This window comes from Hyperolius riggenbachi, chromosome 5 (genome assembly GCF_040937935.1).
Source record: "Hyperolius riggenbachi isolate aHypRig1 chromosome 5, aHypRig1.pri, whole genome shotgun sequence".
NCBI classification, from domain to species: domain Eukaryota; kingdom Metazoa; phylum Chordata; class Amphibia; order Anura; family Hyperoliidae; genus Hyperolius; species Hyperolius riggenbachi.
The window spans coordinates 126818517-126890605 of record NC_090650.1 but is presented as its reverse complement, the minus strand read 5'-3'; positions in this window follow the sequence as shown (position 1 = coordinate 126890605).

The window sequence follows — 72089 nt, the reverse complement described above, 5'->3', positions numbered from 1 at the left end:
GGCAGCTGGGAACACAAAAAATAGATACTTACTTAGGAAGAGAGAAGCCTCTGGATCCTCTAGACTCTAGAGGATCCAGAGGCTTCTCTCTGCCTAGAGTCTAGAGCCTTACCACTCCTGCCTGGGACCCTCCTAATGATCGCTACCTTGCTCCTCTACATGTATGGGCGTGGCCGTGTTGCACCTGTGTGAGTATGGCTGTGCCTGCTCAGTAGCAAGGAGCTGCTCATGTACGAGCCTCTCTGGCTTACTGCACAGGCACAGTCATGCTCTCTCAGGCGCAGTACAGTCACACTCAGGCATGAAGGGGAGGGCGGACGTGATAAAATAATCCAACAAGCTCTTGTTGGATTTCTTTTGTTGGATGAAAATCGATCGATCTACAGAGTTTCACTGTTCAATGCAGTTCAACACTATGGTCCATCAATTGACTACCACTTCTGCAATGCTTCCGATCAACCTAGAGTTTCCATCCTGCCCTGAAATTCGATTGATCGGACATTTTGGGGGACGTGATAGACCAGCAGCTTTGAACCCCAAAATCAATGCGTGCATAGGCACCTAAATTATGTATGTATGCGCACCAGATAAGTCCTCTGTTATCATTTCATTCTTTGCAGAGAGGAGATAAGAATTCTGTCCATAAAGAAAAGGAGAAGGAAGAAAGGGATCTTTTTTTTTTAAAAGAAAGAAAGTGTCTGTATTGAGTCTACAGTTTTAATTGATGAGCCTTAGTGAAAGGTATGTAAAGGAAGTTATATATGATTTTGCTTACGGTTCACTCATCCTAGAAGCGGTGAAAAGAGTGCAGACTGACACATTTACAAGCGTTACTTGGGGTTGACTGGTGCCTTTAGCAGGTGCTGCCTGGGGCTAACTGGTGCTTTTAGCACATTCTAACTAGTGATAGCTGCTGTTTTGGCAGGTGTTAACTAGTACTGACAGTGGTTAGCTGGTGCTGACAGGCGCTTGCTGGTGATTTCATTGGACCTGACAGATATTTTACATTGACTACTATGGAGGACAAATGACTTGTAAGCACCATAAAAAGGAATCTCATTTGTCGTTAAGAACAGTGGAGTTTAGTGTTTAGTGTTTGCTCATAACAGGAATCACTTGCATTGTAAACTAACTCCTAAATAACATTATATTTGGCTGCTAAGCTGATTTGTTTTCTTTTAACGCTTTTTAAATCATTGATCAGAATAGGAGAATACAGACTGGATGTTCTCACACCACCGACTGACTCAGGCACTCCTGGAATCCAGACATCAGCCCAGACTAGTTTTCTCGGTGTTCTCCAAGGTGCTGATCCCCATTCTTTAGAGATGACTCATCTGTAATAGTGTACGCTTAGAAGATCAGGAAGTGGAAGTTAAATATAGCTGGCTTTATATAATTGTATATTAACATGATTATAAGTTACGGTACTTAAAGAGACACTGAAGTGAAAAAAAAAATTATGATATTATGATTTATATGTGTAGTACAGCTAAGAAATAAAACATTAAGATCAGATACATCAGTCTAATTGTTTCCAGTACAGGAAGAGTTAAAAAACTCCAGTTATTATCGCTATGCAAACAAGCCATTAAGCTCTACGACTTTCAAAGTCCTGGAGAGGGCTGTTATCTGACTTCTATTATCTCAACTGTTTACTTTTTCTCTGCCAGAGGAGAGGTCATTAGTTCACAGACTGCTCTGAAAGAATCATTTTGAATGCTGAATGTTGTGTAATCTGCACATATTATAGAATGATGCAATGTTAGAAAAAACACTATATACCTGAAAATAAAAATATGAGAATATTTTCTTTGCTGCTAATCTTCTAGTAATTATTCATAGTACACAACCAATTCACTATATCATATGTTTTTTTCGCTTCAGTGTCTCTTTAAATACTGCTGCAAGGCGTAATGCACCCTGCAGAAGCATGCATTACTATTTTGAATATTAGGTTCTTTTGAGGTGATTAGATGGGTTCGATAGATAATTTCCGACATGTCCGATCACCGTTTAATCGTTTTGCTGCTCGATTTGTCATTGAAGTGAACGGAAAAAGATAAGAAAAACAAGTGGAAGATAAGAGAATCGAGTGGAGAATCAAGCGGCAAAATCTCCCTAAAATAGAAATTATTTGCAATTATTTAGTTCGATATGAGCTCTAAGGAACTCCCATAATGATTCACTTGTGAATATGCAAATCATTCTTTTATGTCCCTAAGCCGTACACACATCTAGATCCATTGGTGTACAGCATGCTTTCTCAACCAAAGTTGTTTGAGAACAATGCAGGGGTTCCCTGGCTTTTTTCTCTTGCAAGATAGGACACAGAAGAAGTGTTGGCTAAGTTGGCAGAATGAGAATGTTTCAAATTTACCACCTGGCTTTGTGTCCTTTTCACCCATTTCCTGTCCATCCTGAGTTCCAACCTCACTACTTGCTCTCCATAAACAGAGTGGACATGTGTCTGCTTGTCACATGACTATTGTTCTGTGGTGATGATTGTATACGCAAGAGGCCAGAACTGAAGTCTGGTCTGGAGGGGATGAAGAAGAAGTAGATAATTGAAATAACAAATTATAACCAATGTGTTCGGGGACAAATTTCTGCAAGGGGATGTGGCAACACATTAATGATGTGCACTAAAATAATTATTAGGGGACACCATAGCAGAGAGCACTAAAATGTGAGGTGGGAAAGCACAATTTATTATTTTATTTGTTGTATTTATAAAGCGCCAACATATTACGCAGCGCTATATACAATAAGGAATACTAGTAGTGGCACTCTAATAGGTAGCACCAAAATAGGAGGCAGTACAATAAAGAGAACATTAATAAGAAGCATTAAGCATTATGATATGGAGGCAATTGTTTAACCACTTCCCTATCTGTAGTCTCTGACCTGTTAAAGGGGAACTTCAGCCTAAACAAACATACTGTCATTAAGTTACATTAGTTATGGTAATTAAAATAGATAGGTAATATAATCTCTTACCCATCCTGTTTTAAAAGTACAGGCACATGTTTGTGATTTGATTTCATGGGGGCAGCCATCTTTTTAGTTGAAAGGAGGTGACAGGGATTATGAGACACAGTTCCAACTGTCCTGTGTCCTGATCACCCCTCCCAGCTGCATACGCTAGGCTTCAAATCTCGAATTCAAAATTTTTACAAAATGTGCCAAAATAGCAGAACGAGAACAACAACATCATAAATCGCATTATGCTTTGCACAGCATCAGGGGAAAAATGCCTGGGCAGTTTTCTTCTGTGCAACTAAAGATGAGGCTTGGGTAAGAAAAAACAATGTTCTGATGCTGTGAAACTGTTAATGGAACACCAAGCCTTTTCAGTGCTGCTAAAAAGGCACTGAAAAGGCTTAGTCTGGAGGTTCACTTTAAGGACCAGAGTCTGCTGGTACTGTAAAATGCCGCCTCCTGAAGAATCCCCGCACATACCCGCCGCTCTGGCCAGTCACAACGCTGTCTCATTACCGCAGGCTCCTCTTTCTGCCATCTCTATGACGGCAGAGTGCTGTCAGCCAGTCAGGAGCTGCTTTCATTGGCTCCTTATGCTGTCTATCAATGGGAGCCAATGTGATTGTCTCTCCGCGATCACGCGGTCAGGAGCCAATGAAAGAGGCTCCTGACCTGAATACAGAGCTCTACCGTCTTATAGACGGCAGAGCAAGCAAATGTGGGCGGGTGCAGAGTGGCGAGATCGGTGGTATCGGCAGTAACGGCGGGGATGCTTCATTACGACATTGAATCTACGTCCAGTCAGAGCTGCAGCACCACCTGCTGGACATAGATTCGTATTGCGTCAGTCCAGAACCAGTTAACTAATCCCATGTTTACAAACTGTGCCTCCTGCAAAATAAATCCCCCCGCGCCCATCTCCCTCTAAAAGGGTAAGAAAGGTTGGTGTACAGTGTGCATTTTAGCCTATTAATTTTACAGGGCTATGCTAATCCAGCATGCATATAGCTGTTTCAGGTTCACTGGCCCACATCAGTGAAAGGCATGGAGTAAGGACTTGGGAAGTTGCATATAGCTGTTTCATTTTCATTGGCTGTCAGTGAATAATGGGTGATGGAGAAAAGCAGGTCAGGTAGCAGGTCACTTGTAATGGTCACACACGCCAATTAGAACAGGTTTTGTCTGGGAGTATGCATAGCAGTGCATGCTGCGGAATGTTATTATACCCTGTAGAGCAGGGATGTCAAACCGGTCCTTCGAGGGCCGTGGTCCTCACACATTTTTGACACAGCTCAAATTAATTGATGGGACTGAATCAGGAAAGGTGTGGTCCATCAGGTAGAACACATTCCTCTCTTTCTCAGTCCATCCTAAACACTGGCATGGATCTGGCCCTCCAGGCCTGGAGTTCGACACCTGTGCTGTAGAGGCACATAATAAAGCAATTAGAATCTGGCATAACCTACAATTTAAACCCATTGTTATACTTATCATAGCCCATATAGTCATTATGTCTGCTTTTACATCAAAGTCTGTCTGTTTTGCACTAAAGTAGTGTCATTTGTGTTAAAATCACAAGTCCTATCCTAGATTACAGTGCATCAGCAGTCAGTAGCTAAAAACTGTCATTACATGGGTATGTTATATCCAGTTTATTAAAATAAAAACTCTTCAGTGAGGAAAATTAGCTTTTATCTCACTAACAATAAAGATTCTAGAACTGAAAACATGTTGTATGCATAAGTGTTACAATAGCCCCCATAACTGTGATGGGACCCGGGGCTAAGGGGGGTCCATCAGTCTCTCACCCCCTTTATGCAAAGGAGCGCAGTGGGCACATACTTATGTCACCATTGCTCTGCTCACCTCCTGTTCACCCTTCAGCAGTGTTCCTTCATAAGTCACGTGACATTGGGGCAATACTGAGGAAAGCTGGTGCATGCTGCAGAGTGAAGAAGAGGGAGCTGCAGCAATGTAAGTATGCGCATGCTGCACTGCTCTCATTAAGGGGACCTGTGGGTGACAGAAGCAGGCCACACTTATGAGGGGGAAGGTTTTTTTAGAGATGAACTTTAGCAAAAAAAGGATTCTTTTTTAATACATTGCTAAGTGAGAAGTTAACAACTTCAGGATCACAGTTTTTTTCCCTTAAAAACCAAAACAGCTTTCACATTTCAGTGCTCCTCCCTTTCATTCAGAGATAACTTTATTGTTACTTATCACACTGAAATGATCTATATATTGTTTTTTTCGCCACAAATTTAGGCTTTCTTTGGGTGGTAGTTTTTGCTATGAATTATTTTATTTTATATGCATTGTAAAGGGAATAATAAGGATAAAAAGAGAACAATTATTATTTCTCCGTTTTCAGCCATTATAGTTTTTAAATAAAATGTGCTTCGATACATAAAACCCACACATTTTATTTGCCCATTTGTCCCGGTTATTACAATGTTTAAATTGTGTCCCTAGTACAATGTATGGTGATAATATTTTATCTGGAAATAAAGGAGCATTTTTCCATTGAGGGATTTTTAATACTATTTCACTTATTACAAGACTTTTTTTTTTCTGCAAAATTAACAGTAGTATGCTCTCATGACATCCATATTATAAAAGTCCCTAAGGTAACTATTTATGTAAAAAAACTAAAAAAAAAATGTAACAAGTATTTTATTTTAGTAACTGTGGGGCAGGGTTGGAAGGGGTTAAATATAATAAAAAAATAATAATAAACTTTCTATGTAAAACAGTATACTGGCATAATTAGGTGTATTTTTACTTTTTGGCCACAAGATGGTGCTACTGAGACCGTGTTTCTATTAATAGAACACGGAAGAACTCGGAAGTGTCGGGTCTGAGAGCTTGTGTGACGTAATCAAGCTCTCGGAGGACACGGGAACGGTGATCAGGATTGAGAATAAAAAGATTCTCACATCCTGTTTTCGGTCGATCCACCATCACAGCCCCCTCTATCTGTGATCAGGAAGATCACAGATGGAGGGGGCTGTGATGGTGGATCGACCGAAAACAGCGCAGGGGTCGTGAACGCAATGGTAAGGCAGCAGTACGCATAGCTAGCCCCTGATCCGCACATGAAGTTTAAAGGGGCGTAGATATGCGTACCAAGGATCCTAAAGTGGTTAAAAAATAAAAGCGAGCTCAAGAAATTATTGATTTTGTTCATATTGTTTGATCCACAATCAGCCTGCACATAATTATTTTTACTACTGGCAGACATGAAAAAAAAAAACAACAGACAGCATCATCTGCTGTTAGCTGTAACCACAACCCCATAATGCGATAGGCTAAAAGGTTTTGTTTTTTTTAACAGCTGTTATTTCCCACAATGCAATGAGGTTAACAGACAGGAAACTGTCAGGACCATGGTCCTGACATCACACTGTGGGAGGTGTTTGATTACAATATCAGCCATACAGAGCCCCCTGATGATCTATTTGAGAAACCTCTCGGTTTACAAGCCCTACTCCATAGAGCCTAATTAATCCATGCCATGCACTGATGAGGATCAAACAATCCGAAACAGTCTGTATGCATGTTGGATTATTATGGCTCTGTACAATTTAACAAGCTGACACATCATTGCATTCCAGCGGTTCTGGAGGTGTGTTTAGCTTCTAAGGGTACGATGGTTAATTTGCATATATTCAGCAGTGGTGCTCTGGGAGACATCTCAAGCTCGCTCCAACCTGAATTATCGCAAATTCTTTCTGTTTTAGGAAAGCAATTTTTTGTTTTTCTTAACATCTTAGTAAGGGGGCTTTTAGGACCATTGTAGTCCCTTACACACTCCAATGAGTTCTGGGTCACCATGAGCTTGCTGGTTAGTCTGTACCTCTCGGTTTACAAGCCCTACTCCATAGAGCCAAATTAATCCATGCCATGCACTGATGAGGATCAAACAATCCGAAACAGTCTGTATGCATGTTGGATTATTATGGCTCTGTACAATTTAACAAGCTGACACATCATTGCATTCCAGCGGTTCTGGAGGTGTGTTTAGCTTCTAAGGGTACAATGGTTAATTTGCATATATTCAGCAGTGGTGCTCTGGGAGACATCTCGAGCTCGCTCCAACCTGAATTATCGCAAATTCTTTCTGTTTTAGGAAAGCAATTTTTTGTTTTTTGTTTTTGTTTTTCTATTTGAGAAAAGGTAAAGATTTCTCATGGGAAAGGGGGTATCAGCTACTGATTAGGTTGAAGTTCAATCCTTGGTTACAGATCCTCTTTTTGCTGGGGGGAGAGGTGGGCATGGACCCTAGTTACACCCTTGGGTGTCAGTATATTTTAACAGAGAAGGCTTGCTCTGGTGATAGCTGGAGTTTAAAATACTCATTTTTAACATTGTAGTCAACACAAAAATAGGTTTGAAGCTCTGACAGGATTTTAATTCTGTTTATCTTCCTGTTGGGAAGGTTTTTACTTCTCTCTCTCTCGCACTGTCTTAGGCCCGGTTCACACTTGCGGTTTTGCAAAAACCGCACCGGATGTCCGGACCGCACCGGAGCCGGATCGGACCTGAACCGTATGGTTCCTGTCCGGATCCGGTCCGGTTGCATACGGTTTCCGTGCGGTATGAACACGGTTGCGGTCCGGATCCGGATTCTAAAAGAGATAACAACCTGTATAAAAACAAAAAAAAATGTTGGGGTCTGGGAGGTCAGCAGAAGGGGGACCTGTGGAATCAGGCCCTCCGCTGTTTAGCACTCACCTCCACCTCCAACATGCTGCCAACATCTCCAGCTCGTGCTGCTCCACTCCAAAATGGTTGCCCATGTGTCCCCGATACAATATCGCCGCAACAATCCTCATAGGAAGTGGGGTAGAACATCCGGATTTTTTGCCAGTGTGTTGTGCGCTCTCCGGTTCTCATTGGTTTCCATTGGCCGGATGGTGCAGTCCGGCTCCGCCCCGGATACGGCTGCCGGAGGAGCCGGACCAAAAAATAGCGCATGTTGGAACGGACACCGGAGTCCGGATCCGGTCCGGCTCCGGTCCGGACGAAACGGACACATGTGAACCCTGGCATAGACTTACATTGCTATGCCGTGCGTCCGTTTCGTCCGGCCAGCATGCGGTGCGGCTCCGGCACGGCTATTCCGGATAGCCACCGCTAATGTGAACCGGGCCTTAGTCACACCATTGATATTATTGGAAGTTGGATTTTCTGTTGCCCTAATCTGAGTGATGTTGCTGCCTATGTGACCAAATACCTGCCAGTCTCTGTCTCTGGCCATCCATCACAAGCTTGGTCAGTGTCTGTCTCATCTGCTGCATTAAAAGCTGAAATCTACCCTGCAATAAAATATTACGGGAATTAGGATCCACAAGACTCTTTGGTGAATCCTATTATCTCTATATTGAACAGCAGGGTGTACATTATCCCATATCCCATATATATATTTTAATAAGCTATTAACAAAAAAAATTAACCTGAAGTGTTTCTCCATCCTTCATCAATTATACAGTATATGGAGATCTGAGTACTGATAGAGGAATGCATGAGAATTAATGGATGTAATGCCAGACTTCAGTCTCCACAGGAAGAACCGGAATGGGATTCTACATCTGTATTGCTAAAGCTACCTAAAAGAATGAAAAGTCACTGCTTATGGCCATATACGTTTTTGTGAGCTGTATGGGTTACACGACTCATGAATGAGTATAGGTGCAACGATGCTCCCTCCCGGGCAATCAGCCAAGCTGGATCTGCTGCATGTTCAACCGAAGTAAGAGAGATGCAGGAAGCCTCCTGCTTTTATAAACCCCCTCCCCTGCAGGGCCGGATTTACCATAAGGCACTGTAGGCACATGCCTACAGGCACCTGATGCTGGAAAAGCGGCTCCCTCCCATCTTCCCTATGCAGAGTCCTGTTGCGAGTGTAAATGAGAGGTCACTTACCCTGCTCTCGGCATTCCACTGATGAGATCTCCCTTCAGTCAGGACCACCTCTAGCTTCTTATTATTAAGTGTACTTCTGGCTACTTAATACTAAAGGTGCCCATACATGGTACAATGTTTTCTTTTTTTTTTCGATTAGATAATTTAGTTCGATTATTCTGTTAGATTGAATAAAAAGATTTTTCCAGCATGTCCAATCAGGGCAAGGGAAATAAGGGAGAACTGACAGCTGGGCCAGCCAGCACACTAACTGTGCAGTTTGGTGGGGTTTGTAGGTTCATGGAGGGTGAAGTTGTCAGGACATCTGTGCCTACAGGCTCCTGTGAGGTAAATCTGGGCCTGCTCCCCTCCCAAACACAACACACTAAATGGGCCATACACTTATCGTTTTTCCCTGTCAATTACCAGCAGATTCGGTTGCTGAGATCTAATCTGCCAGAGATCAATGCCACAACATGCTTGCATGATTGTAATTCCAGATGGAAAATCTAATTAGAAAGGCAGGGTGGAAGCCATGGTAGATCAACAGCCTTGCATTGCACTCCATTATGCAGTTCCTCTTTAAGCAGCACAGCTTAATGAATCAACCCCTATGTCTGAAGTAGCCAGTAAGCAAGCCCTGTGTACGTTTGGGGTTTTATAAATATTTCTTTATTTCGGTGAAGAAAGAGCCAGGTTTCCTTTAAAGAGACTTCCCAAAATGGGCATTGGTTAGAATATAAATTTACACACTTAAAGACAACCCGAGGCGGGGTTTTGACAATGCAATCCACATACAGAGGCTGGGTCTGCCTATACTGCCCAGCCTCTGTTGCTATTTCAATCCCCCCTAAGTTCCCCCTGCGCTCTGCAATCCCCCATAAATCACAGCCGAGCTGTGCAGGCTGTGTTTACATCTGTACTGTCACTCTGCGTGCTCCCCCCGCCTCTTGCATAGCTCCGGTCCCGCCCGTGTCCCTTCCCTCCAATCAGCGGGGAGAGAATGGATGCGGGTGGGGACCGGAGCTATGCAGGAGGTGGGGGGAGTGGCAAACTGACAGTACAGAGATAAACACAGCCTGCTGTGACACGCTGTGTGTCAACAGCGTGGCTGTGATTTATGGGGGATAGCAGAGTGCAGGGGGGGCTTAGGGGGGATTGAAATAGCAACAGAGGCTGGGCAGTATAGGCAGACCGAGCCTCTGTATGTGGATTGCATTGTCAGAACCCCACCTCGGGTTCTCTTTAAATTGTTATTAAACTGCAGGTGGAACTAAACATTGTGAATAAAATTGTTCGCCAGGTTTGTGAATTGTTCAAAAGACTAGACTAAAAAGTATTCATAAATATTGCTGCATAAACAGCCTCTTTATAACACTTTATTACATCCTCAGAAGCTGAACATGGAACTTGCATTGAGGCCTGGAAACCACTATAAATCGCTAGCGCTTTTAATTAGCGTTTTGTAAGAGTTTTTGAAGTGAGTGAAGACGGCCTCTATTTTTAACATTTGTATATGTGGCTCCTCTTATGGTCCGGGTTCAAAAACGGAGGCACGGATACGTTTTTAAAACAAATGTGAACCGAGCCTTATTAATTAAGGGATGGATAAAACTGCCACATATGAAAGGTGTTTGCCAGGTGTAATGATCTGCTCTGCTGTCTGCACAGGCAGACAGCTTTTTGACCATTTTTTAGGTCTGAGTGCTGCAGGTCTCTGGAAAAGAGACCTGTCTTCAATCTGCGAGTTTCAGAGCTGCTGTTCTGGTGAGGAATTTGCATCCACTTGTCATGCAAATTGCTTAGCTGCTTCCTTTGATGGCTTGCAGTATAAATACCATTTCCTCCCAGAATTCCCTGCTGGTCATGAAGGTTTGTTCCTGCTAAACTTACCTGGAGTCTCAGCCCTCTGCTCATTGTAGGCTATTATTGTTAGCTTAGAGTAGTTATCCTTTGGGAGTGCTCCTTGCATTCCTATTTAGTGCAGTCAGGTTTGTGTTATAATTTGTACTGCCTATTCTGTCTTGTCTTGTCCTTGCGATTGCACTGTCACCAGCGATTGGCGGTAGTGAATCGTTCTTTTTGTTGCGATTGTTCTGTCACCAGCGTCGGCTGACAGAAAATCGCTCTGCCTGTTTGGATCGCACTCGCCCTAGCGTTAGAGGCGGTGGATCTTTCTGTATTCAGTCTTGGAGTTTAACCTCAGCTGCGGTTGCTGCTGGTTACTCCTTCTGTCTGTCGTGTTGTGCGGATCACACTCGCTCTTGCGGAAGAGCAGTGGATCCTATCTGACTTGTTCCTTTTGTCTGTTTGTCCGGAGCAAACGCTTGCTGTTGCCTGAGGTAAGGCAACCGATTAGCAAGCGTTTCTGTTATTTTTTTTGTTTGTGTTTCTGGGTTCATTTGTTAGTCAGGGTTGGCGTGTTTTTGTCTCTGTTGCGCTTCTTGTGCGGAGTCCGTGCCATTAACGTGTTTTGGCGCTGTTGCGCTTCTCGTGCGGCGACCGCGTTTAGATAGTGTGTTTGTTATTTTCCTTGGCGTTCTTATCATTATTGTCTGCTGTGTCTTTCTTACTACGTCTATGCTCTGTCTTTACTCAGTCTTGTGTCGCTGTTAGCAATCGCCATTTCTTGCGATTGCTTTCCCACTTGGTCTTCGCTGTTGTGTGTTCACCGTCACCAGGTGGCGACTAGATTGGTGGACATATATACATTCTGTCTCTGTGCTCACTCTCTTTCACTAGGGGCTATCTTGCCCTGTATTGCTTCCCCTCGTACAATTCCTATCTGGCATCTGTGGCAGTGCAGAGGGTTTATTCCTCTGCACTCCACAGCTCCATCTGCCGGTGGGAATTCCCCTCTACAGGTGCATTGCACCACAGCTGGGTTCTGGTAATTCAGGCGTTTGTGGAGGATTTCCGCAGTGTCAGCGCACATCTTGTGCGCTGACCACGGAGATATTCCGCAATCGTTATAGTATGACCAGCCAAACCGACATTCCCAGCGTAGAGGGAATTTTCGATTTGTACGATTTTGTCAAATATGGTTCTTATACCTTAAAGAGGTTTAAAAAACTAGACTCTGAAACCAAAGAGGACTTCCTGTCTGAATGTGTAAGATTCTTTCTGAATCCTACCTTTCAAATTACTGATCCGTCCACATGGGCTCTCCAATTGGCTTGTGTTCTATTGCAGGGGGATCTGTTTTCGTGGGCTTATGAGGTTTTGAAAAATCATTCCTGGAATGATAATCCTTATCAGTTTCTAACATTGATTTTTTTCCCATTGGTTTAAACTGCCTTGTTTGCCATCTGTTCTTGATGAGTGTGTACCTGCTAATCAGTCAGCTGTCCGATGCCTTCCATGCAAAACCATTCAGTGTGACAATCAGTTTAATGTCCCTGTATCTAAAGCAACTACAAATGAAGAAGTTATTTCTGTAAAGTCTGAAATGTGGAACACACTTGAATCTGATAAATCCAGGGAGACTTCTCAGTCTCAGGGTTTATTACCCCAAGCAAAAGCATATGTGGATCCTACGATAGGCAGAATTATTCACTATATTAAAGGAGTAAGAAAATCTATGCATGTTCCTGATCCCAACCCATATGAGAGTTACCTTGATACAGGGTTGTTTGAGCCTCTATTTGCTCCGTGGGAGATTGGGGCTTTGATTGAGGAGTTCGAGATTGATTGGAAGGCGTTCTGTGATTTTTACATCGCAGAAAGCGAAGAGATTCTTAATGCTTGTGTTAATTATGTGTACACTTTGATTGAATCTGATGAGTGTGACGAATGTTTTGTTGATCCGGTGATTTGCGTGTGGCAGACGATTTGGGATGAATTGCACACACACCAACCAATTGACTCCAATAGAGAGACACCGTTATCGGATGATTGTTCCTGCCTTTCTGGGGTAAAGCAAGTGAGTTTAGACACTGTGCGATCTGAAATGAATGGGTGTACTACAGTTGTTGACACCTGTGTGAATTCTGAAAGATTCTTCCGCGCTTGTGTGGAGTTTGAATCTGTGCGATCTAATGCCTGTTTCCCAGGCATTCCTGTAGATTATGATCAATATGAATGTGTCAGTTTTGTCAAAGATATGTGGGATCCCTTGTCATTTAAAAACAGATCTTTTTCTCCCAGTAATTCTTTAAGATCTTCCATCTATGATCCTGCTATGGGAAAAATTCCTAAACTATGCAGCCTTAAGAGTAATGTTAATATGACTAATAAAGTTTCTCATGTTGCTGTCACAACTTCTTCTGCAAATAAATCTATGTCTCGCTCTGTTCACACCTGTAAAGGCACGGTGCCAGATGACAGTTGTTCCAGTGTCTCTGTCCTGAACACTTTGCAGTCTGGTCCACAGATTGCGGAGGCTTGCGCTTTGGAATCGTCAGTTTCACAACCTAAAGCGATTTTGGATTCGCAAACTTTGCGTTCTGACTCCTCGGATTCGACATTTTTAGCCGAGTCTAAGGGTGAGACAGCGCTTTGGTTTTGCGAATCTGATACTGAGGGATCTTTGCTCTGTCCAGAGAATGTTTCTGTGAGCCTACCCTGTACCATGAATGAAACTATGATGTCCACTCGCACTGACATTTGTAAGTCCCTTTCTTGCTCTGAAGAAAGTACTGACTTTCCACCCTGTACTCTGGATGAGTCAATGTTTCCTTGCATAAAATCTCCTGCAGGGAGCCCAGAGGCTCGTCTAGGTATTACAACTAGTCGCATCTGTTTTTCTGCCATTTCAAAATTGCAGTCTGGTTTGACTGCTATAAAGGATTTTGCCTGCAGTGAAACTAGACTCAGGGAGTCGGTGTTGGTTTCACTAGATATTCCTGTGCTTCCTGTTCTTGAAGATGAAATTCAGTCCCAGCGTATGGTAAAACCATCCCTGAGACATCTGCCCTGTCTGCAGAAGGTATTTGATGTTCGGCCCTGTAACATGGATAGTTCAGAATCCTTGATTGCTTTGTCAGAAAACTTGGGAAATGATGCTCCTGAAGTTTTGTTTGATGTTCTGGAGGTCTCTGAGTTCCTCCCAAAGGGTGCAGAACTTTTAGGAGATGCCTCCTGCCCTGCAGGGCCGTCTGAGGTATTGCCCACTTCAGTAGGCATTGCTGTTATACTGACTACTTTTGCAGCTCTTGTGGAGCTTCAGTCATGCGTAGTCAATGATGAGTTCTGGTTGGATTCAATTACAGTCAGAGACTTCTAAGTCTGAGTCCAAGTCTTCTTTTGAAAGACCAGTACTTGTGATCACTACTCGTGATGATTCTCTGCCCGGTCCTGGTTTTGGTCTTGTCGTGACGGACTCTGAGGTTGGCAGTTCCTCGACATGTCCTGAGGTTTCTCTTGTGCTAGTGTTCCCCGATGCGCTCTGTGAGCCAGAATGCCCAAGTGTGTCTCGGTTACCAGCATGCTCAGATGCTTCCTCGGTGGAGACATGTTCTGATATTGCCTGCCTGCCTGCATGCCCAGAAGTGGTCCCTGAAAGCCCTAATCTTGATGGTTGTCCTGGTAATCCTGAATCCGGAATTGTCATAGGTTCCATAGGGGTTCTTGATAGTTCTCCATGTAAGCCTGGTGAGCGTTCCTGCCTCTTGGGATCTCTGCGGAGCTTCAAAATGTTCTGGCAGAAATGTTTCTTGGTACCCTGGATGGGATCAACAGTGACTTCTCTGTGGAAAGGGATACTTCGAATAGGTATTGTGGCAGGTTTGGTATTTTTGGACGGTCCCTGGAAGGTGGTGGGTATTGCTCGGAGAGTGTCGATGGGTTCTTCTCTGGCATTCACAGTTCTGATAGGTGTTACGCTGAGGCTTGTAGTACTGATGGGCATGTTTTGGTGGCTTCTGCTTCCGATGAGTTCGGTTTCGGGAGGATTGACTCTGGAATTGGGCCTTGTCGGGCTGCCCCGACCTTCATGAGTGTTCAGTCAGACTGTTTTGTTGTAAATATCTAGAAGCCGTCCCTGGAGGGGGGGGGTACTGTAATGATCTGCTCTGCTGTCTGCACAGGCAGACAGCTTTTTGACCATTTTTTAGGCCTGAGTGCTGCAGGACTCTGGAAAAGAGACCTGTCTTCACTCTGCGAGTTTCAGAGCTGCTGTTCTAGTAAGGAATTTGCATCCACTTGTCATGCAAATTGCTTAGCTGCTCCCTTTGATAGCTTGCAGTATAAATACCATTTCCTCCCAGAATTCCCTGCTGGTCATGAAGGTTTGTTGCTGCTAAACTTACCTGGAGTCTCAGCCCTCTGCTCATTGTAGGCTATTATTGTTAGCTTAGAGTAGTTATCCTTTGGGAGTGCTCCTTGCATTCCTATTTAGTGCAATCAGGTTTGTGTTATAGTTTGTACTGCCTATTCTGTCTTGTCTTGTCCTTGCGATTGCACTGTCGCCAGCGGTTGGCGGTAGTGAATTGTTCTGTCTTTTTGTTGCAATTGTTCTGTCGCCAGCGGCGGCTGACAGAAAATCGCTCTGCCTGTTTGGATCGCATTCGCCCTAGCGTTAGAGGCAGTGGATCTCTCTGTATTCAGTCTTGGAGTTTAACCTCGGCTGCGTTTGCTGCTGGTTACTTCTTCTGTCTGTCATGTTGTGCGGATCGCACTCGCTCTTGCAGAAGAGCAGTGGATTCTTTCAGTCCTGTTCCTGTGTATGGATCGCACTCGCTCTCGCGGAAGAGCAGTGGATCCTATCTGACTTGTTTCTGTTGTCTGTTTGTCCGGAGCAAACGCTTGCTGTTGCCTGAGGTAAGGCAACTGATTAGCAAGCGTTTCTGTTATTTTTTTGTTTGTGTTTCTGGGTTCATTTGTTAGTCAGGGTTGGCGTGTTTTTGTCTCTGTTGCGCTTCTCGTGCGGAGACCGCGCCATTAACGTGTTTTGTCGCTGTTGCGCTCCTTGTGCGGCGACCGCGTTTAGATTGGTGGACATACATACATTCTGTCTCTGTGCTCACTCTCTTTCACTAGGGGCTATCTTGCCCTGTATTGCTTCCCCTCGTACAATTCCTATCTGGCATCTGTGGCAGTGCAGAGGGTTTATTCCTCTGCACTCCACAGCTCCATCTGCCGGTGGGAATTCCCCTCTACAGGTGCATTGCACCACAGCTAGGTTCTGTTATTCAGGCGTATGTGGAGGATTTCCGCAGTGTCAGCGCACAGCTTGTGCGCTGACCACAGAGATATTCCGCAATCGTTACACCAGGACATATCTTTAAGGGCTCGTTTCCACTACCGCACCACATCGCAACACAACTAAACTGCAACCAATTCACATCAATGGAGTAGTTTCCATTGATGCGAATTGACCTACCCGATCTGGCATGATGCGACGCAGGGAATTTATGGATAGCATGCTGCAGTTTTCTGCAGCACGCATCCAATTCCCCATAGCCGCCGACGGGAAACCGCATGACGCCGCACGAAGGAAGCACCTGTGGGGGGATGTGAGGCGATGAAGATTTTAATTTTAGGAACCTGAAATTCATACATTTGTCCCTGCACATAAAACCAAGTAAAAGAGAATGAAATAATAGTCACTAAAATCTATCTATGTAATATATAAATATGTACTTTAAGGACTGTTTTGTTCCTCAACAAATCCCATTTTTCATTTACCTATTTATTTTGCTCTCATGACTATGATAAATGTTTACTAGTAATATTAGTGATATATTTGTTTTACACCACTGTGTCTGAATGCCTGCCAGAAAAGTGGAGTTTTATTAGAAATTACCAGTAATTGCATATCCATCAGCCAAATCAATGAGACACAACAAAACATAATTATCCTTGTGATTATAAAGGTTAAATGTGTGTTGAACATATTGTAAATGTTGCTCAGCACTCAAAAATCAAACACAGTAATTCGCGACTTTCGCAAATCAAACGAAACAATTTTACAAAACAATAAATGTAACTTTTTAAAGAGAACTTTCACTCGTAACATGTAATAATGGCGCCTATTTAACCACTTGAGGACCTAGGGCTTTCTACCCCTTAAAGAGGAGCTGTTAGGTATAAGGTCTCAGAGAAAATAAATACATATATCAGTAGCTAAATATTGGCTGTACTTACATTACATATGCATTTCACTGTCCACGTTTGGATTTCACAGAATTTGTATATAGTATGTGCAGAGATAGATGCTCCTGACAGCTCATGGCAGGCTCCATGTTTTTCTGTCAAATGTGTCGTCATGTCCTGCCTGCTTCCTGATCACAGAAAAGCTGGTACTGAATAACACAGTGTGCAGTGAATATTAATGAGCCATGTGGCTAGGAACAATAGCTGACTCCTGCAGTGTACTCTGCCCGGAGATTTATCAGTGCTACGCGCTGGACTGATTACAAGCTGCTGTAACGTCTCATTAGCAGCCGAGGGGAGGGCCCCAGAATGCTTTGCAGTATAGTATGCGGCTTGCATCCTCTTGGGTCTAATTAGCTTTTCTGATAAGCACACATCAAAGGTAAGAGAGATTTTTATCTTCACTAATGGCTTTCTGGCTTCCTTCTAAACTGTTTAACACAGGAGAATAGAGGTTTAAATTAGCTTCTGCAGCCTGACAGTTACTCTTTAAGGACCGGCCACTTTTTTTCCATTCAGACCACTGCAGCTTTCACGGTTTATTGCTCGCTCATACAACCTACCACCTAAATGAATTTTGGCTCCTTTTCTTGTCACTAATAAAGCTTTCTTTTGGTGCTATTTGATTGCTCCTGCGATTTTTACTTTTTATTATATTCATCAAAAAAGACATGAATTTTGGCAAAAAAATGATTTTTTTAACTTTCTGTGCTGACATTTTTCAAATAAAGTAAAATTTCTGTATACATGCAGCGCGAAAAATGTGGACAAACATGTTTTTGATTAAAAAAAAACCCATTCAGTGTATATTTATTGGTTTGGGTAAAAGTTATAGCGTTTACAAACTATGGTGCAAAAAGTGAATTTTCCCATTTTCAAGCATCTATGACTTTTCTGACCCCTGTCATGTTTCATGAGGGGCTAGAATTCCAGGATAGTATAAATACCCCCCAAATGACCCCATTTTGGAAAGAAGACATCCCAAAGTATTCACTGAGAGGCATAGTGAGTTCATAGAAGATATTATTTTTTGTCACAAGTAAGCGGAAAATGACACTTTGTGAGAAAAAAAAAAAAAAAAGTTTCCATTTCTTCTAACTTGCGACAAAAAAAATGAAATCTGCCACGGACTCACCATGCCCCTCTCTGAATACCTTGAAGGGTCTACTTTCCAAAATGGGGTCATTTGTGGGGTGTGTTTACTGTCCTGACATTTTGGGGGGTGCTAAATTGTAAGCACCCCTGTAAAGCCTAAAGGTGCTCATTGGACTTTGGACCCCTTAGCGCAGTTAGGCTGCAAAAAAGTGCCACACATGTGGTATTGCCGTACTCAGGAGAAGTAGTATAATGTGTTTTAGGGTGTATTTTTACACATACCCATGCTGGGTGGGAGAAATATCTCTGTAAATGACAATTTGTTCGTTTGTTTTACACACAATTGTCCATTTACAGAGATCTTTCTCCCACTCAGCATGGGTATGTGTAAAAATACACCACAAAACACATTATACTACTTCTCCTGAGTACGGCGATACCACATGTGTGGCACTTTTTTGCACCCTAACTGCGCTAAAGGGCCCAAAGTCCAATGAGTACCTTTAGGATTTCACAGGTCATTTTGAGAAATTTTGTTTCAAGACTACTCCTCACGGTTTAGGGCCCCTAAAATGCCAGGGCAGTATAGGAACCCCACAAATGACCCCATTTTAGAAAGAAGACACCCCAAGGTATTCCGTTAGGAGTATGGTGAGTTCATAGAAGATTTTATTTTTTGTCAAAAGTTAGCGGAAAATGACACTTTGTGAAAAAACACAATTAAAATCAATTTCCGCTAACTTGTGACAAAATATAAAATCTTCTATGAACTCGCCATACTACTAACGGAATACCTTGGGGTGTCTTCTTTCTAAAATGGGGTCATTTGTGGGGTTCCTATACTGCCCTGGCATTTTAGGGGCCCTAAACCGTGAGGAGTAGTCTTGAAATGAAACTTCTCAAAATGACCTGTGAAATCCTAAAGGTACTCATTGGACTTTGGGCCCTTTAGCGCAGTTAGGGTGCAAAAAAGTGCCACACATGTGGTATCGCCATACTCGGGAGAAGTAGTACAATGTGTTTTGGGGTGTATTTTTACACATACCCATGCTGGGTGGGATAAATACCTCTGTAAATGGACAATTGTGTGTAAAAAAATCAAAAGATTGTCATTTACAGAGGTATTTCTCCCACCCAGCATGGGTATGTGTAAAAATACACCAAAAAACACATTATACTACTTCTCCCGAGTACGGCGATACCACATGTGTGGCACTTTTTTGCACCCTAACTGCACTAAGGGGCCCAAAGTCCAATGAGTACCTTTAGGATTTCACAGGTCATTTTTGTTTCAAGACTACTCCTCGCGGTTTAGGGCCCCTAAAATGCCAGGGCAGTATAGGAACCCCACTAATGACCCCATTTTAGAAAGAAGACACCCCAAGGTATTCCGTTAGGAGTATGGTGAGTTCATAGAAGTTTTTATTTTTTTGTCACAAGTTAGCGGAAATTGATTTTAATAGTTTTTTTCACAAAGTGTCATTTTCCGCTAACTTGTGACAAAAAATAAAATCTTCTATGAACTCACCATACTCCGTACGGAATACCTTTGGGTGTCTTCTTTCTAGAATGGGGTCATTTGTGGGGTTCCTATACTGCCCTGGCATTTTAGTGGCCCTAAACCGTGAGGAGTAGTCTTGAAACCAAATGTCGCAAAATGACCTGTGAAATCCTAAAGGTACTCATTGGACTTTGGGCCCCTTAGCGTACTTAGGGTGTAAAAAAGTGCCACACATGTGGTACCGCCGTACTCAGGAGAAGTAGTATAATGCGTTTTGGGGTGTATTTTTACACATACCCATGCTAAGTGGGAGAAATATCTCTGTAAATGACAATTGTTTGATTTTTTTACACACAATTGTCCATTTACATAGAAATTTCTCCCACCCAGCATGGGTATGTGTAAAAATACACCCCAAAACACATTATACTACTTTTCCTGATTACGGCGGTACCACATGTGTGACACTTTTTTGCAGCCTAGGTGCGCTAAGGGGCCCAACGTCCTATTCACAGATCATTTTGAAGCATTTGTTTTCTAGACTACTCCTCGCGGTTTAGGGCCCCTAAAATGCCAGGGCAGTATAGGAACCCCACAAGTGACCCCATTTTAGAAAGAAGACACCCCAAGGTATTCCGTTATTTGTATGGCGAGTTCATAGAAGATTTTATTTTTTGTCACAAGTTAGTGAAAAATGACACTTTGTGAAAAAAAACCAATAAAAATTAATTTCCGCTAACTTTTGACAAAAAATAAAATCTTCTATGAACTCGTCATACACCTAACAGAATACCTTGGGGTGTCTTTTTTTCTAAAATGGGGTCACTTGTGGGGTTCCTATACCGCCCTGGCATTTTACAGGCCCAAAACCGTGAGTAGTCTGGAAACCAAATGTCTCAAAATGACTGTTCAGGGGTATAAGCATCTGCAAATTTTGATGACAGGTGGTCTATGAGGGGGCGAATTTTGTGGAACCGGTCATAAGCAGGGTGGCCTTTTAGATGACAGGTTGTATTGGGCCTGATCTGATGGATAGGAGTGCTAGGGGGGTGACAGGAGGTGATTGATGGGTGTCCCAGGGGGTGGTTAGAGGGGAAAATAGATGCAATCAATGCACTGGGGAGGTGATCGGAAGGGGGTCTGAGGGGGATCTGAGGGTTTGGCCGAGTGATCAGGAGCCCACACGGGGCAAATTGGTGCCTGATCTGATGGGTAGGTGTGCTAGGGGGTGACAGGAGGTGATTGATGGGTGTCTCAAGGTGTGATTAGAGGGGGGAATAGATGCAAGCAATGCACTGGCGAGGTGATCAGGGCTGGGGTCTGAAGGCATTCTGAGGGTGTGGGCGGGTGATTGAGTGCCCTAGGGGCAGATAGGGGTCTAATCTCATAGGTAGCAGTGACAGGGGGTGATTGATGGGTAATTAGTGGGTGTTTAGGGTAGAGAATAGATGGAAACACTGTGCTTGGGTGGTGATCTGATGTCGGATCTGCGGGCGATCTATTGGTGTGGGTGGGTGATCAGTTTGCCCGCAAGGGGCAGGTTAGGGGCTGATTGATGGGTGGCAGTGACAGCGGGTGATTGATGGGTGGCAGTGACAGGGGGTGATTGATGGGTGGCAGTGACAGGGGGTGATTGATGGGTGATAGGTGATTGGCAGGTGATTGACAGGTGATCAGTGGGTTATTACAGGGAAGAACAGATGTAATTAATGCACTGGTGAATTGATAAGGGGGGGTCAGATGGCAATCTGAGCGTGTGGGCGGGTGATTGGGTGCCCGCAAGGGGCAGATTAGGGTCTGATCTGATAGGTAAAAGTGACAGGTGGTGATAGGGGGTGATTGATGGGTGATTGATAGGTAATTAGTGGGTGTTTAGAGGAGAGAATAGATGTAAACAATGGATTTGGGAGGTGATCGGATGTCGGATCTGTGGGCGATCTATTGGTGTGGGGGGGGGGTGATCAGATTGCCCGCAAGGGGCAGGTTAGGGGCTGATTGATGGGTGGCAGTGACAGGGGGTGATTGACGGGTGATTGACAGGTGATTGACAGGTGATCAGGGGGATAGATGCATACAGTAAACAGGGGGGGGTGGTCTGGGGGGGGGGGGTCTGGGGAGAATCTGAGGGGTGGGGGTGATCAGGAGGGGGCAGGGAGCAGGGGGGGGGATAAAAAAAAAATAGCGTTGACAGATAGTGACAGGGAGTGATTGATGGGTGATTAGGGGGGTGATTGGGTGCAAACAGGGGTCTGGGGGGTGGGCAGGGGGGGGTCTGATGGGTGCTGTGGGCGATCTGGGGCAGGGGGGGGAGAAATCAGTGTGCTTGGGTGCAGACTAGGGTGGCTGCAGCCTGCCCTGGTGGTCCCTCGGACACTGGGACCACCAGGGCAGGAGGCAGCCTGTATAATACAGGCGATCGCGGGGTTAACATCCCGCCGGCGCTTCCGTATAGCCGGCGGGATGTTGCGGCGGGCGAGCGGTGACAGGCGCCGGCGGAGGATCGCGTCACGGATGACGCGATCGCTCTGCCCATGCCCTTAGAAGGACCGCCGCCTCTGTGGGTGAGCCGGTCCTTCAGGGCTCCACTTCCCGGCTGCCGCTTTGCGTTAGGCGGTCGGGAAGTGGTTAAAAGGGCGCCACATTCAATACACATCTTTTCTCTATTGGCGCTAAATGTATGAAAAGGTGCCGCGTAAATATAAAACAACTATATTGCTTATCTTTCCTTTACATTTCCATACCAGCTTTATCAAATACAATAATCCATTATTTATCAAATACTGTAAACTTTTCTAAAACTGCATAATTGTTTCTAAAACTGTTTTCTATGCTTTCTTATAAGAATCGTTTATATTTCAACTTCTTGCGCCACAATGAGCAGCTTCTACAATTCTCACCTAGGAAGCAGGAAAAAAGGGCGCCAGCCGCTAGTGGATGAAAAGGGCGCCACCATAGACTCTAACGCAATTATCGTTAATATGTCGAAAAAGGGTGCCAATAAATATCGTTAAAAATATTAGAACATTAAAGTTTTTGAAGTATGTTAGTAGAAGCTTGCAACGTTATAGTTTTTGGCATATTATTTTGTTTGTATGTACAGATTTGACATTATCAAAGGTATTATCATTTCTATGTGTAAAAGGGTGTTTCTGCAGGGGGAGTGGTTAGGATTAGACACAACCAGGGGCAGTGGTTAGGGTTAGGCCCCACCCGGGGGGATGGTTAGGGTTAGGCACCACTAGGGGAATGGTAAGTTTTAGGCACCACCAAGGGAGGGTTCTGTGTGAGAGTAGGGTTGAGTTAAGCTGTATTGTTGAATAACGTTACGATTTGTAATGTTAAAATATTTTCATTTTCAATTCCCGTCCATTTAAAACTGTAAAAAATGTTTTAAATGTTGTTAACGATGTTTATCGTTATTGAGATTTTTTTATCCACCAGCGCCATTTCGTTATCCAGCCGGGCCCTTTTTTCCTGGCGCCTTTTTTCATGCATGCTTCACCTATGTTACAAATTATCATTCTTAAAAAAACTCACTTAAACCTATATTTAAAATATGGGTTTTTTTATGATTTGCCTCGTCAATTATGATTTTTTTAACCTCCTTGCCGGTCTAAAAAATCCGGCAAGGAGGCAGCGCCGCACATTTTTTTAATTTTTTTTTTTTTTTAAATCATGTAGCGAGCCAAGGGCTCGCTACATGATAGCCGCTAAGCGGCGGCATCCCCCCACCGACTCCGATCGCCTTCGGCGATCAGAGTATGCAGGGAATCCCGTTGAGAACGGGATTTCCTGCAGGGCTTCCCCGGTCGCCATGGCGACGGGGCGGGATGATGTCACCGACGTCATGGACGTCGGGACGTCATAGGGAATCCCGATCCGCCCCTCAACACTGCCTGGCACTGATTGGCCAGGCAGCGCAGGGCTCTGGGGCGGGGGGGAGCGACTCGGCGCGGCGGATTGCGGTGGATCGGCGGCGAGTGGCGGCGATCGGAAGTTACAAGCAGCTAGCAAAGTGCTAGCTGCTTGTAACAAAAAAAAAATTATGCAAATCGGCCCAGTGGGGCCTGAGATATCCTCCTGCGCAGGTTACCCCGAGCTGAGCTCGGGATAACCGGCAAGGAGGTTAATCTTATGTTACATAAAACCACAAATGTTCATATACCAATTTAATTGCACAAACAAAAAAGAGGGTTAAGGTTAGTTGCCCATGGGGGAGTTAAGGTTAGGCGCCCACTGGGGGGTTTAGGTTAAGCACCAACAGGGGTGAGTAGGGAAAGGTTAGGTCATAGTAAAATATCTGTAAATATTACTGTTATCTTACTATATGAATGAAGTTGGAGAATATCGGTAAATTAACCGATATATTGTCACTTTGCCTGGTGCCCATTTTACTAGACATACTGTACAAATAGAGGTTATGGTGGGGAATAGTAGAATATCAGTATTATAAACAATATTTTATGGCATAATTTGGCGCCAATTTGAAAAAACGATAAACTGAATATCGGCTATTTGTGGCCTCCTTTTGAACATTAAGTACTTACGCACTATACCATCAATGAATTTGGCATCCTCCTGGTCGACTTCTATTCACTCCCCTAGCAAGATTAAACCATTGTTGGGGAGCCAAAGGTTTGGCTTTCGTTAGCACAAGGTCTTGAGTTGTTCAAATGCATCATACCTGAATTATGCACTGTTTAAGGAGGGATCCCCACTGTACCTGTCTTCTGTTTCCATTCCTGCCTCCCGACATACCATAAGTCTCAGCTGATGACTGTTATAGGAAGATGACCAGGTAGGCTCATTAGCAGCGACCCTGACTGGGCGCTGTGAGAAGCTGATCAGTGTAGCAGCTGCTGATTGCGCGGGCCTGAACTGAGGAGGAGGAGGGGGTAGTGATTAAGCAGGTGGTTAGGTTTCTAAAACTAGTAGCTAGTAATGTTTCTTTTAGTTCTGCAATTCTTGGGTGGGATTCCCTGTCTGAGTTGAGTTGTTTTAGCACAGGGAGATGGGTTTCTCCCGGTATACTTGAGTTCTTCTTTGTGTGAGTGTTCCACTTTCTGATTAAAAAGCCAGCTGTGCTTTCTTAAAATGGACCAGAACACTTTTTTGATAAAATGGAAATTAAGATATGGCTGCCTTATCCCTTTACTTCCAAAGTGGGAACAACCTGCATAAGATTTTTATTGCTTTGCAGCAATGCTGGACCGGACTATACTTAGTTACTGGGCATAGGTGAATGAAGTAGAACAGATCTTCAGGGATGAACAAGCATTTCCACAGTAGTAGAAGTATAATGTAGACACTGCCCTCTTCCAGCACAAATATCCTGCTCTGGAGCTGAACATATACTGTAAACAATGCATTCACTTTCTCTTTGATAGCCTTCACTCTCAGTTTTAGGTCCTTGGTGATCTCCAGTGGGCTCTGTTTCTTTCTCCATACAAAGTTGGATTGGTAAGCTACTGACTTCTGAAAAGGAAACAATGTACAGGCAGGGGTGACTAATTCAGAGATCTACTTGAAAGGATCACTGAAGAATAGCATGAGGACTCAGAGCGGGAAATACTAATATTCAAGATGATACCATAGCAATGGAGGACCTAAAAGGCCCTATCACAAAACTAAAGCTTGGGAAATCGTCAAACTATGATAGCATGGCACCAAAAGCCATTACATATACAGGAAATTCTTACTAAGGTTACTTCAACTTGCATGGTATACAAATAAAATATCTTTTAAATATCTGTTAAAAAAAGTTGATAACAGGTGCCAAAATCATCATAGCACATTTCTGCTCAGTGCTCAGGTTATGTTTAAATCTGTGCTCTAACCCAACTCTAACCTAGCCTAACCATCACTTACCTTCAGTGCCGTAGCTACAGACCTCTGGGCCCCAATGTGGAATGTGGACCTGACTCCCTCCCCCGTCAGACGGAGGGTGAGAAATACTGACAGATAGTGGTGGACAATTAGTGGTAGGCAGAGGGTGACAACTAGTGACAGATAATGGTGGACAATTAGCGTCAGGCAGAGGGTGACAACTAGTGACAGATAATGGTGGACAATTAGCATCAGGCAGCGGGTGACAACTAGTGACAGATAATGGTGGACAACTAGTGAAAGGCGGAGGGCAAGCACTGGTGTCAGATAATGGTGGACAATTAGCGAAAGGTGGAGCAACTACTATTAACAGATAGTGCTGGAAAATTAGCGGCAGAGGTGATGACTAGTGACAGATATTGGTGGAGAATTAGTGGCAGACAGAGGGTGAAGACTAGTGACAGATATTAGTGGAAAATCAGCGACCAGCAAAGGGTGACAACTATTGACAGATGTGGTGCAAAATTAGCAGCAGGCAGAGGGTGACAACTAGTGAAAGATAGTAGTGGACAACCGGCAGCAGGCAGGGGGTGACGAGCTGTGACAGACAATGGCAGTACTGACTGACAGCAATGGACAGATAGACTGTAATGCACTGCTGCAAACATAAATGTAGCCTGTGATAACCTCACAACAAAATGGGGGATGAAGAGGAGCTCATTAGAGCTCATAAATGGAATTGGAGTGAGGAAAGAAGAAGAATATGAGGAATTGATGATATGAAGGGGAGAAAAATGTACTGACAGGAGTAGCATCAAGGACCAAGGAGGAACAATGACAGTTGCCACTCACTAATGTACCCTTGGCATTGGATGCATAGCCTGCTGCTAGCTGTCAGGTCGGTCTCTGGCATTTTAGCATTTGTAACTTGCAGCAGGTTTCGCTACTCACCAGGAAGAAGGGGAAGCCAGGCCAGCAAAACAAAGTGAGCTAATGCTATCTGGAGGGGGTGATGCTGAGTGGAGACAGGAGGCGATGCCAGCTGGTGCAACACAGTGACGTGTAGCGACGGTCAAGGCAGTGCAGTGTTACGGACTTAGGAGGGGGTGAGAAATATTGCTGCCGCTGGCTTGCACAGTGAAACAGGTCATGTGGGTGCATGCACAGAGGTGCGTAGCGGCTGATGACAGCACACTTATAGCTGCAATGCTATAGTCCACACCTCGCATAAGGGGAATTTGGGGTTGCGGTGACCACTGGATGCTGAATTACTTCTCGCTCTGAGTTGCAATGATGCGGAGGGGGAATAGTATTTAATGCTGCCCAGTGATTCAGAGGCAGCAGGGTGAGCTGTCATTTGGCAGGCCCTTCGCCAAACTGACCGTACGCCTTGCACAGGCCCATTCAGCGCAAGGGCCGGTCGCCACCATGACTGTGGGCCCTACGCCAGTGCTAACCTTTCATTGTCTGTTTTTGGCTTCAAGTTCCAATCTCTGCTCCTTCAGGTAAGTTTGTGTTTCTCCAGAGCTTCCACATGGATTTCCATGACAAGTACCTTGGCCAGCTGAGCTTCCAAATACTTGTTTCTGCGAGAAGCACCTATAGATGACACAGTGCCAAAGCTGAGCAGAGCATGTACCCAACTTCACTAGCACCTTGCATTTAAGTCATCTGCTTCCCAGTAGTTGTTATATATACAGTGCTGGGGAGGAAGAAAAGTAAACTAGGGCCCATGTATTCATGGCTGCACCAATACACGAAGGATTAAATCTCCACAACGCATGCCTGTTTTCAAGATCAAGAGAAGGTATTCAGTAAGGTACATATATACCTAGGAAAAAGAGGGGGTGTACTACACAATGAAACACATGAGACCACCCAAACAAACAGGTGGGAGCAGCTACACAAAACATTTCAATGCTAATGAGACTATACTTGCATTGGAAGATCTCAAATCATATGCAAAATACAAAATGTAATTTAGTCCACAACTGCACGTCCATATACGTACAAAAACCCCTACAAACACCCATCCCACTATCCCACCCTACTAACAACAATCCCCTGAGATGCACAGGGTGACCAATATCTACAACCATTTGCTTTAGCTCCGCTCCTTCTGGGGCTTCGCTTCACATGCATCATGTTGACGCCATGCAGAGGCTTTACCTACATGTTTCCCCTGGCTGACTCCAGGCTTTCTCAAGCACTGCTGAGCAGATTGCCTTGAGAAATCCTAGAGTCAGCCAGGTGAAACATGTAGGCGGAGCCTCTATGTGCTGTCAATGTGATGCATGTGCAGGCAAGGCTGTGATCATGCCAACTCTGAAGCTGCTGTGCAGCCATGTACCTGTGCCCGGCATGCTAAGTGTGCCGGTTGATGCTCCAGGAGGAGCGGTGGCTAAAGATTGTATCCCAATGCTGGAAGGACTGTTATCAATGCAGCAGGAGTGGTGGGATCAACATAGTGGGGAGCTTGTTTTGCATTGAATCCTAGCCATAGCTGCCTTGCTGCCTTACAGCGTTGTACATTGACTTTTTGCTCTGTCATTGTCCCGGGAATACTGCGGTATCCGCTTGCCAACCAAGTGTGGTTGCAGTGTGTGTGGCTGGTGAGTGAGGCAAGTGGACTGAATGCGGGACCGGTCCTGGGCTTTAGCACTCAGTCATAAAGATTTGTTGCCTTCGCCCTGTGCATCTTGTAGTGGGATTGTTTTTAGTAGGGTGGTATAGGGGGTTGGGTGTTTGTAGGGATTTTTATACTTATACAGACGTGCAGTAGTGGACTAAATAAAGTTTTGTATCTTCCATTTGATTTAAACACTTGCAATTCATTTCTAGTCTCACCATTCAGCAAGGTACCATGGGAGAATGTGGGGGGGGGGGGGGGTTTGAAAAAAAAGTTGTTGATTCAAATTTCCTTTTAATGCAGCAGAAAATTGCATTCGGACGGCCATTTTGACATGTCAAGAATTTTATACCACAAAGAAAGTATGCCAGGCAAATGTGCTTTCAGCATCCTTCCTATTGCTCATTATGAATTATTAAAGAAATGAAGATGCTTTCAAGGAAGATGGTTAGAGGGAACTGACTACTAAACCGAGGCAGAACTTCTGACCTGATTGTAGACAAGTCACATTTTAATCTACTGTACAATTTACATTTAGATCACAAAAGAAAAGAAAAAAAAGAGTGACCATTTGTAAAATTAAGCCATAGTTGTCGGCAGTAGAGATAAAAGACATAACATCACGCTGGATGGTAAAGATCACACCAAGTTGGACATTTTTGGTTATTATAGCAAATCTGAACTGAAAATTAAAAGTCAAAATAAACATACACAAACATACTTACTTACTGCCGTGTAGTCTACTCCTCAATGTCTTTCTCCTCTCCTGCATCCGGTTTTTCCACTTTGATCGATGGAAATCTCTGTCCTCCATTTTAAAAATGCATAACAGCTTCTGGGTCAGCACACTGTTAAACTGTAATATCACCCACTTGAGCTATAGGGAAACATGGACATTACCTTGATCAGTTGTCCTTTAAAGAGGAGCTGTCAGCCTTACTATCTCAGAAAAAAAACACATATACTGTATATAAGTAGATAAATACTTCTCTACTTACATAACATATGTATTGCACTATCCACATTTTGATTTTAGTGATTTTTCTATAGTATAAAAAGAGAAAATTCTTCTTGGGAATCTCCATTTTAACTGCGTCTATCTTGAAGCCAATCTTGATGTAATTTCCTCACTTACTTTCCTCTGCCTGATTGTGTATGCATTTCCCGCCCTCCTCCCAGTCTTCAGACACTCCCACCCAGCTCTGCAATAGAAAGTGCATTGTCATCATCCTTGTGTGACTCTGCAGAGCTGGTTTATTTGTATGGATGGATTTCAGAAGCTGCTGAGGTGAGTGATTTTATCAGCTTCTCAGCATGAGAAATATTGGCCAATCAGAAAGGAACAGAGATGTGGGAGGGGAAAACAGGAGGGAAAGAGGCTTCAGCAAATCAGGCTGCTTTAGCTATGTATGAGGGGAAAAGGGCTGGAAAGTAAGGAAGAAAGAAAGAAAACCCAGCATGCCCTGCAACTTCCTTTGTGTGGCAGATGTACCGAATAAGAGCCAGGAAAACCAGGAATGTTGTTTTATGGATAAAAAAACGTAAGATTGATTTTTAACTTTTGGACTGTCTGGTTAGCATCCTTGTTACTTGTTTACCAGATAAAAATAAAGAATTTATTTTTGAGTTTATGCCCGACAGTTACACTTTAAGCTATAACTGGCAACAACTGATATAAAACTGACAGCAACTAATATATTAAGTTAGTTCTGACAAAATCTTTCATTGTTAGAAGAAAATAGTGAGCGTCTGAGAGGAACTGGTGGAGATGTAAGTATGTAATATTCATTTGCAGGTACTGTACATCATGTGTTTATTTTAAATAATATTTTAAATAATATTACTCAGTTCCCTTTAAGGATTAAGAATCCAGATAACTTACATATAAGTTATAGATAAATTATAACTTCAAGACTTCAAAACTTCAAGGTGGTAAATCCTAAGTAGAGATTGCCCGAACTGTTCCCCCGGTGAACAGTTCCGGGCGAACTTCCGTGGTTTGCGATCGCGGAGAACCGCAAACTTTTCCGGAAGTTCGATTCGCCCCATTAGGGTCAACTTTGACCCTCTACATCACAGTCAGCAGGCACATTGTAACCAATCAGGCTACACTCCCCCCTGGAACCCCCCCCCCCCTTATAAAAGGCAGGCAGCGTCAGGCATTGGACTCACTTGTGTGCCTGCAGTAATTAGAGAAGGGAGAGCTGCTGCAGAGACGTTAGGGAAGCGCTTAGTTTGGCTACAGTTAGGCTTGTTAGGTTGCTCTTTCTTGCTGATACTTATTGCTAAAAAGCACTCCTCATCCTCAACAGGTCTTTTGAGAGCTAATGTTGTTCTTGTGATCTTTTTTTTTTTGTGGACCACTTGCATTATATACAGCCCTGTCAGTCAGTCGCAGCTGGCTTTTGACACCTTACTTTCTACTGTACCACTGCCAGGCCCAGCACATTCAGTGACTACCTGTGTGTGTGACAGGCAGCTGCACATTTGTAATCTAAATCACTGCACCTGTTCACTGTTCAGTGCACCTACCTTCCTATACCCACGTGAGCGCACGCATTGGTAAAACGACCAGACATTGCACCTGTCATTGCAGTCCGTGTGTGTGTGTGACAGGCAGCTGCACATTTGTAATCCCAATCACTGCACCTGTTCACTGTTCAGTGCACCTACCTACCTATACCTACAAGAGCGCACGCATTGTTAATACCACCAGTCATTGCACGTGTCATTGCAGTCCGTGTGTGTGTGTGACAGGCAGCTGCACATTTGTAACCCCAATCACTGCACCTGTTCACTGTTCAGTGCACCTACCTACCTATACCTACGTGAGCGCACGCATTGTTAATACCACCAGTCATTGCACCTGTTCAGGGTACCTGTGTGTGTGTGACAGGCAGCTGCACATTTGTAATACCAGTCACTGCAACCTGTTCACTATACCTGTGTAACCGCACATTGTTGTACCAGCAGTCACTGCATACCTGTCCACTGCACCTGTGTAACCGTACATTGTATTAGTCAAATCAGTGCATACCTTTCACTTCATCCCCCCAATATGGCCAAAACAAAAGGCAGAGGCAGGCCACCTGGCAGGTCTGTTCAAGGTCGCGCTGTCGTGATTTTGTGCGGCCCTTGACCAAAGTACGGTGTTCAGAAGAAGGCACGTGCCATCAACCCCCAATATTGTCAGGACGTAGTTGACTATTTAACACAGAACACCTCATCTTTCTCAGCTTCCACACGGAAGCGTGACATATCTTCCTTCTCCTGCTCTGATTCTGGCACCCCACTTAACACTTAGTCGGCCACCACCACCAAAGTGCCCTCACCCCAGGGCTCAGCGGTGTGGACATTTTTTTGTGTGTCTGCGTTAGATGAGAGCAATGCCATCTGTACTCTCTGCCACCAAAAATTGAGCCATGGAAAGACCAAGACCCGTGTAGGGACAACTACCTTACGAAGGCACATGATTACAAAGCACAAACTGCAATGGGATGACCACCTGAGGAAAAGCAGCACACAAAAGCAAAGCCACACACCGCAGTGGAAGACACCAGGCCGCAATTTTTTCTCAAAAAAGGCAATACCTAAACTGAACCGTGATGTTGAAAGGCAAGTGGTGACATCTCTGGCACACAGTGTTGGGTCAAGAGTCCATCTGACCACGGATGCATGGTCTGCAAAGCACACTCAGGCCTGCCTGAAGACTAAGTCAGTCGCTACACACAGCATCTCTGCCTGCACACCGTGTGACTAACTGCCTGCCCCAAGACTAAGTCAGTCCCCACACAGCATCTCTGCCTGCAGGCCGCTTGACTGCCTTCTCCGCCACCACCAACAGGGTCCACCAGGACTCCAGGCAGATTCCTGAATTTTTAAGGCCGCTACTAGCAGCGGCCGCTATAATAATTTTTCTGGTGTGTGTACATGCCTGCCTAATTTTTTTGGCTGCACTGCAGCTGCAACAACAAAACAAAAGGCATGTACATGTGTCAATTCCCATTCGTGATTGTTACCTTGCCGCGGTGAAGGGGCTTGCGTATCACAATGAAGCAATGGCCGACGGCTATATGAGTGTCTCGGGGGGGGGGGGGCACACCCAAGATAATAAGGTCATTGCTTCATTGTGGACAGACCAAATTCAATCAGCTGGACAGTCACTGTACTGTGACCATATCGGCTTGAAAGCCATCATGGCCTGCACTCTGGCCATGGTGCGCACCAGTCCTGCACGGCCGTCACTACACAAACAGCTGTTTGCGGTGCGTTACACAGTGAGTTTGGTCTGTCAGTGTGAAGCAGTACACTAATTACACTACCTGATTGATGAATACACATGCAAGATGTTTTAAAGCACTTTAGGCCTCCAATTTAGCATGCAATGTGATTTCTGCCCTTAAAACGCTGCTGTGCGTCAAATCCAGATTTTTCCCCGGGTCTTTTGGCATCTATCCCACTCATCCATGCAAAAACTCAGATGTTAGACCCCTTGAAACATCTTTTCCATCACTTTTGTGGCCATCATAAATGTTTTTAGTTTTCAAAGTTCGCCTCCTCATTGAAGTCTATTGCGGTTTGCAGAAGTTCGTGCGAATCAAACTTTTGCGGAAGTTCGCAATCGCGGCCTGCAAATAGAAAATCGGAGGTTCGGGCCATCTCTAATCCTAAGCGGACCTCAACTGGGCCACAATCACCAAAGAAAACTTAGTCCACACCACACAACTTCAATTATGCATGGCAGAAAACAAGACTAGAGCAAGTGTCTAAAATAGTTTAACAACCCATTTTTGTTCCTAAAGCAGCTGGGTAACACCCTTACTGGAGTAATAAATATTCCCAGGTGGGGCCACCAAGAGTATCCATGCTATCCCTCAAGATTGTTAGAGGAACTCAATATTATGAGGCATCAAATATGTTAGAAGGTCAAGACCTTCAAATGCTTTTATATGGTTTTTACTGCTTCTTTGTTCTCAGTGGGAAATGGATAATTTGGTTACTATTTACAGCAGCATTTGTCATGTGGAAGATGAGCAGATTGAAATCTTCTCTCACTGTCTTAGAGAAACAGCAATTCAATTAACCATACACTGCGGTTAGATAATGTTAGATAATGTATAAAATTCATAATTCTCAAGCTCTAACTTTCCCTACTAATAAGACAAAAAAAGTCACCACTGACTACTTGAAGTGCAATCCTGACACTGCATTCGTAAGACTGTTTTCACTTAGGCCACATACAGACATCAGACCATAGTCTTTGGAAAATGAAAGATCACAGACCAATCTTACCACCCTTCCTGTAGTATAAGAGCCATACTCTACACAGTCTTTTCTATGGAGCTGAACTCCACATCAGAAAAAAATCTTTGCTAGATGCTGCACACACAGATGCTGTACAGACACAAAAGATCAGTATCTGCAAAAGATCTGTTCCTGCCAAAAATCCATTCCTGCAAATTGCAATGATAGTCTATGAGATCTGCAGATCATCATACACACATGATTTAACTGACATTCATCTGCAGATCAGATCCACCAGGATGGATTTTCAGATCTGCAGATCTGCAGATGAATGTCAGTTAAATCATGTGTGTATGATGATCTGGAGATCTCATAGACTATCATTGCAATTTGCAGGAATGAATTTTTGGCAGGAACAGATCTTTTGCAGATACTGATCTTTTGTGTCTGTACAGCATCTGTGTGTGCAGCATCTTGCAATGATTTTTTTCTGATGTGGAGTTCAGCTCCATAGAAAAGACTGTGTAGAGTATGGCTCTTATACTACAGGAAGGGTGGTAAGATTGGTCTGTGATCTTTCATTTTCCAAAGACTATGGTCTGATGTCTGTATGTGGCCTAAGTTGTTGCATTGTAAATTAAAAAAATATATAAATATTTCTTTATTTTATTCGCTGATACTATTCATTACAAATGTTCTCTAGTACAGATATACTGCTATTATGCCGATTCAAACATAAGATTTCAGATCGTTCTTAGCAAAATATCAGATCCACACTACTGCGCAGGCAGGAGTCTTTTTGCACCCGCGCAGTAGAGTGGATATGATCCGGCCTAGCCTGAATGAAGAGCCACTACTGCGCCTGCACAAGATCCTCTCTTGTCAGGCTTGTCGGGGAGGATTCTGGGAGGATTCAGGGGAGCCAGAGCTGGATTGCCTGCAGCTGCAGGGGATGGGGAAGCCTCATTGGAACCCTGAGGCTTCCCCATCCCAAGGTATGTATCTACCAGAGTGTTTTTTGTTTTTTTTAATACACTTTGAATTCCTGAACCTGACAGAAATAAAAATAAAACAGCTATGCCTAATAATACAGGAAAAAAATTAAAATTAAATCCTACCTCCCAAGGACATTGTTCTTACTTCTTAAGGCTCATACACACATCAGTCCATAGTCTTTGGAAAATGAAAGATCACAGACCAATCTTACCACCCTTCATGTAGTATGAGAGCCATACTCTACACAGTCTATTCTATGGAGCTGAGCTCCCCATCAGATAGAAATCTTTGCAAGATGCTGCACACAAAGATGCTGTACACATTCAAAAGATCAGTATCTGCAAAAGATCTGTTCCTGCAAAAGATCAGTTCCTGCAAAATGCATTCATAGTCTATGATATCTGCAGATCCTCATACACACCTTGTTTAACAGACATTCATCTGCAGATCAGATCTACCAGGATGGATTTTCAGATCTGCAGATGATTGTCTGATCTGCAGATGAATGTCAGTTAAACAATGTGTGTATGATGATCTGCAGATCTCATACACTATGAATGCAATTTGCAGGAATTGATTTTTGGCAGGGACAGATCTTTTGCAGATACAGATCTTTTGTGTCTGTACAGCATCTGTGTGAGCAGCATCTTGCAAAGATTTTGTTGTGATGGGGAGTTCAGCTCCATAGAAAAGACTGTGAAGGTATGGCTCTCATACTACATGGAAGGGGGCAAAATTGGACTGTGATCTTTCATTTTCAAAAGACTATGGTCTGATGTGTGTATGTGGCCTTAGGGTATTTGGGTGAGGATTGTACTGTTTCCTATTCTTCTTGATCATGTAGCCAATTATTTCCAGGATTACAGTGACTGCAGTGTATTCCAGTTTTTTGGGTTGAGGTGGGGGGGGCATTAATTGCCATGAGAGCTTTATTGGCATCATGCAGAATGCTAACTGGTGATATTTCTCCACTTGACCCTTGGTCATTTGTTTCAAGGGTTGACTGTAGCTAGTTCAGCCATTATTTTAAGCCTCATATCTGCTACTGTGCTTTCTAAAGGCAGCAGGGGTTTCACTGAAATCCTAGCTTTAAGGCTGGCTCCACAAACGGTGGTTCTTCTAGATCTTCTGGGCAATTTGGAGTAATGTGTAGTTAGTGTATCTTACCTTCCGTTTAACCACTTCTCCCCCGAGGGTTTTTACCCTAACGGACCAAATCAATTTTCACCTGTCAGCCTCCTCCCTTTCATTTACCAATAACTGTATTACTACTTCTCACAACAAAATGATCTATACGTTGTTGTTTTTTTGCCACCAATTAGTCTTTCTTTGGGTGGTACTTTTTGCTAAAACTTATTTTATTTTAAATGCATTTTAACAGGAATAATATGAAAAAAAGGGAAAAAATCATTATTTCTCAATTTTCGGCCATTATAGTTTTAAAATAAAATGTGCTACTGGGAATAAAACCCACATATTTTATTTGCCCATTTGTCCCGATTATTGCAATGTTTAAATTAGGTCCCTAGTACAATGTATGGCGACAACATTTCATTTGGAAATAAAGGTCCTTTTTCTTTCAGTTTTGCGTCCGTCACTTATTACAAGCCCATGTATGCAAATATAACAGTAATATAACCCTCATACATAGCCATCCGTTTATTTTGGTAATTATATATTTAATGTATAGTGTATAAAATGTAATGTGAAGTGTATATTTTATTTTTTGTATATATATTTTTTTGTTTTGACCACTACATGTCCTCACACTCAGCACTGTCTCTGAACAGGACAGTGCTGTTACAGTAAAGTTCATTGGCTTCAGTTGAAGCCAGCCATGATCTTTGCCTTACAGGCACTCTGATTGGTTCAGGGAAGGATTCTTCCCTTTCCTCAATCACAGCCCTGCGAGTCCCGGCAGTAAGTGCGGCAGGGGGGCCCGCGATCGTGAACGGTAGCGGCGGAGAGGGGGGAGCGTTTTAGAATGTCCATTGGTCCGTTAACAGGGACCAACAGGACATTTTCAAACAATGTGCGGTCCTGTAGAGGTTAAAGGATACCAGAGGTGAAATAACCTAGAGAAACAGGGGGAGCAGGCATATATTGTGACCTTACCTGATGCCTTCCACTCCCCTCAGTTCTCCTTTCTGCCCTTACTTCCTACCTAAATGACCCTTCGGTAGCCTCTTCTGGGTCGCTGGAGTCGGGCACTACTGCACAGGCGCTGGCAGGACTGCGCGCATCCTACAATGCGCACCTGTGGCCGAGAGCACTCTCCACATGCGTATGAGGTCACTGGTATGATGTGATGTCATCATACGCATGTGCAGAGCGCTCCTGGCCACGGGTGCACATTGTAGAACGCACGCAGCATGGCCAGCGCCTTCACAGTGGTGCCAAACTCCAGCGACCTGGAAGAGGCTGCCATAGGGGCATTTAGATAGGATGTGGGGGCTGAAAGGAAAACGGGGGAAGCGGTAGGCATCAGGTCAGGTCACAGTATATGCCTGCTCCCCCCGTTTCTCTAGGTTATTTTGGCTCTGGTACCCTTTAAGCTTTGTAACTAGCCTCTGACAGTGACTACTGTCTCTTAGTAGCATTTAATCAGGGGTGTGTGTGTGTGTGTGTGTGTGTGTGTGTGTGTGTGTGTGTGTGTGTGTGTGTGTGTGTGTGTGTGTGTGTGTGTGTGTGTGTGTGTGTGTGTGTGTGTGTGTGTGTGTGTGTGTGTGTGTGTGTGTGTGTGTGTGTGTGTGTGTGTGCGCGACCATTTTGACGCATTCCGCCTCGGACACGAAAATCCGTGAATAGATTTTTAACCAGGAAAATCTCCTTCGGCTACGCGTGACACGGACAGAAATTCACATTCACGCTCGTGAAACCCGGCGCTGAAGTCGTGGTTTGCGGAAATGCGTCAAACTATGCGGAAGTGACACATTGCAGGCCAATCAGAGTGCCCCAGCCAGGCCCTAGCAACCAATCACAGGAGGGGAGCTATGCCCTCCCCTCCTGAATATAAAGCGGCGGCCATGATGGAAAAGCTCTGTCCTTGCTAGACTGTGGTGCTGAGAGGATTATCTCCAGGCCATTGTTGTTTGAGCAAGTGCATTTATTGTGTTAAAAACAAAGCGTTTTTTTTGCTAACACTGCTCTTATACTGTACACAGTTAGCTAGTCAGTGAGTGATTGCTGTAGTTAGTTGTAGTCAGTGTAGTGTAGTGGGAGCAGGGCCGGGCCGAGGCATAGGCTGGAGAGGCTCCAGCCTCAGGGCGCAGTGTAGGAGAGGGCGCACAATTCATTCAGCTGTCATTCCTAATTGTGTTTGAAGCAGAAAGAAATAAGAAAAGGAGATACATGGCAGTGACTGCAAGCCAGATAACTAGAGATTAAGGTGTTGGGGAGGTTGGGGGCCCTGTGGCACCTCTTAGTCTAATAGCAATCCGTGTGTGACAGCTGGGGTGGGAGGGATGGAGGGGCGCACTTTGGTGTCTCAGCCTTGGGTGCTGGAGGACCTTGTCCCGGCTCTGAGTGGGAGTGTGGGAGTCTAGTGATTATTTAACTGTGTGTAGTGCAGGCAGGTTCAGTGCTGCAGTGTAGTCAGTGTAGTGGGAGTGGGGATTATCTGTGTGTAGTGCAGGCAGGCAGGTTAGTGCAACTGCAGTGTTCACTTGCATATTCCAGTGACAGTTATACACTTGTACTATTTGCAGGCAGCCAGTCACACCGCCGGCGCCGCCACTCTCTGCCAGCGCTGTTCATTCATTCTGTCAGTGACCTTGTGCCGTGCCCAGTGCCCACTGCTCGCTCGCTGGCATATGAGCATCTCATTACACAGTGTGACATCCTTGTGTGCCCACTGCATCCTTCAGTGACCTAGTTGTATATCCAGTGCCCACTGCTGTGCCCACTGCATCCTTCAGTGACCTTGTACTGTGCCCACTGCATCCTTCAGTGACCTAGTTGTATATCCAGTGCCCACTGCTGTGCCCACTGCATCCTTCAGTGACCTTGTACTGTGCCCACTGCATCCTTCAGTGACCTAGTTGTATATCCAGTGCCCACTGCTGTGCCCACTGCATCCTTCAGTGACCTTGTACTGTGCCCACTGCATCCTTCAGTGACCTAGTTGTATATCCAGTGCCCACTGCTGTGCCCACTGCATCCTTCAGTGACCTTGTACAGTGCCCACTGCATCCTTCAGTGACCTTGTACTGTGCCCACTGCATCCTTCAGTGACCTAGTTGTATATCCAGTGCCCACTGCTGTGCCCACTGCATCCTTCAGTGACCTTGTACTGTGCCCACTGCATCCTTCAGTGACCTAGTTGTATATCCAGTGCCCACTGCTGTGCCCACTGCATCCTTCAGTGACCTTGTACTGTGCCCACTGCATCCTTCAGTGATCTAGTTGTATATCCAGTGCCCACTGCTGTGCCCACTGCATCCTTCAGTGACCTTGTACTGTGCCCACTGCATCCTTCAGTGACCTAGTTGTATATCCAGTGCCCACTGCTGTGCCCACTGCATCCTTCAGTGACCTTGTACTGTGCCCACTGCATCCTTCAGTGACCTAGTGGTATATCCAGTGCCCACTGCTTTGCCCACTGCATCCTTCAGTGACCTTGTACTGTGCCCACTGCATCCTTCAGTGACCTAGTTGTATATCAAGTGCCCACTGCTGTGCCCACTGCATCCTTCAGTGACCTTGTACTGTGCCCACTGCATCCTTCAGTGACCTAGTGGTATATCCAGTGCCCACTGCTGTGCCCACTGCATCCTTCAGTGACCTTGTACTGTGCCCACTGCATCCTTCAGTGACCTAGTTGTATATCCAGTGCCCACTGCTGTGCCCACTGCATCCTTCAGTGACCTTGTACTGTGCCCACTGCATCCTTCAATGACCTAGTTGTATATCCAGTGCCCACTGCTGTGCCCACTGCATCCTTCAGTGACCTTGTACTGTGCCCACTGCATCCTTCAGTGACCTAGTTGTATATCCAGTGCCCACTGCTGTGCCCACTGCATCCTTCAGTGACCTTGTACTGTGCCCACTGCATCCTTCAGTGACCTAGTTGTATATCCAGTGCCCACTGCTGTGCCCATTGCATCCTTCAGTGACCTTGTACTGTGCCCACTGCATCCTTCAGTGACCTAGTTGTATATCCAGTGCCCACTGCTGTGCCCACTGCATCCTTCAGTGACCTTGTACTGTGCCCACTGCATCCTTCAGTGACCTAGTTGTATATCCAGTGCCCACTGCTGTGCCCACTGCATCCTTCAGTGACCTTGTACTGTGCCCACTGCATCCTTCAGTGCCGTTGTACTGTGCCTGGTGCATCCTTCAGTGACCTTGTACTGTGCCCACTGCATCCAGTGATTCATTACTAGCAACATGTCTGGCAGGGTTTCGCGGGGTGAGAGGAAAGGGAGTTCAATTGCCTCAGCCACTTCTGGGACTGCTCCACGTCCAGGGAGAGGACGCCCAGCTGTACGTGGTCGTGATGCAGCAGAAAGGGGGGCAGCAAAGCCTGGGCCGAGTCAGCGGACGCCATTGTCCAAATATTTTAAAGTTTCTGGTCCCCGTGTGGTGGTTGAGCAAATGGAACCTGACGTACTCATGGACATCATGACTTCCTCCCAGACCTCTACTGTGAGCACCACTCCAAGCAGCAGCAGCAGCCAACGTCCCACGCTTGTTGTGACACCCACCCCAGCACCCACTGGTCAGCAGCCCTCCCAGGATGACAGCGTTCTGTCCCTCAGTCCGGCTTCTGGGAACCTGCTGATGCAAGAAGCTCAGGACTTACTGGGGACTGATGTGGCAGAGATTGAGATCGGGCCACAATCACAAGCGTTGTTGAGTTCTGGTGATGAAGAAGAGGGGTCTGTGTCTGGGGATGTAGGGACAGAAGAGGAGGCGGGGGAGTCAGAGGAAGAGCTGGATTATGATGATGCTGCTGATGATGACGACGTTGTGGACCCTAACTATGTGCAGCCTGCTGAGTCCGTGGAAGAATGGTCAGAGGCAGAGCAGGATGACGAGTCACCTCGGCCTAGGCAAGGATATCACCATATGTCAGGCAGGGGCATCGGCAGCAATGGGCGTGGAGGAAGTAGACAGGACACTGCTTCAGCCGGCACCACCACCATGCAACCCCCGGCAACTACTACCACACATTGTTCCGCTGCACCCTCTGCTAGTGGGGGCCGCAGTAAATTAAAGTCACCAGTGTGGGATTGCTTTGAGGAATGTACTGATGACAAAAGGTATGCGGTGTGCAGGTTATGCAGCAAAAGATTGAGCCGTGGGAAAAGTCTGAGCAAGATGGGTACCTCATCCCTCCAGGGCCACCTGAGAAGCCGCCACTGCCGCGAGTATGCGGACTTTAAGAGGAAGCAGGCACTGCTGGCAGGGGTTCCTGAGAGCAGAAGGCCCACCAGCGCAGCAGCATCATCCCTCCCTCAGGGTCGTGAATCCCCCACAGCAGCAGCAGTAGTAGTACGCAAGCGCTCTTCCACCTTGGCTACTCAGGACACAGACATTGAGGCTGGCAGCCAGTGTTCGTCTCTCTCCTCTGTGTCCCCTGCATCCCAGCGTCGTCAGACCCTGCTGAGCGACACCTTTCAGGGTCTGACCAAGCCTCTGCCTCCAAGCCACAGGCGGATCCGCAAACTAAATGGCTTGCTGGCCCGGGCCATGGCATCACAGCTGCTTCCCTACTCCCTGGTGCAGGAGGGGAGCGCCATGCGGACGCTGCTCCAATTTGGCATCCCCGAGTGGCAAGTCCCCAGTCGCCACTATTTCAGCAGGAGCGCGATCCCAGCACTCCACAAGTTTGCGGTGGAAAACGTGGCCCGTTCCCTGGACTACTCTGTGGGCAAGCAGGTCCACGTGACCATGGACTCGTGGAGTAGCAGATTTGGGACAGGTCGCTACCTGTCCTTTACGGCCCACTGGGTGACACTGATGGAAGGGAGGGAGGACAAGAGCGCATCAGCCCAGCTAGTGGTGCCACCACGCGGGATCAGGGGGGATGCAGAAGGGTCCTGTCACGACACTCCCTCTGCACCCGGAAAGCAAGCCCGCCTCGGCAGCAGCAGCGCCAAGCCTCGGCACTGCCAAGCCCTTTTAAAATTGGAGACCCTGGGGAAGGAGAGGCTTACGGCCACCAACGTCCTGGCCGCCCTCAGGAAGCAGGAGCGGAGGTGGCTGACCCCCAGAGGCCTGGAAGTGGGGTATGTGGCAGCCGATAACGGGGCCAACCTGGTGGCAGCAGTGCAGCAGGGAAACCTCCAGCACATCCCCTGCTTGGCCCACGTGCTCAATCTTGTGGTGTAGCGCTTCTTGCGCACCTACCAGGGGATGAGCGAGCTGCTGCAGGATGCCCGGGCGGTGGTACGCTTTTTTCGCCTGTCAGCCACTGCCTCTGCACTCTTGTCCACCTTACAGCAGCAGTATGGAAGGCCACAACACCGGATGATCATCGACATGCCAGTTCGCTGGAATTCGACTCTGGCCATGTTGGAGCGGCTGTGTCAGCACAGGCTGGCTCTTAGGGCCTACATGCTAGACCCAAGTGTCCCCAGCAACCAGCAAGTCCCCATGATTACTGCCACTCAGTGGACACTGATGCAGCAAGTATGCCTGGTGCTGAGTCCCTTCCTGGAGGCAACCAAGATGGTCAGTGAGGAGCGGGCCTCTGTGTGCCAGTGGGTGCCCTTGGTTTGTCTACTGGAGCAGGCAATGGACAATTTAATTGAGCGTGGGGATGAAGCCCTGAGGCAGTTGGAAGAACAGGAGCAGATGGCAGCACAGTCCAGCTCAGAGGAGGGCTCACAGCAGGTAGTGGAAGAGTTGGAGGTCCCTAACCTGAATGAGGAGGAGGAGGAGGAGCACAGTGCAGCAGGCGTTGTACGTGGATGGCGGTTTGAGGAGGACAACGACATGGCACAGGAAGAGGACAGGCATGCATTATGGGACAATGGCGAGGACGAGGAAGATCTTGCTGGCAGGGCCCACTTGTTTCCCATGGCTGTGCACATGTTGCGCTGCCTTCGCAGGGACCCCCGGGTGATCCAGATGCGTTCAAGGGAGGACATCTGGATTACCTTGATGCTTGATCTCCGTCTGAAGGGGAAGCTGGGAGACTTAATGACGCCATCCACCACCGAGCAACGCACAAGGGAGTTGAAGGAGGCCCTTGTGCGCAGACTACTGGAAGCATTCCCCCAGCCTTCCACCCCCACTGTAACTGCTCTCCCAAGCCAGCAAGAGGTGCCTGCCATTACCACTAGCAGCACAACAACAACCACCAGCAGCAGCAGCAGCAACTGGCGCCCCGGAGACCTGAAGAGCCTAAGCAAGAGCCTGTATGCAGTGCAGCAGCCCAGAACAGAGGTGCCCGCCACAGCATCCACCACCAACCAGCACAAGCAACGACTGACCACCATGGTGTCTAACTATATGGGGTCATCCAGCGGGCTCAATGACACCGACAGCCCCGTGGACCCCTTGGAGTACTGGGTCAAGAGACTGGACATCTGGAGCGAGCTTTCCCAGTACGCCCTGGAACTCCTATCCTGCCCTCCTTCCAGTGTCCTCTCAGAGAGATGCTTTAGTGCGGCCGGTGGCGTGGTCACAAAGAAGCGCTCTCGGCTCTCCCACGCCTCTGTGGACAAACTCACCTTCCTGAAAATCAACCAGGCTTGGGTGGAAGGTGAGTTCCTGGCCCCTATTGTCGGACACAGGGGGACATGAAGTGGCTGCTGCATGTGCTGTTGTTAACTATGCCTGCCTTTATAAAGACAGTTACTACCTGCCTAGTGCCTACCTTGGTTAATTTTTTGGTGTTATGGTACTACTACCAGTAAGTTGCCATGGTCCTCCTTCTGAGCTGCTGAACTGACCGCCCGCTTTGTCCTCCTGACTCAGTCGCTACTACACTCTGCGTTCACACTGCCCGGGTCACTGGGTGCATTTAATTTTTTGGCCAGCACTATGATGCTGTGCTACTACTACTACCACCAGTATGTTTCCATGGTCCTTCTGTGCTGCTGCTGCTGCTGAACTGAACGCCCGCTTTGTCCTCCACCTCCTCCTGACTCAGTCGCTACCACGGTACCACCAATGTACTCTGTCTGCGTTCACACTGCCCGGGTCACCGGGTGCATTTAATTTTTTGGCCAGCACTATGATGCTGTGCTGCTACTACTACCACCAGTATGTTGCCATGGTCCTTCTGTGCTGCTGCTGCTGCTGCTGAACTGAACGCCCGCTTTGTCCTCCTCCTGACTCAGTCGCTACCACGGTACCACCAATGTACTCTGTCTGCGTTATCACTGCTCGGGTCACCGGGTGCATTTAATTTTTTGGCCAGCACTATGACGCTGTGCTGCTACTGCTACTACTACCACCAGTATGTTGGCATGGTCCTTCTGTGCTGCTGCTGCTGAACTGACCGCCCGCATTGTCCTCCTCCTCCTGACTCAGTCGCTTCCCGCTGCTGCACTCTGCGTTCACACTGCCCGGGTCACCGGGTGCATTTAATTTTTTGGCCAGCACTATGACGCTGTGCTGCTACTACTACCACCAGTATGTTGCCATAGTCCTTCTGTGCTGCTGCTGCTGCTGAACTGAACGCCCGCTTTATCCTCCTCCTCCTCCTGACTCAGTCGCTACCACGGTACCACCAATGCACTCTGTCTGCGTTATCACGGCCCGGGTCACCGGGTGCATTTAATTTTTTGGCCAGCACTATGACACTGTGCTACTACTACTACTACCACCAGTATGTTGCCATGGTCCTTCTGTGCTGCTGCTGCTGCTGATCTGACCGCCCGCATTGTCCTCCTCCTCCTGACTCAGTCGCTTCCACCAATGTACTCTGTCTGCGTTCACACTGCCCGGGTCACCGGGTGCATTTAATTATTTGGCCAGCACTATGACGCTGTGCTGCTACTACTACCACCAGTATGTTGCCATGGTCCTTCTGTGCTGCTGAATTGACTGCCGGCATTGTCCTCCTCCTCCTGACTCACTCGCTTCCACCAATGTACTCTGTCTGCGTTCACACTGCCTGGGTCACCGGGTGCATTTAATTTTTTGGCCAGCACTATGACGCTGTGCTGCTACTACTACTACCAGTATGTTGCCGTGGTCCTTCTGTGCTGCTGAACTGACCGCCCGCATAGTCCTTCTCCTGACTCAGTCGCTACCACCACTGCACTCTGCGTTCACACTGCCCGTGTCCACTGACAACTCTGCTGCGATGTCATTGCTAATTGCTGCAAAAAAAACAAAAAAAAAATTACAAAAACCTCTCTGGGGCCTTTTTGGCGTCAGCCACTCATCCTCCTCCAGCGGTACCTTCGCCGCCAAGTGCCATTGGAACTCGCCTTCACCTCTTTGACTGCTTAACGCGTATATCCCTTTTTAAAACCACTTATTACCAATTAATAGCCCCATTTAAAGTGTTGATTTAACTTTAAAATCCATTTTCTGTAGAAAAAAAAATTTTTGGGGAATTTTTTATGTTGAAGTTATGTTGCCCCTTATCACCTCGATAATCCATGCAATTTGGGGGATTGTAGCATGTATGGGGGCTTTGTTATTAACGTTAAAAGAAAATCCACCTCTGGGCGGGAATCCACGCGTGATTACGCCATTCACGGCAGAAAATCCGCGTGGTTGCGTGGACGCGGACGAAAATCCGCATGCGGCGGGGCCGAATGCGGATTTTTTTTTGCAACCACGCGGATTTCCGAATTCGTGGATGAGGCACATCCGAGCATCCCTGGTGTGTGTGTGTGTGTGTGTGTGTGTGTGTTTGCTGCTCCTGCCATTTAGAACAGCAGGAGTTAAAGTCAGTATGGGGAAAAAAAAATCTGAAATCAAAACCTTTCCATATATTTCAGCTTGTTCAATATTAGGCACATTGACTCTCATATTGCTTGTTAGTGGATACCATCAAAGCTAAACACATCAATCAGAACATAAGCAGTCTTTGTAGGTCAAGTGTTATGTCAATACCAAGGTTATTCCTCTGAACATTACAGAGAGGAGATGTTTGTGGATATATGCACAGATGTACAGAAAATAAAATCACCTGCCATAGATGACTGTTATACTCTTCTTCCTTTTTTATGGCCTCGCTATTCGCTTACTGCAGCCACATAAAATGACGTTCCCACAAAGCGTATGTCCTACTTTTTTTTAACTGCTAGATGAAAGAATTTCTGATGAGAGAATTCAGGTGCTGGTAATCAATGTATAATTGCAGCTAATGGACTGGTGATGCGGCATAACTTACAAATTATAAACTTGATCTATTCATTTAACAGCAATAGAAATACTGGTCCATTTATGTGTCAATTATACCTAATTATTTGAAGATGTCTTTAACATTTTAGAGCCATACTTAATGAGAGAGACAAATCAGGGATTCACTTGTTTTATCTCTACTCAGGTAGCAAAGGGAACATCTCATTTAGTTAGGTAAGAAAATGTATCTTCATTTTGAAGCTCAACAGTGAAAACATTTTAATTTAGTCCTGTAAAAACGACATATGCATGTGTCACTCTATATTAGAGGGAAGTGAATTTCTGCTACACTGTTATTTCGATCTCTTATCTGATACGTGCAATCAAAATCCACCATTACTTTCCTGATACCTCCATGTCGTCATACTTCCTGGGTTAGCTCCGCCCCCCTGACCCCTATAGGACCCATACCAAACTATAAATAAAGGTCATAACCCCCAACACCCCATTCTCTTTTTTGTCCTCAGACACTATAGGATCCTTGGTTTGGTAGATATTATTAACATTATGTATTCCTTTTTTTGCAAATATTTCTCTCTTTCATGTTTGGCTCATTGAGCTCTTACCCTTATCCCAGGGTTTTTTGTATGTTAAGTTTCCCTGGGTAAACAAGAGAGTTCTATGGCTACTAAATGTGCCTCTCAAAGACCTCTTGTGGATCATTTTCGGCATCCTGTATCAGGCTAAAGGCTTGAGGGGGTCACTGTGTGCTCATTGAGCGCGCTTTACTCACTTGTTTTCCGGCTATTGTATCAGATGTTTATGATATGGGCTGTGGCGCTGCTGCAGCTGGCGGTGGAAGTAGGGGATTCCTTCCCTATTGCGGAAATGGCTGCTATATGCATCGGAGGTTGATGGCCGCCGCGTGAGAACCTTCCTAGCGGGTCTGCTCGCCATGCCGCTCGGCGTCCGGATGTCGCGAGTGCGCATGTGCGGGACGAGGGGTTTTCATTATAAGCTCGGTCAGAGCGGACGGCGGCCATATTGCTTGAGGGCAAGCGTGCCCTTTCGGCGCCAGCGCGCCTTGGTACGCCCAGAGGGGCGGGTATTTAAATCCACAATGATCTGTGCTCTCTGAGAGAGAGCCAGAGGCCGCAGGTGAAGGAGGTTCCTCCTGGTGTTCCGCAGGCATATCTTTGTCAGCTCACAGCGCTCTTGTCTTTAAGATTTTGGAATCAGTAAGCCATGATCTTATATTAAGTTCTTATGGTTCAATATTGTTCTCTTTTATGAGATACTGATGGTCGGTTTTTCCTTATTCCCCACAGTGAACCCCGCCGGCAGTAATGATCCTGGTCCTTCGGGGTAAGATTTAAGGGACAAAAAAAAAAAAAAAAAAAAAAAACTTTTTTACTGCAGACTACTAAAGCAATTAAATTATTGCTTATGTCTTTCAGTTCATGCCAATCAAATCAAGGAGAGGAAAGATCTAATAAATCACGTTCCCGCTCCAAGTCAAAACATAAGAAGCAGAAAAAGCGTCATCACAAATCAAAGTCTAGATCTAGATCCAGATCAAGAAGACGGTCTTCCAGTTCAAGTCATCATAGACGTCATAGTTCAAGGAATAGATCTTACTCGCCAGCCCGCAGGCAATTGCCTGACAAAGGACAGTGCTGGGCTTGCCCTAGGCCTGCTTTACCAGACAAAACAGTCTGTGACTCTTGCTTTAATCAGCTGTCCAAAGGCCAAGAGGAAAAAGGTGAAGATATTACGGATATTATAAGGAAGGTTGTTCGAGATGAGGTAATGGCCCATTCATCAACCACTCAACAGCCAGCAAGCCAGCAAGACATGGGGGAGACTGAAGATGAGGAGGAGGAGACTCCATGCACGTTTGACTTTAAGCTTACGAATCCTTTCATTACCGCAGTAAAGGAAGCACTAGAATGGGTGGATCCCCCCGCAGAGCAAGAACAGAATAAAGAGTATTACACGCATCTACATAAAAAATCGAATTCCTTTCCTTTAATGAAGGAGATTAAGGGATTAATAGTGGAGGAATGGCAGAGAGTGGAAAACAAGCCTTCGTTCCATAATCGATTCTCCAAATTATATCCTTTGAAAGAGGATGAGATTACATTTCTGCAGAATCCTCCTACAGTCGATGCTTCATTATCAGGACTTGTAAAGCACGTTACATTACCAAAAGAAGACTCGGCAATATTTAAGGACGTGTTAGAGCGACGTGTGGATAACGACCTGAAAAAATCATATCTCATGGCAGGAGCTTCATGCAAACCAGCAATTGCACTCACTTCAGTAGCAAAAGCACAGAAAGTCTGGACATCTACAATAGAACAGGCAATTATGGCAGATGCAGATAAGACCGAGATACTGGCAGCTCTAGAAGATCTGAAGATCTCGGCAGACTTTGTGGGAGAAGCTTCCATGGACATCTTGAGGTCATCTTCTAGAAGTATGCTCAATTCGGTGACAGCCAAGAGAGCTCTTTGGCTAAGACCGTGGAGAGCCGACTTGGGATCCAAACAAGGCTGGGTCAAGATTCCATATGACGGCACCTCTCTGTTTGGCAGTGAGATGGACAAGGCAATCGCCAGAGTTACGGGCGGAAAATCAGGATTATTACCGCAGGACAGACCGCCAAGAAAGAATTTTCAAAATTATAAAAGACAGCAATCCAATAGATTTAAAGATGCCAAGTCATACAGGCCTGGAAAGCCATACAAGACTAATTGGAAAAGCTCTCAAGCCTCCCTGGCAAGGTCCTTAAAGGCAGGGATTCAAGGGTCAACTCAGGCAAAACAGTCCTTTTGAAGGTACGTCCACCCTGGTGTTACCAGTGGGCTCGAGACTCCAGAGCTTCAAGGACATCTGGGTGGAGAAGGTTCAGGAAAAATGGGTGATTTCTACCATAACAAAAGGGCACAGGTGGCAATTCCGCTGGTCTCCAAGGGACAGGTTTCTCCCAACCCTACTTCCAGGGAACCAACAGAGAGCAAGCACGTTACTGGAATATGTAGATACCTTAAGAAAACAGAGGGCGGTCTGTCTGGTACCTTCAGAAGAGAGATACAAGGGAGTCTACTCTCAACTCTTCTTAGTGCAAAAAAGGAGTGGAGATTACAGACCAGTAATCGATCTCAAGTATCTGAACAAAGCAATAACAATTCCCAAATTCAAGATGGAGTCATTACAGTCGATCATCCTAGCGGTAATGCCAAACGACTGGCTGTTGTCGATAGACTTGAAGGATGCTTACCTGCATATACCGGTTCACCAAAGATTTCAGAAATTCCTAAGATTTTGCATAAAGGATATTCATCTGCAATTCACTTCGCTGCCCTTCGGTCTGGCAACCGCTCCAAGAACATTTACGAAGGTTCTGGTAGCAGCAATAGCGGTTCTGAGAATGGAAGGGATACGTATTTACCATTATCTGGACGATATATTGATTCTAGCAGATTCCAGAGAGAAGCTAGTCAAACACAGAGACATCTCACTGCAGTTTCTGACAGAACTAGGTTGGCTCATCAACACCAAGAAGAGCCAGTTATCCCCGGCAAGGAGATTGGTATATCTGGGAGCGGATTTCGACACCAGGAAGAATACAGTATCTCTACCAGAGGAAAAGATAAGAAACTACAGCAGGATGATTCTCCAAGCAATACATTGCCCAACCTTATCGTCGAGACAATGTCTTCAGATATTGGGTATAATGTCATCTGTGATTCCACTAGTCAAATGGAGCAGGTGGCATATGAGGACTTTCCAGTTGAACTTCTTAAGACAATGGAACCAAGTCTCGTTGAACCAGAATATAAAGTTGCCAATATCATGCAGGATATCCCTTCTGTGGTGGACCAACTGGAAGACTCTCAGTCAGGGACATCCATTAACTCCGTATGTTTGGATCACAATGACTTCCGATGCCAGTCAGATTGGATGGGGAGCTCACTGTCTCCAGAAGTGGTCTCAGGGTCGTTGGACCAGCATTCAGCAGGGAGTAGTATCCAACATACTGGAACTCAGGGCAGCATACATGGCGACACAGGCGTTCGCTCATTTATTGAGAAACTCAGCACTATGTATACAAATGGACAATCGGGCGGCAGTTGCTTATGTCCAGAAACAGGGAGGCACCAGGAGTACCTCTTTAATGAAGGAACTTTCCCCGCTAATGAACTGGGCAGAGAAGAATCTGTTAGCTATCAGGGCGGTGTATCTTCCAGGGAAGATGAATGTGCAGGCAGATTTCCTTTCCAGGAACAAAGTGAACAACAACGAATGGAAACTGAATACGTCAATTTTCAAGGAGATTGTACTATTATGGGGTCTTCCCCAGCTGGACTTATTTGCTTCCAACCTCAACTGCCAAGTTCCGAACTTCATTTCGAGACATCCAGTACCAGGAGCGAGCGGAACAGATGCACTAGTAGCCCCATGGGAAGCATCACTGGTTTATGCGTTCCCACCTGTTCCACTTCTGCTGAGATTCCTAAGGAGACTACAGACGGAGGAAGTGGGTGCCATAGTAATAGCCCCTTACTGGCCAAAAAGACCGTGGTTCCCACTACTAATGAATATGTCCATATGTCCACCTTTGAGACTGCGAGCAATACCAGGCCTCCTGTCACAGAACGGACTCTGTCATCAGAATCCAGAGATTCTAGCATTAACTGCGTGGAGATTGAAAGGAAATTGTTGTTAGACGGAGGCTTCTCCCCTTCGGTAGTTGAGACTTTACTTCGAGCAAGGAAGGTTTCAACCAACAAAACTTATCACAGAGTCTGGAAGAAATTTATAGACTTTTCATTCCAGAATGATTTCGATTTCTTAACACCCTCAGTACCTCAGGTCCTGGACTTCATACAGACCGGGGTGGAGAAGGGTCTGGGGGTAAGTACATTAAGAGGACAAGTGTCGGCCATCTCAAGCCTCATAGGATACACATTGTCAGCACACAGACTGATACAGCAGTTCTTTCAGGCGCTAATGAAGATTCGACCTCCAGTCAGAAAAGCACTGCCTGCCTGGGACTTACCATTAGTGCTGGAGTATCTTTCTTCTAGTCCCTTTGAACCTATTGAGTCTTGTAACATCTGGAACTTAACGTTGAAAACTACATTCCTTGTTGCAATCTCGTCTGGTAGAAGAGTATCAGAAATCCAGGCTCTGGGGGCATCGAATCCATACATTATGTTCTTTCCAAACAGAGTAGTACTAAGGCCAGTTTTAGACTTCTTACCGAAGGTAGTAACAACTGCTCATCTTAATCAGGAATGGACTCTACCCGCGTTTGCGGACACAGAAGAGGCGGAAAATCATCCTTTAGACATTGCAAGGATACTGAAAGCATATATATCGGCTACAGAGTCATTCAGAAATTCTCAACATCTCTTTATCTGTCCCTCCGGGCCTAGGAAAGGCAAGGAGGTCTCGGCGAGAACTATCGCCACATGGATAGTAAGACTTATAAAGGCAGCTTACAGAGCCAATGGGGAAGGTCAGATACCAGCAGCAGCAGCGCATTCGACCAGAAGTGTGTCTGCTTCCTGGGCGGCTTCAGCCGGTGTTTCTCTAACAACTATCTGTAAAGCAGCAAATTGGACTAATCCCAACACCTTTATTAAACATTATAGAATCGATCCCTCTGTGCTTACCACTGTAAATTTTGGAAAAAAAGTATTGTCTGCTAAAAGATAAAAGATAAAGTTTTTTGTGCATTTATCCCACCCGTCTGTTCATTATTTGTGCTAGTTATATCCCAGGAAGTATGACGACATGGAGGTATCAGGAAAGCCAGAAAATTTGTACTTACCTATGTAATTTTCCTTTCCTGATACAACTCCATGTCGGCATACGACCCACCCTTTTATTCTTGTGTCTGAGTCCTATATACGAGAATGGGGTGTTGGGGGTTATGACCTTTATTTATAGTTTGGTATGGGTCCTATAGGGGTCAGGGGGGCGGAGCTAACCCAGGAAGTATGCCGACATGGAGTTGTATCAGGAAAGGAAAATTACATAGGTAAGTACAAATTTTCTGGCTTTTTACTGGGGTTTTTTATTAGAATAAAAGGATTTTTTTTTTTATTTCAAGGACAAGCAGAAAATTATCCCATCAGCCTTTGTTGAGACTGACAACAGACCTGGAGAACGTGTCCATATGACAATCATATGGAGAAAATTGTGTTTGGCTAAGGGTATCAGAGTAAATGACATTTTTTGGTCACTTAGCAGGAGACACACTTTCAATTATCACCTTTGATTGGACAAAAGAGGTGGCAAAAGTATCTACAAACATTCTGTGATTTCCACCTGACTGGATCATTAATAATGGCTGGGACACAGTCCGATGTCTTCAGGTGCTGCTGATCCGTGCCAGATTTTCTGCAGCCAACTTTTTTTCATGAGAAAATATAAACCAACAATTTGGATTTTTGCCAGCCAATCATTATTGCAGAAAAGATATGTAACTGCTCAAGCAAGGGGTGAGACCAAAAGTCAAGATGCACTGAGCAGATGTGAATGGGAATGCAAACAATAGTTTACAGAAGGTTCACATGCACCACTAAAGAGGAATGGTAGTGAAAATAATGTAATAAATAAAATTGCTTATTTTTTACAATATTCATTTATAATTTATTTAGTCAGTGTTTTCCCATAATACTTTTTCTCTCCCTGAATAACATTCTGAAATGTATCTTGTGGAACTCTCAGTAAATGAACATTCCGCAGAAGGAGGTATGGCTTGCTTGGTGCTTTGAAACAGCGGTTATTTCCCACAATGCAATTAGGTTACACAGTAAACTATCAGGACCATGGTCCTGACATCATTCTGTGGGAGGGGCTCCACCACAATATCAGCCACACAGATGTCCCTGATGATCTATTTGATAAAAGGTAAAGGTTTCTCGTGGGTAAGGGGTTATCAGCTACTGATTGGGATGAAGTAAAATTCTGGGTTAAAGTTCTTCTTTAAATTCATGGCACTGCAGAGATGCTACTTTCCATACGCAACTACATGGGAGTCGGACTGAGCTGAGCATGGCGTACACTGAATAAGAAATGTACCTAATAGACTACTGAATTCTGATGAAGCATAGGGCCAAATTAACTAAATATTGGTAAGGCAGCAAATGGCTATTTGACTGTTGCCTGTGCCAGCTAGGCAGCGCAATTACTAACTACATTAGCTGATTAACACTCTTATTGTTAGGGTGACGCCCACTACGAAAGTAGTTTAGTGTACTAAGGAAGTAGCCTAGTTACGCTAGCTAGATATCATTGCGCACCACACGCTACATAGTCAGTCAGTAGGTACTGGTAAAATTGTTGTGCGCTGAATGTACATGGCAGTTTCAATATTTAGTGAATTTGGGCCATAGAGAGGTAAAATGAAAAAGCTGATTATTTTCCTTATATGAAAAAATCTTTATACTGTAGACTGCATACAGCAGGACCATAACAAAACATTACATCTGAAAAACTCCCAACCTTGTGCCATACAAATTTGATTCATTTATTACCACTTCACCTATAAAGGGATTAGTTATATTCAGGGCAGCCATCAGGGGGGGACAACTGACACTGCAGTGAGGGGCCCAGAGCTTCTGGGGGCCCTGCCCCCCCCCCCCCCCCCAAGCGCTGAAAGGGCCGCATGTGCTGTCTGCGGGCCTCTGTGGCTACCTATACTGGGGCACCACCTATACTTGGTTACTTATACTGGGGTGCCTATTGCTTGCTACCTATACTGGGGGCACCTGTACCTGGCTAACCTATACTGGTGAACCACCCATACCAGGTTACCTATACTGGGGGCAACTATACCAGGCTACCTATACCGGGGCACCGCCTATAGTTGAAATACCTATACTGGGGCACCTGTATCTTGCTGGCCTATACTGGGGCACCAGCTATACCAGGCTACCTATACTGGGGTCTTCTACACCAGGCTAATTATACTGGGGTACCAACTATAGATGGCTACTTATACTGGGGGAACGTACACCTGGCTACCTATACTGGGGGCACTTATGCTTGGATACCCATACTGGGGGCACCTATACCTGGCTAGGGCAGGGGGATGAGCTGAGACAGAAGGGGACAAGCGGTAACACGCGGGATAATAGAGGCACAGGGGGAACAGAGGCGGACAAAAGAGGCACAGGGAGAACAGAGATGACACCGGAACATGAGGTCACACAAAGGGACACAAAAGAGGTACAAACAGAGGTGAGATAGAGGGGGACAAAAGAGCCACAGGAAAAAAAGAGGGGGACAGAAGAGAACACATAAAGGATAAGAACGGACCTACAAATCCCTATCTCATTTGTTAACCGGGGACTACCTGTATTTTGCTAGTATTTGGCTCCAACCCACAACATGCCATGGTCACGCCCACTTTTTGCCACATCATGCTGTGCATGCTGATTTCTTCAGTGTCGGAGCCATGCACATTTTTCGCCGCAGCACAATTCGCGCACGGACACGGGGGTGGGGTGGCTAGTAGGCAAGCACAGCAACCAGTGGGTCGGCCCAGGGAGGGGGGCCCAGGCCTGATGATGTGTGAGGGGCCCCAAAATTTCTCATGGCGGCCCTGGTTATATTATGCAGTAAGTGCCCAAGCAACTCTTAAAGTTAATGTATTGGGGGGAGAAAAAATGGGCATGTGTAAGAATATAAGTAACTTTGAAGGGTCCATTTGTGATATTAGATGACTGGTTCACAGTTTTTCCAAATTGGCAAGTAGGGTGTATAATAATATACTTATAATTTGCCCTCTTAAAACAGAAGTTATTTGTGTGAGAGATCGCGGAAAAGCCGCCGCGTGTGCTACTAAGGAGGTGGCTGATTCCGCGTCCAGAGCGGCGGTTTGCACGCGGAAGCGTGTGTCTAGTGGCAGGGCGGAACGCCGAAAAGCCGCCGCATGCAACAACAGTCAGGTGGCTGGCTCCGCGTCCAGTGTGGCGGTTTGCACGCGGCAGCGTGTGTCTGGTGTGGCTGAGTCTGTTAGTGCACACAGGCTTAGGAATACACGCGCGCGCTGAGAGGCAGAATTCTTATACTAGGCAGGGAGAGTCAGCTGACCACGCCGATCAGCTGACTCCTGAGCAGGATACTATTGGTTGAGCAATTAGGGGTGGTGCTGGAGAGCACTACTCCATATATAGTTTCTGCTGGCCAGTTGCTAGTTGTCTGCCGTTGCGATCACTACGTGGAAGCACTCAGACCTCAGTCAGATCCTCAGTCAGATCCTACAGTGTGTTTGAACCAGGTGGACCTGGGAATTCACACTTAGCCAGATTATTTGTACTGTTATTCTGTTTATGCTCAGACTAGTTCCAGGGTGTAGAGACCAAGGACCTCACACCCAGCTTAGGGAACTGTACTATCATTTGTGTTATACTCCAGACTAGTTCCAGGGTGTAGAGACCAAGGACCTCACACCCAGCTTAGGGAACTGTACTATCATTTGTGTTATACTCCAGACTAGTTCCAGGGTGTAGAGACCAAGGACCTCACACCCAGATTAGGGAACTGTATTACCATCTGTGTTATTCTTCAGACTAGTTTCAGGGTGCTGAGACCACGGACCTCGCACCCAGCCTAGGCCTTGTTTGATATCTGTTATGACTTATTGCTTTTCTGACTACTCCTCTGTCTTCTGATTCGTACCTCGCATATCTGATATTCCGTTGCCAGACCCTGCTTTGCCTTGGATACCGAATGAGCCTTCGTGTGTTGCCGACCTGGCGAGCCCGACCTCGAGAGCTATCTCTCCTATTAAGAGATAGTCTCCAGACCAGATAGTGACATCCACCTTGAGGTGTCACTCACTCTCTGGCCTTCCCTATCTTCAGCCTGACTCCACCCCTTGAGGAGTCTCAGGATGCTGGAAGGTTCCTGTGCTCTCAGAGCAGTGTCTGTTTACTGTCTATTATCACCTGCTCAGCATGTGCATTACTCAAAGTACTACTGTTGCACCAAACACTCACATACCAAAAGGTGTCCAGAGGTTAGCAATATATCTGTATTATTGGTGATTCTGCAGATCAATCATCAATAATCAGGTATATATCTGCATTCTTGGTGATACTGCAGATCACCAATAATCAGATTCTCTCTGCGTGCTGACACCAATCGTTACAATTTGCAATTAATCAGCTTTATGTAACAAAGCCAAGCTCCCATGATGTCCCACTTCTGAATAGTGAATGAATATGCAAACAATTTTTATGTCCGTAAAAAGTCAGGGCTCATAGTTTAAGTAGTAAAGCACACCATAAGGTATAGCCCATACAACCACCCATGTGTGCACATCGAGCTAATACCCCTCTGTGCACATTTACTTGGCATTGTTGTCCTTGAGGCACTCAGTTGTCTCGAAACATTGGAATGATTTTATAAGCAGCAAAAAATATAATTTGAATTTCACATCTGGAGTGGCGACCACTTAGGGCTATTTCCTATTAACTTTTCTCTTGAGTTTTCTCCAAGGAAGCCAGGGAAAGATTCAGAGTGCACAGTATGCCTAAAGACTATTCATTTTTACAGAGTCATACTAACCTTAATTGTAAACATCTGTTTCAGACTTAAAGGGGTTCTTTCGCGAATGAGGAAAAAAATAAAAAGTGGTTTATGCATAAACTATTAAACATCCTTCTAAAATAGTGTAAACATTTTTTTAAAAAATGAATGGTTTCATCAATACAACATGTAATGTAAATAGTGACGGATGACGGCTGGGAGGCTAATCCATTTGTCAGGGGTGTTTTTTTTAACTTTCTCTTCACAAACATAACTCCTGCCTAAGTAGTTTTCAGTGGTATAACCCACTTCTAGCAGGAATCGCTGTTATAGCCCTAACAGCTCTGCTGAGCTGCTGAATATGTGTTTACATTGTTGCTAGGCAACCAGATGCCGTGCAGAGACTCGTTTGTGAAGAGTCATAAGCTGCTGGGAGAATGAATCAGTCCCATCTACACCATATGATTCTTTGTCAGATTCGATTCAATTTGATTCGATTCATTGATTTGATTTAATTTAATCTGACCTGTCCGATTCATGATTCGATTCAATTTGAATCGAATTGAATCGAATCATAAATTGGACATGTCAGATTGAATCAAATCAATGAAAAAAATCAAGCTGAATCGAATCTGACAAAGAATCATATGGTGTAGATGGGACTGGTTCTCCCAGCAGCTTATGACTTTTCACAAACGAGTGTCTGCACCCGGGGTCTGGTTGCCTAGGACCAATGTAAACACATATTCAGCAGCTCAGTAGAGCGTAGCCGTTAGGGCTATAACAGTGATTCCTGCTAGAAGTGGTTTACACCACTGAAAACTACTTAGGCAGGAGTTATGGTTGTGAAAAGAAAGTAAAAAAAAAACACCCCTAACAAATGGATAAGCCTTCCAGTGTATAATACGTCACTATTTACATTACATGTTGTATTGATGAAACCATCTTGTAACGATCGGTGTAACACAGAGAGGGTCTGATTATTGGTTATCTGCAGTATCACCAAGAATACAGATATATACCCGATTATTGATGATCTGCAGTATCACCGATAATCAGATATATCAATAACCTCTGGACACCGGAGAGATATGAGTGTTTTGGTGCAACAGTAAATACTTTGAGAGCAATACCTGGAGAACAGGTATCAGAGCAGTAGGCTATACTGCAAAAGAGAACAAGTGCCTTCCAGTAACCTGAGAATCTCCCGAAGGGAGGAGCCAGGCCAGGAGATGGAAGGACCAGAGCGTTAGTGACACCAATAGGAGAGTGTCACTAATGATCTGTGAACTATTTCTAAGGTAGGGAGATAGCTCTCGAGGTCGGGCAAGCCAGGTCGGCAACACACGGACAGATAAGTACAAAGACAGGAGACAGATTCAGTAATCCTAAGACATGCAGAGTTTGGCAACAGAATATCAGATATAGCGAAGTACCAAATCAGTAATCAGAAGAGTGGTCAGGAAAGCAGAAGGTCATAACAGATAATAAACAATGCCTAGTCTTGGTGTGAGCTCCGTGATCATCAACACCCTGGAACTAGTCTGAAGTACGACAGAATGATAATACAGTTCCCTAGTCTGGGTGTGAGGTCCGTGATCATCAACACCCTGGAACTAGTCTGAAGTATAACAAAATGGTAATACAATTCCCTAATCTGGGTGTGAGGTCCTTGATCATCAACACCCTGGAACTAGTCTGAAGTATAACAACTGGTAACACAGAATCTAACAAAAGGTCTGAGTGCTTCCACGTAGTGATCGCAACGGCAGACAACCAGTGAATGACCAGCACCCAGTATATATAGCACAGCGCTCTCCAGCGCCTCCCCTAAGTGCTGGACCAATGGGAACTCATTGAATCGTCATTTGACCGGCTTGGTCAGCTGACTCCCTTCTGGCTGTCATAAACGTTCTGCCTCTCAGCGTGCGCGCGCGTCCTTCTGAACCTGTGTGGACTATCAGTCCCAGCCACACCAGCCATGTGTTGTGTACCACCCGCCGCGCTGGACGCGGAACCAGCCGTACCGCTATCAGGGCATGCGGCGGTTTCTCCGCATTCAGCCATAATGGTAGATGTAGGCCTACGCGTGCAAACCGCCGTGTTGGACGCGGAATCAGCCGCCTTGTTCTGAACACACGCGGCGACTTTTCCGCGTTTTCTCACACATCCATTTTTAAAAAAACTTTTGACACTATTTTAGAAGGATGTTTAATAGTTTATGCACTGTTTATTTTTTTCCTCATTCGCGGAAGAACCCCTTTAAGTTGGCCCTTTCAGCAAGGCATCCACTGACAAGGCTCAATAGTAGGAGTTTTAATACCCAGTTAAGTCATAGCAAACCAGAACCAATAGGATTTTGTAAGGAACTTAAAGGAACCTAAACTTACCCCTACTAAAGAAGGCTATAATAAAATAAACTTGCCCTCTTACAAAATAAGGTATTTGCAAGTTGACCTTCATCAGTGCAATGCATCAGATGGCATGGGTCTATAGTTGGAACTTGGGAAATAAGAGTTTTAATACCCAGTTAAGTCATAGCAAATCAGAACCAATTGGATTTTGTAAGGATCTGAAAGGAACTAAGAAAGCCAGGATAAATCTAAATTTGTATTCTTACAACAGAAGATATTTGCAATTATGCAGCTGTACATGATCAAGAAGCAGCTCCCATGCTGCCTCACTTCTGTTATGTGAGTGAAAATGCACTTATTTCCAGTCAGAATACAAATGATGCTAAATGTCAACATTATTTAATAATAAATATTCAAAGGTAAAGCCAAGTATTTCAATTTAAATTAAAACACTATTGAAAGTAACAGAAAAATGCAGGTATTTAGAGTATCAATATGATCATGCTGAAATTTGTTTGCAGCGTCAAGGTGTGGCACTGCGGCAACAGACGATCTGGGACTTCAGCTTGAAGGGCTATCAACAGTGGACATTATAAAGGTCATCTATTAGGATTTTTATGGTGGGAACAACACCTCTGGAAAACATCATTCCAGGTTGGAAAGCCTTCCAAAGTCATTGGCCTTCATCCACTTCACTATTTCTCCTCAGTTTTCTCCTAGGAAATCATTTTTCATCTTCTGTTTTATAATAACCTTTCAGCACTCTGCAATCAGAAAAAATACCAAAAAGTAGATGAAAAAGTCCTGTCAAAAGTATTTGAAATATTTTCTTGCTTGCTGGTGGCTTAAATGGCCTTTTATTGAAAAGGTGTGAAAGTATCACCAAGGAGAAACTTAGGAGAAAAAGTGAATTGAATAAAGGCCAATGACTTTGGAAAGCTTTCCATCTTGGAACTGACAGCCTAACAGACAGAAGAAAAAAAGAATTTTTCGTTTAAAAATATCACCTAGGAGAAAACTCTGGATAAAAGGTGAATTGCATATGGGCTTTTTTCTTCTAAGTTTTCTCCTAGGTGATCATTTTTTACCTTCTCTTTAAAACAACTTTTCAGGATTTTGCAATTAAAAAAGTACTGAAAGTAGTACAAAAAGAACTATCAAAATGAGTTTGTGTATTTTCTTGCTTGCTGGGGTTTTAAACGGCATTTTATTGACAAGGGCCTATATGCAATTAACTTTTTCTCCTTAGTTTTCTCCTAGGTGATATTTTCAAAATTGTCAATAAAATGCCCTTTAAGCCACCAGCAAGCTAGAGAATACTCAAAATAATTTTGATAGTATCTTTTTATCTATGTTTTGGTACTTTTTCAGTTGCAAACTGCTGAAAAGTTATTTTAAATAGAAGATGAAAAATCATCTCCTAGGAGATAACTCAGGAGAAAAAAGTTAATTGCATATGTGCCAAGGTTGAAAATATCAACTTGGGAGAAAACTAAGGAGAATAAGTGAATTGCATATGGCCCCAGGTGTGTGGGGTGATGGAATGTCGGTAGCATTGTCCAATGCGCTTTATATCCATAAGCATGTTCATATTTTTGTCACACTGAATAATGTCTTGGTAGAATTTTAAGTGGCTGGTAAAAGCTGAGATTTAGTAAAAAATGTCAAATGTTGACCCACTTGAGTCACAAGTAAATTACTGTTGAAAAATTCCCATTTAGACTCTACTCTGTGTTGCCCCAAGAGTATTTGCATAAAGTTGAGTTTGTAGTTTTGCTACAGTGTGAAGTGTTAAATGCATCCTATGTGTTCTCAAAAAGCAGGTTACAACCCTGATTTATGAAGGCAGATTCAAGTAAATACAGGAGTTTGACCTGCTAGTCAATGCAGTCTGTTGTAGGTATAAAACTATGCAAAGTTTTTTTTAATAGGATTTTTATTGAAGTTTTTTTTTTAAAGTTTATTACAAACAAAACACAAATAAAGCCCACTCAGGGTTTTCAAAAGCATTTTTTGAATGCCTAAAGCTGAGTACACACGTACGATAACGATCGTTCAAAAACAAACGATAACGACAATTGGACCGATAATCGTGCGCTCCAAATTTTCCAACGATCGTTTTTTGGGACTATAACGACCGTTATCGTTCAATCCGACCGATCCAACCCGGCGGATTTTTTCAAAAGATAATCGTTCAATCGTTGCAGTGTGTACAAAGATCGTCCGATAACGCATGTTCTTATTGCCTGTCATAACGTCACTTCCGTTTGCGCACGCATTTTTTAATCGTTCGTCGTTCAGTACTTTATACTTATATCGTTCACGTGTGTACACAATCGTTCATTACGAACGATCTTTTCCGTCTAATTTGAATATCGTGTAAACGTCACGAATCGTTCGTAACGAACGATCTTTATCGGACGTGTATACGAACCTTTAGTTGCTAATCCTGACTGCAAAGTGTGCAAGAGAGTGGGGAAGCTGGTTGGTATCTTACTATTTTGGCAGTTAAAGTGCCGTTCCGGAAATGCTTTTGAAAACAAAGAAAACCCTGAGAATGCCCCAGGAGGAGATGGACTAGTCCAAACCTGTCGGTTCTGTCAGATTTTAACTGCTTACTTTTTTTTAGCTGGAATTGTCCTTTAATCCTCTATCAATTGGGAACATAACAAAATAGCATCTATGATGACAGATGACAGAATGGAGGCATAATGATGACAAATAATAATGATGACAAATGTTAAACAGGGTACATAACTGAAATATGATCTAATGTGGTGTGTATTGGTGTCCTGTGGTATATATTTATACTTTCTAAATATTTGCTGCAAATCATTTTAGTCATGATTACAATGAGTAGATATATGCAACTTTTTTTACAATCATCTGTTTTATTTTTCATAATAATAAAACAATTCAACTAAACCAGATTGCAGCCTCCTTTCTTTAATTAAATTACTTTAATGCCACTTAAAACATTTGCAAATAGTTTGAGGTCCATCAATGGCAATGTAGTTGCTGCAATCGTCATCTCCGTGTGTTGATAGCAGAGCTGCTGTTTTCTTCTGCAATGGACCAATATGGATAATGACATACCCACTGGCGTATCCAGACTGGGGTTCTGGATGTATGGAAAAAAAACCTGAGACTCCTGTACCTTTAAAAAAAAATCCCTGAAATCCCTGAAGCAGACAAGCTGGTAAATATACAGATGATTGCCTGCAGGGTCTGTGGGAAAAACTTAGCTCTTTCCCTATTGTAAAGACTGCATGTAGACAGCTACATAAAGTATGTCACAGGTTGAAAAGTTTTTGACAGTCCCTGAACTCCAGGAGGGCTGCCTGCAGCTTGTGTGAGAGGCTGACCATCCCTTACATTCTCCACACCCCTATGGACAGTATACCTATATCATTCCTATATTCCCACAATCCTCCCCACCATGTTGTTAATGTTTTGTTTTTGCTTTGGCAATGCTAAATGTATTTGGTCCTGTTAATAAAGCTTTTTTGGATTTGGCTGGCAGGGACAGGAGACACAGTACATGCAAGTAGCCTCTGGGTGATGTGGGACTGCAATACAGATATGCTATCTGCTCTATCTCAGTCTCTCCACTCCACCTGGGGGGCAATCTCCCCCCAGGCCCCCTTTCATTCAGTGATTTAGGGCTGGTGTCTGGTGTATTCAGGTTTGTTGTTGTAAGGCAATGCAAAATACTAGGCTAGCTGATAAAACTGCAATTAAAGGGCAGGCAAGCTGGTATATATACACAGCATGATGCAGGGCTTGCCTGGAGGGTCCGTGGGCAAAAATCTGTCTCTCCCCTATGTCATAATGACTGCATCTTGTTAAACAAGGTGAACATTTTTTGACAGTCCCTAGACTCCAGGGGGGCTGCTTTCTGACTTGTGTGAGAGACTGGCAGGGACAGGAGCCCTATTACAGGCAAGTAGCCTCTGTGTGATGTGGGACTGCAATACAGATAATGCTCCATCTCAGGCTATTCTCAATTTCTCTACACTCCTCTTCTCTCTGGGCTAGTGCACGCCAAAATCACAATAGCAATCGCTAGCAATTAGTGAGTGTGATTTTCAGAGCAATTTCTGAATGAATCACTCAAAAAAAATGCTACATGCAGTATACCTGCGATTTTGAAAAAATCACAACGCTGCTGTGGGAACACCCACATAGGGTAAAATTAGCCAAGCGCTTTTCAAATCAATGTTGATTTGAAAAACGCTCAGAAGCACTCTTGGTGTGCACCAGCCCTCCCTCATTCACCTTTGTTTCCCTCTCCCCCTAGTGCTGGCTGGCTGTGTCTTCTTCTTATACAGGATAGCTAAATAAAAGTGCAATACTGGTGAGGCAAATTATTATTATTTAGTATTTATATAGCGCCGCCATCTTCCGCAGATGCATATATCCCTGCATCATATGGGTATCGCTTGCACTATGTGACATATTCCACTGAATTGTCCAAACTAAGTCTATCTCCCGTTCCTCACTCGTAGAGTTGTTCCAGCGCTGTCCCCTGTTCAAATGTGCTGCTACCAGAAGCCCTCAGAAACACTCGTGTCCTTGAGTACTTCCAAAGATAGGCAGCTCCGTAATACGCCAGCGCACTTTTGTGCATGGGCAGTATGGAGCCACCTGTATTCGGAAGCACTCGGGTACATAAGTGCTTCTGGACCTTTCAGGAATCCCCCCCTTAAAAATCCTGCGTTTTCCCCTGATACCGTACCTTTGATATTAAATGTTATCCTTGTATCCTTGGTTATCTTGTGTATAGGGCTATGCTGAAACTCTATCTGGAGAGATAGGGTAGGAAGGCTGAGCAAAAGCCATTTCTAAATACATGCAATATTGAAAGTCTAGAATGGTGCGAATGTAAGTTAGTTTCTATTTCACATGTATTTCTTCTAACCAAGCTTTTCTCATAAACTCTTCTTTTTTCTATTGGGTGTGACCTCATTTAAATTGGAATTGAACTGTTTACAGTATAGGTAGCCAGTTTAGTTGTCCCCAGTATAGGTAGCCAGTATAGTTTCCACCAGTATTGATTAGCCAGGTAGGTGCCCCCCAGTATAGGTAGCCAGTATAGTTTCCCCCAGTAGAGGTTAGCCAGGTACATGCCTCCAGTATAGGTAGCCAGTATAGCCGCAGGGAGGGAGGGAGGCGGGTGAGATGCCTCTCCAGCCATCATGCCGCCTAATACACAGGTTTCACCTGGCATCATAGGCAGGGGCACTGATTGCCTGGCTGTCCTGCTGATCCACTATCTTTAATACTTTTAGCCATAGACCCTGAACAAGCATACAGATCATGTGTTTCTGACTGAAGTCTGACTGGATTAGCAGCATGTTTGCTTCAGGTGTGTGACACTACATCAGCTAGAAAGATCAGCAAAGCTGCCAGGCAACTGGTATTGTTTAAAAGGAAATAAATATGGCAGCATCCATGTGTCTCTCACCTCAGGTTCCTTTTAATGAAAAGCTAGAACACTGACACAGAGGAGGAGGTTGCATTTACAGTGGGTTGCAAAAGTATTCGGCCCTCTTGAAGTTTTCCACATTTTGTCACATTACTGCCACAAACATGCATCAATTTTATTGGAATTCCACGTGAAAGACCAATACAAAGTGGTGTACACGTGAGAAGTGGATCGAAAATCATACATCATTCCAAACATTTTTTACAAATAAATAACTGCACAGTGGGGTGTGTAATTATTCGCCCCCCTGAGTCAATACTTTGTAGAACCACCTTTTGCTGCAATTACAGCTGCCAGTCTTTAGGGAATGTCTCTACCAGCTTTGCACATCTAGAGATTGAAATCCTTGCCCATTCTTCTTTGCAAAACAGCTCCAGCTCAGTCAGATTAGATGGACAGCATTTGTGAACAGCAGTTTTCAGATCTTGCCACAGATTCTCGATTGGATTTAGATCTGGACTTTGACTGGGCCATTCTAACACATAGATATGTTTTGTTTTAAAACATTACATTGTTGCCCTGGCTTTATGTTTAGGGTCATTGTCCTGCTGGAAGGTGAACCTCCACCCCAGTCTCAAGTCTTTTGCAGTCTCCGAGAGGTTTTCTTCTAAGTTTACCCTGTATTTGGCTCCATCCATCTTCCCATCAACTCTGCCCAGCTTCCCTGTCCCTGCTGAAGAGATGCACCCCCCCAGCATGATGCTGCCACCACCATATTTGACAGTGCGGATGGTGTGTTCAGAGTGATGTGCAGTGTTAGTTTTCTGCCACACATAGCATTTTGCATTTTGGCCAAAAAGTTCCATTTTGGTCTCATCTGACCAAAGCACCTTCTTCCACATGGTTGCTGTGTCCCCCACATAGCTTGTAGCAAACTGCAAACGGGACTTCTTATGCTTTCTGTTAACAATGCCTTTCTTCTTGCCATTTGTGATGATTTGCTCAGCTGCCTGTGCAGGCAGCCAGCCTTTTGACCATTGTGTAGGTTTGCATGCTGCAGGACTCTGGAAAGAAGAGCTTCTGTCAGTTTTGCAGCTTGTGCTTGCAGAGGAATTTGCATATGTTGTCATGCAAATTGCCTGGCCACATTCATTGGAGGCGTGTACTATAAGTACTATGTCTTTCCCACAATGCTTCGCTGTTCATAAGGATTTCGTCCTATGTAACACTCCTGGTGGGGTGTCAGCCTTGCTCTCTGTTTGAACATCAGCTTAGAGTAATTCCTAAATCTGCGCTAGGCAGATTTCCCTAGTGCTGTTAGGATTGTATTATCTGTATTGCCTGTTCTGTCTTGTCTTGCCTGTTTGCCATTGTCCTGTCCCTATGGTGGTTGACAGGAAATGGTTCTGATCTCTGTTCTTGGAGTATAGCTGGTGCAGCGGTTGCTACCAGCTATCTCTTCTGTTCTGTCTCCTGGGATCGCACTAGCTACTTTTTGCTAGCGCCGAGGATCCTTCTGTTCTGTCTCCTGGGATCGCGCTAGCTACTTTTCGCTAGCGCTGGGGATCCTTCTGTTCTGTCTTTTGGGATCGCGCTGGCCACTTTTCGTTGGCGCTGGGGATCCTTCTGTTCTGCTACTCTGTACTTGGATCGCGCTAGCCACTTTTCGCTAGTGCTGTGGATCCTATCTCTCGCTTGTCCCTGTTTTCGTGTGTCTGTCTGCTACGCTTGCTGGAGGCTCGGTGAGGAAACCGTTAAGCAAGCGCTCGCGTCCTCTGTTTCATGTTTGTCTGTTAATGGTTAGTTAGGCGTGCTTGTCTCTATTGTGCTTATCACGTGGAGACCGCGCATAACCGCGTGCACTGTTGCGAATGAGTGCGGTGTTCGCGGTTAGCTAGCATTTGTTATTTTCCGTATCTCCTCATTGTATTATTTGCTGTGCCTTTGCTAACCTCGTATTCTGTTCTGATCTGCCTTGTGTCTTGTCTGGCGATCGCACCTCTCGCGATCGCGTTCCTATTTCATATCTGCTGTGGTGTGTGTGCGGTTGCGGGGTGGCGACTGGATTGGCACACACACATACAACCTGTCCCTTTGCTCATTCTCATTCGCAATCGCCTCTCTTGCGATTGCGTTCTGCGTTTCGTACAATTCCTGTCTGGCATTTGTGGAGGTACAGAGGATTGGTTCCTCTGCACTCCCCAGCGCCATCTGCCGACAGGAATTTTCCCTCTACGGGTGCGTAGCTCCTTTTGCTGGGTTCCTGCAAATTATACGCTTGTGGAGGATTTCCGCCGTGTCAGCGCACGCGTTGTGCGCTGATCACGGGGAAAGTTCCACAATCGTTACAGTATGAACAGCCCAACCCAAAACCCCAGTGTAGACGGAAATTCCGATTTGTACGATTTTGTCGAGTTTGGGTCCTGTGTCTTTAAGAGCTTTAAAAGGCTTAATTCAGAGACCAAGGCGGAATTTCTTTCTGAATGTGTGAGGTTTTGCCTGAATCCCACCTTTCAGATTTCTGATCCGTCCACGTCGGCTCTTCTGTTTGCCTATGTGCTCTTAAAAGACGATTTGTTCACCTGGGCATATAATCCGTTAAAAATCAATTCTTGGAATGGTAATCTGTATCAGTTGCTTGCAGAGATATTCTCTCACTGGTTTAAACTGCCTGGCTTACCACCTGCTCTGATTGAGTGTGTAGCTGCTGATAAGTCAGCTGATCTTTCCCTTCCATGCAAAACCTTTCAGTATGACAATCAGTTCAATGTGTCTGTTGCCACTTCAGGTTTTAAACAGCAGACATGCAAAGTGGCGAAAAAGAGAAAAACTAAAAAACGCAAGCATCGGAATAAAACACTCCCTATTGATGTTTGTAATGATGTTGTTCCGTCTCCGGCTTTTTTGCCCCAATCCAAAGCTTATGTGGATCCTGCTATAGGTAGGATCGCACACTACATTAAAGCAGTTAAAAAATCTGTTCTTGATCCTGAACTCCACCCCTATGGAGATTATTTGGATACTGGCCTGTTTGAACCCCCATTTGCTTCCTGGGATATTGGGGCCTTGCTGGAAGAATTCGATTTTGATTGGAAAGCCTTTTGCGATTTTTACATCGCAAAAAGCGAAAATGTCTTGAATGCTTGTCTCGATTCGATGTACCTTCTGATTGATTCCGATGAATGTGACAAGGATGATGTGGATCTGGTGATCTATGTATGGCAAACGATTTTGGATGAGTTGCACACACACCAACCAATTGATTCCAATAAAGAGACATCGTTGTCGGATGATTGTTCCTGCCTTTCTGGGGTAAAGCATGAGAGTCTTGACTTTGTGCAATCTGAAATGAATGAGTGTGCCGCTGTGGTTGATTCCTGTGTGAATCCTGAAGGATTCGCTCCTGACAGTGTGCAGTTTGAATCTGTGCGATCTGATGCCTGTTTCTCGGATGTTCCTGCAGATTGTGATCGGCATGAGTCTGCCGGTTTCCTCAAGGATGTGTGGGATCCTTTGTCATTTAGAAACAGATCTTTGAGATCTTCCGTCTGTGACCCTGCTATGGGGAAAATTTCTCGACTATGCAGCGTCAAAAGTAAAATTATTATGCCTAATAAAGTTTATCCTGTTGATGTCGCCATTTCTTCTGCAAATGAGTCTCTGTCTCACCCTGTTCACACCTGTAAGGGCCCGTTGCCTGGGGACAGTTGCTCCAGCGTTTCGGTCCTAGATGCCTTGCAGTCTGCTCCGCAGATCGTGGAGGTTTGCGCTATAGAAGCGTCAGTTTCACAACCTAAAGTGAATTTTGATTCGCAGGTTTTGCGTTCTGATTCCTCGGATTCGACATTGTTAGCCGAATCTAAGAGTGAGACAGCGCTTTGGTTTTGCGAATCTGATGCTGAACCCTCTTTGCCTTATTCAGAGACGCTTTCTCTGAACCTGCCTTGTACCATGAATAAAAACATGTGTTCCTTTTACACTGACGTTTGTGAGCCCCTTTCTTGCTCTGAGGGAAGTTCTGACTCTCCACCCTGTACTCTGGATGAGTCAATATTGCCTTGTACAATATCTCCTGCCCTGCCCCTAGAGGCTCGTCTAGGTATTGCTGCTATTTTTACCTGTTTTTCTGCAGTTTTGGAGTTACAAGCTAGTTTGACTGCCACACAGAATTCTGGGTACAGTGAGAATGAAGTTAGGGAGTCAGTGTGTGTTCCAGTAAATATACCTGTACATTCCCCTCATGATGATGAGATCCAGTCTCAGGTTATGGTAGAACCATTCCTGGGACATCTGCCCTGTCCACAAAATAAAGTTCCAGTTCTGCCCTGTAACATGGATAGTTCAGAATCCTTCCTAGAAAACTTGAAAAATGATGTTCCTGAGGTCTTGTTTGATGTTCTGGAGGTCCCCTAGTTCCTCCCAAAGGGTGCAGAACTTGTAGGAGATGTCTCCAGTCCCCCAAGTCCTTCTGAGGTGTTGCCCTCTTCCGTAGGCATTGCTGCCTTGCTGGCTACCTTTTCAGCTCTGGTGGAGCTTCAGTCATATGTAGTCAATGATGATATTGCAGTCACAGAAATTTCTGAATTTGAGTCCGAGTCTTCTTTTGAAAGTCCAGTGCTTGAGACCATTGCTCGTGATGATTCTCTGCCCGGTCCTGGTTTTGGTTTCCTCGTGTCGGACTCTGAGGTTGGCAGTTCCCCGACATGTCCTGAGGTTTCTCCTGTGCTGGTGTACCCCAGTGTGCGCTGTGACCCAGAAAGCCCAAGTGTGCCTCGGTTACCAGCGTACTCAGATGCTTCCTCGGTGGAGACATGGTTTGATATGGCCTGCCTGCTTGCATGCCCAGAAGTGGTCCCTGAAAGTCTTGATCTTGATGGGGGTCCTCGTAATTCTGAATCCGGAATTGTCATTGGTTCCATGGGGGTTCTTGGTAATTCTCCATGTGAGCCTGGTGATTGTTCTGCCCTCTTGGGATCTCTGTGGAGCTTCAAAAGGTTCTGGGAGATTCCGGGAGAAATTTTGCTTGGTACCCTGGATAAGATCAACGGTGGCTTTTGTGTTGTAAGGGACACTTCGAACAGGTATTGTGGCAGGTTTGGTATTTTCGGACGCTCCTTGGAAGGTGGTGGGTATTGTCTGGAGGGTGTCGATGGCTTCTTCTCTGGCTTTCACAGTCCTGATGGGTGTTATACTGAGACTGGTAGTACTGATGGGCATGTTTCGGTGGCTTCTGTTTCCGATGAGGTCGGTTTCGGGTGGACTGACTCTGGAATTGGACCTTGTCGGGCTGCCCCGACCTTCATGAGTCTTCAGTTTGAGTCTGTTGCTAATAGCAGTTTTGAGGGTCGTCTGGAATTCGACCCTGGAGGGGGGGGGGGGGTACTGTGATGATTTGCTCAGCTGCCTGTGCAGGCAGCCAGCCTTTTGACCATTGTGTAGGTTTGCATGACTCTGGAAAGAAGAGCTTCTGTCAGTTTTGCAGCTTGTGCTTGCAGAGGAATTTGCATATGTTGTCATGCAAATTGCCTGGCCACATTCATTGGATGTCTTTCCCACAATGCTTCGCTGTTCATAAGGATTTCGTCCTATGTAACACTCCTGGTGGGGTGTCAGCCTTGCTCTCTGTTTGAACATCAGCTTAGAGTAATTCCTAAATCTGCGCTAGGCAGATTTCCCTAGTGCTGTTAGGATTGTATTATCTGTATTGCCTGTTCTGTCTTGTCTTGCCTGTTTGCCATTGTCCTGTCCCTATGGTGGTTGACAGGAAATGGTTCTGATCTCTGTTCTTGGAGTATAGCTGGTGCAGCGGTTGCTACCAGCTATCTCTTCTGTTCTGTCTCCTGGGATCGCACTAGCTACTTTTTGCTAGCGCCGAGGATCCTTCTGTTCTGTCTCCTGGGATCGCGCTAGCTACTTTTCGCTAGCGCTGGGGATCCTTCTGTTCTGTCTTCTGGGATCGCGCTGGCCACTTTTCGCTGGCGCTGGGGATCCTTCTGTTCTGCTACTCTGTACTTGGATCGCGCTAGCCACTTTTCGCTAGTGCTGTGGATCCTATCTCTCGCTTGTCCCTGTTTTCGCGTGTCTGTCTGCTACGCTTGCTGGAGGCTCAGTGAGGTAACCGTTAAGCAAGCGCTCGCGTCCTCTATTTCATGTTTGTCTGTTAATGGTTAGTTAGGCGTGCTTGTCTCTATTGTGCTTATCACGTGGAGACCACGCATAACCGCGTGCACTGTTGCGAATGAGTGCGGTGTTCGCGGTTAGCTAGCATTTGTTATTTTCCGTATCTCCTCATTGTATTATTTGCTGTGCCTTTGCTAACCTCGTATTCTGTTCTGATCTGCCTTGTGTCTTGTCTGGCAATCGCACCTCTCGCGATCGCGTTCCTATTTCATATCTGCTGTGGTGTGTGTGCGGTTGCGGGGTGGCGACTGGATTGGCACACACACATACAACCTGTCCCTTTGCTCATTCTCATTCGCAATCGCCTCTCTTGCGATTGCGTTCTGCGTTTCGTACAATTCCTGTCTGGTATTTGTGGAGGTACAGAGGATTGGTTCCTCTGCACTCCCCAGCGCCATCTGCCGACAGGAATTTTCCCTCTACGGGTGCGTAGCTCCTTTTGCTGGGTTCCTGCAAATTATACGCTTGTGGAGGATTTCCGCCGTGTCAGCGCACGCGTTGTGCGCTGATCACGGGGAAAGTTCCACAATCGTTACACCATTCTACCATAAAGGCCAACTTTGTACAGTGCATGACTAATAGTTGTCCTATGGACAGAGTCTCCCACCTGAGCTGTAGATCTCTGCAGCTCATCCAGAGTCACCATGGGCCTCTTGACTGCATTTCTGATCAGCGCTCTCCTTCGGCCTGTGAGTTTAGGTGGATGGCCTTGTCTTGGTAGGTGTACAGTTGTGCCGTACTCCTTCCATTTCTTAATGATCGCTTGCACAGTGCTCCGTGGGATGTTCAAGGCTTTGGAAATCTTTTTGTAGCCTAAGCCTGCTTTAAATTTCTCAATAACTTGATCCCTGACCTGTCTTGTGTGTTCTTTGGACTTCACGGTGTTGTTGCTCCCAATATTCTCTTAGACAACCTCTGAGGCCCTCACAGAGCAGCTGTATTTGTACTGACATTAGATTACACACAGGTGCACTCTATTTAGTCATTAGCACTCATCAGGCAATGTCTATAGGTAACTGACAGCGCTCAGATCAAAGGGGGACGAAAAATTATGCACATACCACTTTGCAGTGATTTATTTGTAAAAATTTGTTTGGAATCATGTATGAATTTCATTCCATTTATCATGTGTACACCACTTTCATGTGGAATTCCAATAAAATTGATGCATGTTTGTGGCAGTAATGTGACAAAATGTGGAAAACTTCAAGGGGGCCGAATACTTTTGCAACCCGCTGTATACAGAAAAATCACTATTACCTGCTATAAATCTATTCATCTATGTCCCATCATCCACTCATCAATGGACCTAGGGTCAATACAGGAGGATGATTGTCCTTCCTGCTCCTTCCCACATGACTGCATCCTTAGACCAACACTTGCTACTGAATGTGATGAAATGCTCACTATACTCAGAGATTTGATATTGAGTCCTGAGTGGAAGTGATTGACAGTGTAACACTCCTAAATATGTAACAAACAATTACACCATGGAGAACAGTAAAGCAGCTCAAATCAGTGACAAAGCTGAAGCTGCGCCAGGGCTGGATCTTTCAATAAGACAACGACCCCAAACACTGCTCAAAATCCACTAAGGCATTCATGCAGAGGAACAAGTATAACATTCTGGAATGGACATCTCAGTCCCCAGACCTGAATATAATTGAAAATCTGTGGTGTGAGTTAAAGAGACCTGTCCATGCTCAAAAGCCATCAAACCTGATGAATTAGAGATGTTTTGTAAAGGGGAATGGTCCAAAATACCTTCAACCAGAATCCAGAGTTCTCCTATTCAAATGGACTTCTATGCATCTAGTTGCACTGTATGGGAAGTGGCTATCTGTACCAAGTTTTCTCTTATTCCGCTCTGCTGTGTGGGAGGGTAAGTAAAAGTCTGAGCAATGCCCTCTCTCATTACTCATTGCAGCAAGTAATCGGGTGCTGCATCACTGGATGGTGGAACAGATCTCTGCCTCCACAAAGACCCACAGCTTGTGATCAGATGACTGCAGACTAAGCAGTACAAATAAGGGAATTTGCAAGATG